We start from the raw sequence: 61785 nt of genomic DNA on the forward strand, positions 1-61785 counted from the left end.
CTTAAAATGCTATTAACACATAAGCCTGTTCGGTTCACACAGGCAATTACATATTACATACACATACATACAGATTTGCACATTGGTTGTTGTATTAGTGTTGTTGCTTTTCATTACGTTACGTTTTATATGAACATTGAATTTCGAGAATTGAATTAACGCTGAACCACCAATACTTAATTATTGAGTTTAATTTAAAAATTATAACAATCAACGTTTGCGAATATATTTTGGTTTCGTATGTGAGAGTGTATGCGTGTGTGTGTGAGAATTCTGGTTTAACGTTACACGTCAGTTTAAAACCAATAAAGATCCTTCGATGACTCCTGTACTTGGGCATCAAGACCTGAAATGAAAATTAAGGTATGTTTATGATTTAGGAAGTCAATTAAAATATACTTATTTATAAATATTGACGTCTTCGATTCACTAAGCCTTAGAAAATAAGTTAGGTTAGGTTCAAGGCGTGATCCCTACAATAGAGATCGCTACCAAAGAGTGATCCAAGTGGAGGTACTTTTTTCAGAACAGAAGCCGCTCGACCTTTCCAAACGACATCGCTACGCTCTATGGGCTCTTTAAAAGTTTCAAGAAGATCCGACGTTTTCGTGCCAAATTTTGTTCAGCGATGAGACCCATTTCTGGCTCAATGGGTATGTAAACAAGTCATATTGCCGAATTGGCAACAAAGAGCGACTTGAAGAGATTCAAGAGCTGTCAATTCATCCAGAAAAACCAACGGTTTGGTTTGGTTTGTGAGCCTGTGGAATCATTGGTCCATATTTCTTCAAATATAATGCCGGTGAGAAGGTAACCGTCAATGGCTACCATGATAACCGACTGTTAGATGTTTGAAGTAGAAGCTCGTGATCTCGACGGCATTTGGTTGCAACAAGACTGCGCCACTTGCCACACTTCGCAGCAATAAACGGATTCATAGAGGGAATACTTCGATGAGCAGATAATTTCACGTTTTGGAACGGTCGATTGGCCGCCAAGATCAAGTGCTGTCACACAGTTAAACTTTTTCCTGTGGGGATATGTAAAGTCCAAAGCCTATGCGGACAATCACGCTTCGATTCAGGCATTGGAGCAAAACGCCTTTGTGAAGTCATAGAAAAGAACTGCTCTATTAAATTTTACAAGTCTACAAAGCGCCTTGAGACCAGTATAAATATTTTCAGGGATTTAAATTCTATTCCCACCAGCTCAGTGGGAATATAGATCACATATCTGAATATGCGGGATTCCGAATGTTTAAGCCTTTATCTCATAAAAGGACCGTCAAGAAAGAATCGTTGAGCTGTTTATACCTCATTTTCTTTCAAACAGCTTCTGCATCCGGTAAGAATTCCAAGCTTACAGCGCGGATGTTGATAGAGCAATGACTTGTTGGTACCTTCACAACTAAGAAGAGGCTTCCTTACTCAGGACAAAGATCGCACTGGACCTCGTGTGCTCAAATATGGGGCAAAATTGTATTTCGACAGCGTCCAATGGCAGCTCAGTGCTGGTCATGTCTCTGCAAGGCCCTGCTATAAGGTAGTAACGGGTGATTTTTTTGAGGTTAGGATTTTCATGCATTAGTATTTGACAGATCACGTGGGATTTCAGACATGGTGTCAAAGAGAAAGATGCTCAGTATGCTTTGACATTTCATCATGAATAGACTTACTAACGAGCAACGCTTGCAAATCATTGAATTTTATTACCAAAATCAGTGTTCGGTTCGAAATGTGTTTCGCGCTTTACGTCCGATTTATGGTCTACATAATCGACCAAGTGAGCAAACAATTAATGCGATTGTGACCAAGTTTCGCACTCAGTTTACTTTATTGGACATTAAACCAACCACACGAATGCGTACAGTGCGTACAGAAGAGAATATTGCGTCTGTTTCTGAGAGTGTGGCTGAAGACCGTGAAATGTCGATTCGTCGCCGTTCGCAGCAATTGGGTTTGTGTTATTCGACCACATGGAAGATTTTACGCAAAGATCTTGGTGTAAAACCGTATAAAATACAGCTCGTGCAAGAACTGAAGCCGAACGATCTGCCACAACGTCGAATTTTCAGTGAATGGGCCCTAGAAAAGTTGGCAGAAAATCCGCTTTTTTATCGACAAATTTTGTTCAGCGATGAGGCTCATTTCTGGTTGAATGGCTACGTAAATAAGCAAAATTGCCGCATTTGGGGTGAAGAGCAACCAGAAGCCGTTCAAGAACTGCCCATGCATCCCGAAAAATGCACTGTTTGGTGTGGTTTGTACGCTGGTGGAATCATTGGACCGTATTTTTTCAAAGATGCTGTTGGACGCAACGTTACGGTGAATGGCGATCGCTATCGTTCGATGCTAACAAACTTTTTGTTGCCAAAAATGGAAGAACTGAACTTGGTTGACATGTGGTTTCAACAAGATGGCGCTACATGCCACACAGCTCGCGATTCTATGGCCATTTTGAGGGAAAACTTCGGACAACAATTCATCTCAAGAAATGGACCCGTAAGTTGGCCACCAAGATCATGCGATTTAACGCCTTTAGACTATTTTTTGTGGGGCTACGTCAAGTCTAAAGTCTACAGAAATAAGCCAGCAACTATTCCAGCTTTGGAAGACAACATTTCCGAAGAAATTCGGGCTATTCCGGCCGAAATGCTCGAAAAAGTTGCCCAAAATTGGACTTTCCGAATGGACCACCTAAGACGCAGCCGCGGTCAACATTTAAATGAAATTATCTTCAAAAAGTAAATGTCATGAACCAATCTAACGTTTCAAATAAAGAACCGATGAGATTTTGCAAATTTTATGCGTTTTTTTTTTAAAAAAAGTTATCAAGCTCTTAAAAAATCACCCTTTATAAGCACGAAGAGAGCAAAGCACCGACACATTCAAATGTTAGCGAGGTTGGAGTGCCTTTTCTTGCCTGCTCATCAATTTTGCAGTTACTTGCGATTTCTCTGTGGTAACCATACTTATCTTAATAAAGGGTGATTTTTTAAGAGCTTGATAACTTTTTTAAAAAAAAAAACGCATAAAATTTGCAAAATCTCATCGGTTCTTTATTTGAAACGTTAGATTGGTTCATGACATTTACTTTTTGAAGATAATTTCATTTAAATGTTGACCGCGGCTGCGTCTTAGGTGGTCCATTCGGAAAGTCCAATTTTGGGCAACTTTTTCGAGCATTTCGGCCGGAATAGCCCGAATTTCTTCGGAAATGTTGTCTTCCAAAGCTGGAATAGTTGCTGGCTTATTTCTGTAGACTTTAGACTTGACGTAGCCCCACAAAAAATAGTCTAAAGGCGTTAAATCGCATGATCTTGGTGGCCAACTTACGGGTCCATTTCTTGAGATGAATTGTTGTCCGAAGTTTTCCCTCAAAATGGCCATAGAATCGCGAGCTGTGTGGCATGTAGCGCCATCTTGTTGAAACCACATGTCAACCAAGTTCAGTTCTTCCATTTTTGGCAACAAAAAGTTTGTTAGCATCGAACGATAGCGATCGCCATTCACCGTAACGTTGCGTCCAACAGCATCTTTGAAAAAATACGGTCCAATGATTCCACCAGCGTACAAACCACACCAAACAGTGCATTTTTCGGGATGCATGGGCAGTTCTTGAACGGCTTCTGGTTGCTCTTCACCCCAAATGCGGCAATTTTGCTTATTTACGTAGCCATTCAACCAGAAATGAGCCTCATCGCTGAACAAAACACGCGCGCGAAACACATTTCGAACCGAACACTGATTTTGGTAATAAAATTCAATGATTTGCAAGCGTTGCTCGTTAGTAAGTCTATTCATGATGAAATGTCAAAGCATACTGAGCATCTTTCTCTTTGACACCATGTCTGAAATCCCACGTGATCTGTCAAATACTAATGCATGAAAATCCTAACCTCAAAAAAATCACCCGTTACAAATTGACTCGATGTCATTGATAACGAGTTTTATTGCAGACGAAGAGCTCGAATTGCCGTGAGAAGCGAGAGTGACCCTTGCGCAGCTTCGTTCTGGATATAGAGAAGGTTAAACTCTTACTTATCCAGACAGACCCGGACATGTCAAATATATGTATATTTCCAGCGTGCAAAGAGTCTCCGCATGACATTAACTACCTCTTTGCATGCCCAGCTCACCCTATACATCTGACTCCCCTTTCCCTATAGTCCGACCCCTTCGAGAAAGCACGTTTCCTGGGCCTTTCGTTGGATGACCTCGACGACATCTGAACCTTACCATCCTAACGGGTACTAGATAAACGTTACAACAACAACAGTTTAGGTGTTCCTTAACCCTTCTTGAATACACGATTAGTGAGCTCGAAGTTAACATTAGGGTAGGGCAATAATATAGTTTATATCTTCTAACTTAATCTATCTCTAGCACCATATTTGTTCGAAGAAACTCGCATATAGGATAAGGATCCTCTTATAAAATATCAACCGTATTTTGACAGACAAAAACCTTTACTCAGGCAAAAAATCGAAAATATAATCGATACCTCAAAATATACGAAATAATTTTGAACAAGTTATCGTTTTTAACTTAACTGGGTTCACACCACACTTTATACATACGAGTAATATATGTATGTATTTACTTATAGGGGTGAAAGCAGCTTGAAATGTGTGGGTGGCAATTCTTTTTAATTTTACGACGGAGACATTCCAGACTGGCGGCCATTTTTATTGTTTTATGGTTTTTGTCCTTTCGACCTCGTATGCGGTGAGCATATGTTATGTATGTACATGACATAGGTACATATGCTCGTGGTATAAAGTAGCATATGTATGTATGTAAATTTGTCAGACTTGGGGACAAGTAACCACCAAAATGTTTTACCAATGTAACCGCATACATATGTATGTACATACCATTACATATACTCGTATGTAATCGTGTGCACAAAAGTGAAGCACAAAGGGACGTACCATGTTTGTAAGTAAACTTTTATGTGTTTACGGTCGAATAAGATACACATATGTAAATTTATGTAATATGTCCGTAGACACATATACTTATGTGCGGTTACACGCACATCCTTTTTTTGAAAGAGAAATTTCAGCGCGCTCAAAAGGGTCCCCTGTGCTGAATTGTGCTTTTCAACAGCTGGGGTTGCCATAGTTACCGTCCTATACATACATATGTAATTGTTCATATATTATATGTCTATAAATACATATATTCCCAGGCATATGAAAGGACACTTTGAGGCTTAAATTGGCTTTCATCTATTCCCACATGCTCGAAAGAAATGAAAGAGTATTGATGTTCATTTCCAAAAATGGACGACCTAAGGTAAAGGTAATCCAAATGTACTTCTGAAAGTGGTTTGCTCATGAACTTATTTAAGCACAAAATATTGTCGCATTTGTCGGTTCATGCCTATCTTCTAACCCTTCTAACACAAATATATATTTTAATACTTTTCTCTTTCCATATTTTAAAACGAATGGCAGAAGGATTTTGATTAAAATCTGATATGATTTTGCTCTGCTAGGAATAACTAAGATTTCTGACTTCTCTTTCTTGTACAATTCTAGACATTGCTCCGACCGGTTCCCGAATGAAGGAATAGAGGCATTTATTCATACAAAAAATTTGATATTAGTTGCCATTTAAAAGGTGCTCTGTATTAAGAATAAGTGCGGTGTTCAATCTTAACATGGTTCAAAAAACATAAAAAGCTACGAAAAAAATTTGGACGAGACCGGGCATATTTTTCCGAGCATGTGTATTTACTACAATACATATGTACATATCAACATTATTTACTTCATGGTGAATATTAAACTTTGTAAAAACCAAATCTATGAAGCTACATACAAATCTGATTACATATGAGTATACATATGTATATCTATGTATTAAGTACGCTTTTTGTGCGTGTCTACTCACCTGCCATTGTGGGGTAACTGGAATAGGCTGCCGCACTTTCGAGCGCATGCGCGGTCTGTTGGTCATGATGCAGTCTGCAATGAGAAAAGTTTCTAACAAATAAATATTTACATTAACATTTCTCGCAAATAACAAGTTATACATAGTATATAAATAAAAACTTGTAAATTTATTATTAATATAATAAATAAAAAGTGCAAGAGAATGTGAGATAACAACATATAACTATAAGTATTAATTAAGGTGTTTCTTTTTGATTTTTTTTTTTAAGAGTCCTGAATTGCAAATGTGCGGAACATATGCTACGGTAATATTTCATAATCTCACACTATTGGGTAGCAAGAAGTCAGACTTCATTCATATTTAAATCTCAGTAAATCCTTATAGGCCGCTTTTGTCTCTACAAAGACAAAAAGTTGTACCGAAGCTATAGTACTCTTCACAAATAAATTTTTCTTCCATATAGGAACTTAAGTTTGATCTAGTTTATATGACAGCAATATCCTATAAATATGCGCTAACAGCGGTTCCGCCATGAGCAGCTTCTTGAAGAAAAAAGAACGTGTGTAAATTTTCGATCGAGATCAATACCTCAAACTATCTTTGTCGCACAGACAGACGGACAAGGCTAAATCAACTCAGCTCGTCACGCGTTCTTCGACGTTTCCTTTGGGGTGTTACAGACTTCGTGGCAAGCTTAATAAACCCAAATCTGTTCTGAGATTAAAACACTTTTCAACTAGCCTAATCTCCAATGTCTTCCAGAGCCATTTCATTTTTTAAATACATTCAATTATTTCCTTCATAAAAATTCTCTTTAATAATGATATATTTTTTAATTTCATTTCATTTAATTAAAAATTTGTTGAGCCCCCCTAAGAACAAACCCACATTCGCATATTTAATAAAAAAAGTATTGAACAAAATTTGTGTACTGCATTTACCTGGTACCGTGGCTATATTGCTGTGGCAGCCGTAGCAGGCTACCGTATTGCGCCATATTGTGGTGGTAGGCATGCGCGTGAGCGGCGTGGGCATGTGCAGCGTGCGCATAGGAGCCGTAATGTGCGGCGGCCGCATGTGGCACCCAGGGATCGGTTGCGTAGCCACCGTCCGATGCGTACAAATCGCCAACCTGAAAAACAGAGAAAAAATAATCAGAAAGTTGCAATATAGATACATACATATTGTATGTTGGCAATCTCTTGGTCGAGTTCTTCTAGAATTTATGGACAATTGCTAACTTGTTGTGATAACTTTATATGCCTAGACATCGCTTGCTTAACAAATTTGTAAATATTCATGCTTCTATCTACGCTTATCATACCTGCGGATGTGCTGGTGCGGGTACGGGATGTACATAATTGCTATTCCAAAACGAAGGTGGGAAGTTTCTTGCTGACATGGGGCTACTCGTTTCTGTAAAGAAAAAAATATGGAACAATTAATTATTTATTTTATTATTGCATCAATATTAAAATATCTAAGGAACATAACTTTGCAGCATTGCATGAAGTCCATAAATAAACCGTGTCTGACTAAAAGTTGATATGATAAACATCCACCATTCCACATCTTAAATTATACTTTTGTTCAATAATAATTATAATTTGCCAATTTGTAGATCTTCAGGTTGGTAATTGCAGATCCTAGACCAAATCGTATAGCTTGATGCAAATAACCATCGGTTACAGTATTGCTGTCTAGAAAATATTCCACATATACATAATTCCGACACCTATTGACTGAAAGATGCACATCTGTCAATTTCTTGAAGACGACCAAGATGTTGATTAAAGATCCAATAAAACTCGGAAAGGATGTTAATACAAAAATAGTTTCACAGTAAAATAAATCCAATATTTTTTCAATAGGTGGGTTTTGTGGTCTCTACCGCTCGTTGTATACTGCGATCAGGTTTGGCTATATGATGTCAGAAATATTGGTTAGTCGAAAAAGTCTTTTCGTATTTTGTCAATAGATGTCTTTGCAGTCGTATATCTCCAGTGCTACCAATCACGTTGTCGTTGAAAAGGTCGATGAAATTATGGAAAAGATTGAGCAGGACCGTTACATCATCAAACGGTTTTGAACCACAAAAACAAGCTCAATGCTTGGGTACCACATGAATTGTCTGTGAAAAATTTAATGGACCGAATTAACATTTGCGATTCTTTGCTGAAACGAAGTGAAATTGAACCATTTCTGAAGCGAATGGTAACAGGAGACGAAAAGTGGATCAAATACGACAATAATGTGGGAAAAAGATCATGGTCCCAGCGTGGTGAAGCTCAACAAATGTTCGCAAGGCCAGGATTGACGTCTCGAAAGGTTATGCTGAGTGTTTGGTGGGATTGGAAAAGTAACATTCACTATGAACTGCTGCAGCCTGGACGAACGATTGATTCTACATTCTTTGTTTCCATCAGGACAATGCTAGACCACACACATCTTCGATGACTCGGCAAAAACTGGGAGATCTTGGCTGAGAAGTTTTTAACTTAAAAATATTTTTTCAAGTTTCATTCCAAGATGTTTGGGATTCAATTTTTATTATTAAAAAAATTAAAATTTTCCAAGAAAAAAAAATTAAATAAAAAATATTTCAAAATTTTAATCTAAAAAATTTTAAACAAAAAAAATTCAAAATCAGAAGAAAGAACTAAACAAATTTAACTCTAAATCTCAACATTTTGGATTAAATTCAGATTGGAATTATACTCGTAATTTTAAAAACAAATTTTTAGTCCAAAAATTTTTAGTCCAAAAATTTTTAGTCCAAAAATTTTGAATTAAAAACTTAGCAACCCTTTTGTTGAATTAAAGCTCTGAGAGGCAAAACCCGGTATTATAACCATTTAGGTTATTATCACAGTAGAGTTATTATTAATGACATAAAAAAATAAATCATAATGTATTTTGTTTTTCTTTTTATCTTCTAAGGTCAGTTGTACAGAATTAAAAAGAAAAATATTTTTAGAAATATTTTGCGACTATAAAATATTTGCTAAATTAATATCATTCACAGGAATGTTAATGTTTAAATCTCAAAAAGATTTTTATAGCTAAGTCTCCCACTCTTGCAAACACTTCTTCACTCAATCTCATTCTTAAAACAAGCACCCTCTTGCTACAGCCACAGCTGCCGCCTCCACTGATTACCGCCAGCAATTGTAAATATTTTGTGGCATTCGTAGTTTCAATTGGTTGGCATTGAGGAATTGAAAGTGAATTTAAATGATGCTTGCGCTAGCCGTCGCTACCGGCTTTCGGTGCAAGCGCTGCCGCAGCGGCCTAACACGGCGTGATGGAGACATCTTGGCGCACGTATGCGGTTGTTGTTTGCCGTTATGGATTCGTGTTCGGTTTGTCTTGTTGTTGCTCCTGTTCATTTTCGTCTTTATTTAACTTTTTTTTTTACTTTCGCGGTGTTTTGGTGCTTTTGGCTTGCATGTGTGTGTATGTGTTTGTGTTTACGCATGCACGTTAACGTGCCTCAATTGTGTTGGTATTAATGGGAATTCCTTAGCGTCATTTCGTATGCGCATCGATGGGCTGACGACAGTCTTCGCAGCTGACTGGCGGGACTGGTTACCAGCAGTTGTCTTCGGCTAACTGGAGCAGACTGGGGCATTGCTGCAAACAAGGAATTGGGTGTGTTTGCCCCCAATGCAACGCGTTGCATGTAAACATCAACCTATGTATGTACGTGTGTATTTATACTGTGTATGTGCTTTGTTGTTGTTGTTGTCTATTTGCGCCTGATTTTGGCTGTGTGCTGGAGCCACTGTGGCACGCGGCATCTGAGCATTTGGCATAAGAGCAGAAGGCGTAATAACACGCGCCGCCGGCGACTGCTACTGGTGTGGCACCGAGCGCTTACGCTCTTGTTGTTGTCACAATTTTGTAACATTCAAGCTGCACAGCGCTCGATACTCGAGGAGTATCAAAACACATGTAGCGCGCACAAAGAGTGCAAACAAATGCGATTCCCGCACTAAATTGAGTTCGGAATGTTGTCAGTCGCTGGTAGAGTCAGACTCATCCGCGTCGCCAACGGCTGCGCCATTGCCATCATAGAGCCATAGCAGCAACAGCAATAACAACAGCAACAACAAGAGCAAAAACAAGAGCAATAACGACAGCAAAAGCTGCAGCCACATTAGCTGCCACAGCTTGTGCAACATCGTCTGCCGCCACTACCAAATCTAACCGCCTATTTATTGGTTAATGCAGTATGATTGTGCAGCACCGCGTTGCGCGCTGAGCGCTGAGCGTGCGACAATACGAAATTCCGGCTGTTGCATTCCATCGCAGCACTCGGCAAGTGTTGAGTAGTGTTTGCTGTTATTCGCTCTATTTTTGGTAGTTAAACTTCACGGGACTTAATAGTGCAAGCGTTTATGCATTTATTATTCCATGTGGTCACGTTCAATGAACACTCTTGCACACACATACACATATATGTATAATCATATAAACAAGCAGGGGCACATACAGAGAGACGTGCCTTTATTTAGCTAAACTATTTCATATTAATGAGTTTAATTTATTGCAGTAATTGGTAAGTGAGTCCTTTTATTTTTATATCCGGCGCACTACTATGGCACTAGGGCATTATAACGCTATACGCATAACTGTTAATGGCAAACGGCTGTTTTAAGTGGGAGAAATCGAGTTTGATATATGTACGAGTATGCTCAATATACACAGTATTAGTAGTGAAATATATACTATATAAAACGCCCAGCCGTATAAAAGTATTTGATAAACAGGTATTCGAGTATATTTGGAACGAGAGTATTCAGTTACAGTTCATATGCCTGGCATTATTATCACTGAACCGATATCGAATTGGAAAAAGTAAAATTTCTCGATATATATGTTGAACTAACCGAAATATGTCGAAATATACATACATATATAGAAGGTGATCCATTTCAAAGCTTGCTACCTTTTAAAGAAAAAAACACAGAAACCTTTAATTTAATGGGAATGTTTTTTATCATTCGAAAGAATATTTATGGCAATTTATTTTTTGAAGATTATCCCTTTCAGATGTTGGCTTCGGCTACGTCTCAGATGGTATCTGCTCACCGAAGTGTTCTTTCAATGAAACCATTGCTGGAAGCGATGTGTCCTTTAATATGACAAGATAGTTGAAACAAATGGCTCCAAGATCACGAGCTTCAATTTCAGGCATCAAAAAATCATGACGCCATAACTGTCACCATTAATGGTTACGTCCTCACCGGCATCATTTTTGAAGAAATATAGACCGATGATTTCATCGTTCCACAAACCACACCAAATTGTTATTGTTTTTTGATAAAATTACAGCTCTTGAAAGTCTTCATGTTTTTTCTCGTCCCAAATGCGACAATTTTGTATGTTTACATACCCACTGAGCCAGAAATGGGCCTCATAGCTGAACAAAATTTGGCTCGAAAAGAAGGAACTTCTTGAACCTTTCCAAGAGTCCATAAAGCAAAACGATGTCGCTTGATAAGGTCGAGCAGTTTCAGTTCTTGCACAAGCTGTATTTGTTCGCTTTCAATTTAAAATCTGGACATAAAATGCGCCAAGCCGTTCCATATGTCAATCCGAGTTGCTGCGAATGGCATCAAATCGACTCTCTCAGCAATAACTGCAATATTTTCTTCATTGCGTGCTGGCCGACGGGTGGCTCTCAAGACAGGTGATGGTTTTGCGAATAGTATGGTCAGTGGGCCGGTTATGTTGACCATAAGTTGAGCGAAGCGCGACGCACAAGTAACGCGTGATCTGTTAAGGAAAGGCTATTGAAAAACGTACCTCTGAATTTTCCACCTAGCAGTACATTTTTTGTGGCAATCAAGGTCTTATATGGAAATCTTTTTTTTTCACAAATTATCTTCACAAAATTGACATAGATGAATGTCCATTAAAATCTTTTACGATTATGACAAGATGAGCCTTGCTGAGAGCAAGTAGTTCCGTGTATCTCCTCTGTTTTGCTTTAAGCCAGAAGTATCTTGCAGTCACACAGGAGCAAGTTGTTGAACAACGCCAGCAAAGCTCATGCGAAGTTCAGAGCTCCGGTAGCACTTATCAAGGGATATATTCCTGCTTAGTAAAAAAATAATTTCATATTTTGCCTCTTCGAATTCTCACTTATCATGGTTAGGTTCTCAAATCAGGCATATTTTCAAAAAAATATATTAAACTTTCCTCTCCTCCTCTCTGATCGCCGTTTTTACATACTCAATATTCTTCCCTGCCACTAAGCTCATATAAATTTCTACTCTTGAATTGTTCTTTCTACTTTTCTACTGTAATTTTTATTAATTAATAAGATCAAGTCTACCGCATTACTAATAGCCGTGTAGTGTCCTTAATGGCAGATCAATTGCTACCTATAAGAGATATGAGGCGGCTACCAAGGCTTGTCGCCAAGCAATTTACTTTCTTTTACTTTCAATTAACGCATTTGCTAGCGTACATATAGATACAAGTATGAGTGTATTTGTACTACAATGGATTAAGATGTCCTGCTGCGCCTACGTGTGTTCGCTGACAGGCCTGTCACGTGCACCGCTGCACACAAAGAACAAACATTTCCCTACTTTTATAAATATGTACATAAAAGTGTATGTGTGTGTGTATATTGGTGCATATTGAGGGGCGTTACATGTTATTTATTGCGAATCTGATAAGTGCGCTTGATGAGTTTATCTCCAAAAGACCACACACACGCACACCAAACCAGAAACGAGTGTAAAGGGCATATAAAGCGGAGATATGTGTGTGTGTGTGTAAATATGTTAACAAGTCGATATGAGCGCATGCATTCCTTGCACACTAGAAGAAAGTAAGCGAGCAGTCCCACTAAGGCATTGGTTGAATGCCTTCGGCTGCACTTCGCGCACCTTTCATTGAAGGTATGCGCGGCCGGCAACCGCAAAAGCGAGCTGGCAAGGACCGTAGAGTGTACGATGATGCGGTTGTTCGACTTTTAGATTTAAAATTGAATAAACGCCAAGAAAAAATAGTCAACGTTGAGGACGGACAAAATCGGTAGCAATAATTAAAAATAGCTTGACATCTGCATGTGATGCGGAGCAACTGTAGAATTGTAATGCAACAAGCAGCAAAAAAGACACATGTGTATGTGTGTATGTGCTTGCACTTGGTGTTAGCGTTGTCAACGGGCTGCGGCGAAATTCGATGAAGAGGCAAACGGTTTTTTTCCGCCGCTGTTGGCACACGTTTTAGCCGTCGCTGCTCGCGCTAGTTATTCTTATTGTTGTACAACTTAGTTTTGTTGTTTGCGTTGCATTGTGGCGCGCACAAAGGAATTTCATCGAATTTTGGTTGGCATCTAATTAAATTGCTTTCGAATCATGAATATGCCATGGCTGAGCGAGTCAGCGAGTCAGCGAGCCAGTGCGTCAGCAACTCAACTTCGTGCCGCTGCACATACACGGCACCTTACTGCATATGTGTGTATGTATGTACATATATGTGTATTAATATATTGAAGTACGGCGCACGCGGATATTTTTGGGAATCACTGCGCGCCGCTTTCGGTTCGATTTAAGCGTTTTATGCGCGCAACTAATGAATTAATGCAGTGCGGCGTTGGCATTGCAGCGGCCGAAAAGGCGAAACAGTTGCGCGACCACCACCCATTGCATGCGCCCGCTGCAACGGTGCATTCCAATGCAAATACCGCACAAAAAAGTATAATGGAAAAATTTCAAAAGCAAAAATTACAAATGACGAGGAGTAAACACTCATACTAACTCAACTCAACTGTTGGTATATGTGGGGCACCCTGTAGTTGAGGAGTAACTGGTTTCAACTAGTGTTTGGCGTGCCTGTGCGCAAATATCAGCTAATTGTCGGGCCTATAGAGGACGAAGTAATTGTTGGTAGGGATCATATCTAAAATATGTGGTATAATATATAAGGCTTAAGCAATTTTTAGAGAAATTTTGAAAAGAAATGGTTTCTATGAGTTTTCTGAACCCACTTTGACTATACGACTGACTACCGAAGAAAAAGTCGAAATCGGTTTTATCGTTTTGTTGTTGTTTCTGTAGCAGCAGAGTTACGTCGAGTATACTGTCCTTAGCCGAATAAAAATACGGATCCGTACCGGTTACGTTGACCCGACTATCCGAGTGGCACATGCCGGCGTCTCTTCGCCCAAAAAAGGGAAGAATGAGCAAATCCAAAGTGAAAACGATGCTCATTGTCTTTTTTGACATCATAGGCATCATCCACCATAAATTTGTTCTTCCTGGACAAGCCGTCAACGCCAAATTTTACTTGAAAGTCCCCAAGAGACTCAAACGATGGGTCAATCGGGTCCGGAAAGACATCGCAGCCGATTGGAAGTTGCACCACGACAAGGCCCCGGCTCACACCGCCTTTCTTGGGAACAGCTACCTAATCAAGGTCGGCATCGCAACGCTTCCGCAGTCGCCTTACACCCGAAAGTTTTTTATGAATTGTAGCGACTGGTTCATTAATTTGTTAAAAATCGAATTTTAGCAGCTCAAAGACGACCAAATTTTTGGCTAAATTTCAAATTCACCACCACCATTTTTTATTTTTTTCGACAGTAGGTAATTGGTCGGACAATATCTTCTCGAGAGAATTTGTTTGGTTAGGTTTGATCCACGGAGAAGGCTCTAATCGCTACGGCAGTTGAGAACTTTTCAACGCCTTTGGAAAACGCGTCTAATGTGGAAAATCAGTGACTTGATTTTAAATATTTTTTAGACCTCTCAAACAACCACCCTGTTAAATTTAATGAACCCAGCAAAAGATATGTATACTTTTCGTATTACCCTCTCGTGCGCGTATCGATTAAATGCGTTTTTAATGATTCTATTTCTTTTAAGGGCATTATTTATAAATACAATTTTAACAGCACAATGCCTTCCTTCCTTTATATCCACGCTTTAACTCCAATGTTAAAGCATCATTTGTATGCATGTATGCGCGTACGTACGGTACATATGTATATTTAAGTATGTATTAATTATATACAAAAAGGCATTTTTTGCAACCAAGGTATGTACATATGTACAGTACTGCCTTCGTACATATGTACATACACACATACCAATAGGTACCTACAAATGCTTGTACTCTTCGGGGAATTCTTGTAAGTGTGCCACATTCCAGTTTGGTGTTGAAGTTCAAATACTTTAAAGAACTGAAATTTTCGAGATTCTTGCAATTACAAAAATACATACATACATATGTATGTCCTGCATTCGATTTTTGGCATAATTAATTACTTTCACTTTAATTATGGTAAGCGTATGCGAGTAAATAAGTGGATAAAGTGGTGGGCGACAAGAGTTGTACACAAAAATATATATAAAAAAAGAAGAAAAAATGAGGAAATATACATGAAGATTGTTGTTATGTTTTTCCATGAAAGGGTAAAATATAAAAATAAAATAAAACTAATAAAATATTATACAATTTTACAATGGCACATATATACTATAAATAAACATTTCGCTTATATAGGTTAGGTTATCTGCTAGGCCTATAAGCCTCGCATTGGCCCGGTTTGGATCCTTTGCGATAACATCAATGGATTTCAGTTTTTAACTTTTTTCCGCTTGACGCGAAATTTAACAGACTCTGCGGCCTCACTGTCGATACTTCCTCCAGTGTATCATGCCGTGGGGACCGCAGATGCTTGCAGCATAGTCTTTCCAATGCAGCATAAGCACACAATATAGTATCTCCTATTGTTTCCCTAGTGACTTGCTCTATACATTTTCTCGATCCTTCAGCCCGATTCTGGGGGGCGTGTGCAACCAGATGGCATTTCGATCATGTTCCTACAGTCTCTTCTGTCGAGAAGAGAATTTTCTGTACTTCCGCTTCTGTCCAGGTAGTCGTATGGACAATGCATGGGTTTTCCAATATTGATCACGTTTTCGGGTGTTAGCTGCACATTATTCTTGGCAATCTCGTCCACTATTTCATTTCCCTCGGTGTCTTTGTGCCCTGGCACGCAGTAGAAGTGAGTTGCTTGCTTCTGGCAACACTTTCCACTGCTGCCTTGCTTCCCAAGACACTTCTGGCCGATATGCGATACGACGTTACTGCCTTGATGTTGGGTGTCTACGTAGATGTTGACGCTGAAAATGTCTGAAGGGGCATTAGAGCCCAGCTCCGCGGCTTTCGCAATAACAAAAACCTAAGCATGAAATATACAGCAGTGGTCCGGCAACTTTAAAGGTTGCCTTATGCCTATCGTTCATTTTCGAGCCAACCATCTTTTTCTATATTTACTGTGAACCTTCTTTCCCAGTTGAAAAGTGGGATCATATAGTCTGTGTTTGTCGAACCGCTATTATCCACCGATCTATGCCCGAAGGCTCTTTTGTAAATTCTCTGGCAGTCAGTAGTCGTCCCGCCGAATTTGTTGTGTAGTTTTCAGCGAAGAGGTCTATAAAGACCTTTCATTTTAAGAATTAAAAAAAAAATTAGGAAATTTAGGGAAGATTTTTCTGTTTAAAATCATCTCAAAAACATAAAAAAAATATATTTTTGTATTTTACGGTTAATAATCTAAGGACTACTCAAAATTCTGATTTTTGAGTTCACAAGATAGTCGTTTATTGTTCCAAAATTTACACTTTAGAATGGTTCAAAACCCACAATGATTATCGAAAATCGTAGTTCTTTGACCATAAATAACAAATTTATATATTTTATATCAATATTTCAACTCGAAGATCTAGATGTTTTACAAAAATTTTCCTAACCGACACCGAAAACAACTTTTCTAGAAAAATGTATTTAAAGTTTACGTTTACAATAAGTTAAAATAGATTTTAAAAAATAATTTATTTTTGAAATATTTTTTGAATCGGAGAATATTCTGAAATACTATATACTTATGCTCATTCGATATAAGGGGAAATACAAATTTTGAATGAGTGAATCGATTATTTGAAATTCACTTTGTCCACTTTAACACTCCAGTGCTCGCGCCCCTTTTTGTGCCGTTAGTAGTCGCGCGTACTACATGTGTAGAACATTTTAGACATAAGGGTTTGAAACGAAATATTTGTAAATAAAAAAATTTGTTTTAATAATAATAAGTAACAGTTTATTATAAAACCAAATCAACCAAAAAATATTCATTTTAAACATATTAGGAACTTAAAATCGGACTTCTTGCGAATAGTTATTCGTAAAACGTAAAAGTATATACACAAGTGGTCTACTATTGTAGTACGCGCGACTACTGGAGTGTTAAATTCACAAGAAAACAACAACAACATTTATCAGTTTAATACTAAATTTTTACTTAAATATTGAACCATTATTTCCACCAAGCGTTAACACTTAAACTTTTTGGAGACATAAAATATTCTCATGTTAACTGCACTTAACAACGCAAGGTCAAAAATATAAAAAAAAAAATTAAATAATTTGTTAGACAACACCTCCCACACTGCAAAATTAATTTCAGTTATTATTTGTGTTAGCAAAACTCATTTGTGTCAAATAAATCAATTGTATTGACACCCTGTGGTGCTGTCAATAACAACCACAAAGCAAAACAACAAATCAAAAATGTTTTCTTCATGCACTGCACTTGAATATTTCTCGCTTTTTTGGTAAAAAACATTTGTGATAATGAGTTCGAACACTCTGATGAACAAGCAAAAAGTATGCAACACAAAAATTGAAGAAGACGCGCAGCGAGACACGTGAAAGTAAGAGTAACTAAATGGCTGAAAAAACGCCAAGGGGTGAAATGAGACGTTGAAAGACAGGAAAAAAGACAAGTCATGTGCTTAAGACAACGCGTTTATCTTCATTAAATGCGGTAATTAATTTCGCGAAATCGAAAAGAACAAGCAGCAAGTGTCTGGCAATGACAGCGAAAGCAGCGTCGGTGCCAGCGGTGCCAGCGGTTGAGCGGTTAAGCGACTGCAACGCCACGCCTTGACTAATTTATGAAGTTATTGTGTGCGACAGAAAGTGTTGTTTTGCCAAAGAATCAAATTAAACAAAAACAAAACAAAGCAGACGTGCAATATTGAGATATCAAACTGAGGCAACAGCAACAATTTAAGCAAAACTCGTGTTAATTTCTTGTACACACTCATTATGACATGGCAGCTTTGTATGTTAATAAGTATGTAAACAAGTGACGAGAGGGGGTGCGCGGGTTGACAAGCGCCAAATACAAGAAAAGTGGAGTTTCTTTAACGTTATAATCACTTTAACACATTTTTGTGTGCGTACACACAGCTCCCATACTACCCGCCCTACAAACTTGGCGGCTAACCGAGGAAGGCGCGTACGTTGTGCCACTGCACTGACAGTTACATGACAGCAGCCGCTTTTTGATCATCACAAACGCCACACACACACACAACCACACAATCACGATGACAATCAGCCGTGGCGCATTATAAAAGGCATCATTAGTCATGTAAATCAAAGTGGCGAAATTGGTGCGAGCCTCGTACTTTCACGAGCGACGAGCGACGCCAAAAAGCGGCAGTTTTCAAGTGCGATTTTCATGGAAAAATTGGCGCAAGAGAAACCACAACCAGCACGCAATCACACACATCCATATATTGTATATATGTACTTCATGCAACACGATTTCTTTGGAAAATGTGCAGTTGCAAGTATTTCTCGCTTCAGTATCGCCAACACCATCTTCAAACAACACTGCCAAATATGCATATGCCTGCAGTATGCATGTATGTGCTTATATGTACATATGTATGTGTATGTGTGCCGTCACATTTCCATGCACAAATATGCATCGTTGCAGAAATATGTGTTTAATTGCTTGGCATTCGACTATTTTATTGACTCACCTTTGCTGTCTTTGTTGTTGAAGTTGAGCGCCCGCGAGAAGTGCTCATCCACCACGCTGGCCGTGTCGCCGGAATAGTTTGTGAATACGACGCAGGTGGCTGATAAGTATTGTGCTCTGCCCTGTCCATTGACATTCGATGTGTCCAACGGCAGGGGCAGCTCCTTGGCCTGAGCTCCATGCAAGTTGTGACGAGGTGAGTCGGGACTCGATGAGCAGGAGGACTCGTTGTGATGCGAACCTACCAGACGTGCTGTGAAGATAAGAAAATTATGCTTAGAAAATTGTGTAAAAAATGCAGTATATTAAGAAAAATTCATATCAAAAATGCAATGGAAATTATTAGACTAATAACGGGGTTTTCAATAAGAGAGCTATAAAACAAAAACAGTTTGGAATATCAATGAGATTCTTCAGTTCTGTGAAAGTATATTCGATGCCTTATTGTATGGAACTCGATATCTTTTGCATGGCCAACACGGGCACGCATGCAGAAGTCCAGACGCTGAACGTAATTTTCGACGGCCGATACTGCTGTATTTTTGCCGTCGATATTCGTACGAAGTTCATCAATCGTCGCTGGCTTGTTGGCATACTGTTGGAATCACATATTGTCCAAGTCCATATCATCCAATTCGGGCCAAAAATATTCTGTTGTCATTGAGCAGTAGCGATTCCCATTCACAGTAAAGCGGCCCACTCACGACAAATTTGTTTGACAAATCTGTTTGAAGACGGTTGAGCACTCACGACAAACCGATTTGACAAACTTTATTTCCATTGTGTGCTTCGCGGAGTTAACATGTCTGATTATAACGCGGATGATGTAATTGCGCTACTAGTAATACACCAGTGCATGAAGCGAAAAAAGCCAAATGCAAAAAAAAAAAAATAATGAAGAAAGAATGGATGAAAGAGTGGTTATGTGAGAGATATAACCACTCACATGTAAAACTATTAAATTCAATGGAGCTGAATTTTTCCACGACTTATCTTTTTGGCATTTATTCTTATAATTTTCACTTTTGTATTGCCATAAGGCCGGTTCATTTTTAAGTAATTCAATAAACTCTTCCAAAAAATGTTTGCTCACGCTTGCCATTTTTTTATCCGCTGATGTTTACTCTGCAAAAATTTCAAGCAACTGACCAAATGTTTGCAAACCACGCCACTCACGACAAACGAATCCACAAATCGGTTGTTAGTTTTTGAAATTTGTCGCAAACCTTCAATCCGTTTGACAACATGCCCACTCACGACAAAAACCACCTCAAACTCAAACAGATTTGTCAAACAAATTTGTCGTGAGTGGGCCGCTTAAGGAAGGAAGGAAGGAAGAAGTACGGCCCAATGACGATGGCGCCCAATAAACCGCACCAAATATACGGGATGCAATAGTGATGTACGTGTGGATTGCTGCCAGACGAATAACTCATCTTTTGTTTATTGAAGAAGCCACTCAGCGGATGATTTTCAAGTTGTTGCTCAGCCCAATTCACGAATATACGACGATTATGGTGGTCAAGCGGCTTTAGTTCTTGCTTGACGTTCGTTCTTGTAAGGATGTAGGCCAAGATCTTTTCGCAAAATTCGCCACCACAACGTCACAGATGTGCCCAACGCTTGGGAACGAGGTGTGAGAGACTAATTTGGGCCTTCCTCAATTGATGCGCCAGCGGCAGCAATATTCTCGACACGACTCAAAGTTGAGGCCACTTACTCCGAATTTCGGTAGTAAATTTTATAATTTCGACTCGTTGTTGGATCGTATATCTTTCCATAATGAAATTCAAACCTTACTGAGGAAAAATGTCAAAAGATCGGGGAAAAATATGGCATCGCTGTTTGTCCCTTTCGATCTACTTTTGTAGCGTCCCTATTGAAAACCCCGTTAATGATTTCAGTTTTAAAGTCACTCTGATTTGGTTCACTGATGAGTTGAAGAATGTTAAGGAATCGAAAAGTAACACTATCTTATTAACTTATTGGGAATAGGGATGAGAAAGTCTCGCACTTGTGGCGCGTGCTGATAAATGAAAAGCCCTAAGCGCATCTTAAAAAACTTCGAACGACTCTTGAAATTTAGTGGAAATCTTTTTCGTATATATGCACATATGTATGTACATATCGCCACCTAAATTGCAATAACGTAACCTCAATCTTTCTAAGTTTACAAGCGAAGCAAAACGATATAATAAGCAACCGTTTAAAATTGAAACAAAATTTTAGTTTTGGTTATAAACTTTTTATATATTGGTTATCATACACTCATAGATAATTTATGTTTTGGTTATAAAATGGTTATATATTGGTTATCATACATTTATATTGACATAAAATTTGAGTTTTGATTAAAAACATGGTTATACATATATTGGTTATTTAACTGACAGAGATTTTTGGTTTTCTTTTGATGATACGATGTTTCGCATTTTAGGCGACGATATGCTCCTTTAACTGCCGTAGACCAATAAAGAAGAACTTTTAACAAGTTTGAGCATTATGAAAACAGATTTTGGCTGTGAGATTGGGATTAATTTTTGGCAAAGCGTTAGACATAGATCTTTTCCTCCTTAGTTATATCGCATGGGATTTACCGCTCCAATCGAAATAAAATAATATAAATGATTTTACAGCCACACTTTATGTACATCAATTATGATGAGCTTAATATATGAATAAATTTATTTCATGAATATTCCCCGGAGTCTCATAAGATCCAGTTTATGCGCAACATAACCTAATTAATCTATTTAAACATAAAAAATCACAAGACTTTTTGTTGTCACAAACAAGTTTATTGTTGATTACACACAACAACTTAGTTGACTAAAAAGTTGATACAACCAACATATACAGATATACCAACCATATATAGATATGTACATACATACATATGTATGTACTTGTATATGTGCCATCGTAAAAGTCGATAATTAACGAAAGAGACCAAAAAATCGCGGAAGACACACATTTCGCTTGTCATTTAAAGCATAACCACATAAAATACATAAATCAGTGCAGCTAGTTGATTAAACACCTCCGACTTAGTAAAGTCAAATAAGCTTTTGACAGTTTGAATTCGCCAACAAATTTAGTAATAAACATTTCATTTGTTTAATTTTTGAAATATTTCTGAACACTTCCTTACAACACGATTGAGCGATGAGATGGGCAATCAAATGTATGTATGTACTTATGTATGGTATGTATGTAGGCAGTAAACAAAACGAAATTAATGGAAACGAGAGTTAATGACATTGAAAAATCTGAAAAATTTTTGCAAATTAATTAGCAGCGGCAACGCGTTTGTCACTAAGGCGCGCGCGCATTCAACCGCAAAAGCTTACGCACATACATATACATATGTAACGGGTGATTTTTTTGAGGTTAGGATTTTCATGCATTAGTATTTGACAGATCACGTGGGATTTCAGACATGGTGTCAAAGAGAAAGATGCTCAGTATGCTTTGACATTTCATCATGAATAGACTTACTAACGAGCAACGCTTGCAAATCATTGAATTTTATTACCAAAATCAGTGTTCGGTTCGAAATGTGTTTCGCGCGCGTGTTTTGTTCAGCGATGAGGCTCATTTCTGGTTGAATGGCTACGTAAATAAGCAAAATTGCCGCATTTGGGGTGAAGAGCAACCAGAAGCCGTTCAAGAACTGCCCATGCATCCCGAAAAATGCACTGTTTGGTGTGGTTTGTACGCTGGTGGAATCATTGGACCGTATTTTTTCAAAGATGCTGTTGGACGCAACGTTACGGTGAATGGCGATCGCTATCGTTCGATGCTAACAAACTTTTTGTTGCCAAAAATGGAAGAACTGAACTTGGTTGACATGTGGTTTCAACAAGATGGCGCTACATGCCACACAGCTCGCGATTCTATGGCCATTTTGAGGGAAAACTTCGGACAACAATTCATCTCAAGAAATGGACCCGTAAGTTGGCCACCAAGATCATGCGATTTAACGCCTTTAGACTATTTTTTGTGGGGCTACGTCAAGTCTAAAGTCTACAGAAATAAGCCAGCAACTATTCCAGCTTTGGAAGACAACATTTCCGAAGAAATTCGGGCTATTCCGACCGAAATGCTCGAAAAAGTTGCCCAAAATTGGACTTTCCGAATGGACCACCTAAGACGCAGCCGCGGTCAACATTTAAATGAAATTATCTTCAAAAAGTAAATGTCATGAACCAATCTAACGTTTCAAATAAAGAACCGATGAGATTTTGCAAATTTTATGCGTTTTTTTTTTTAAAAAAGTTATCAAGCTCTTAAAAAATCACCCTATATATAACTACATAACAATATATATTTATATATAGACGAATGTAGATGTGCGCAAATATATAGATATGTATGTATGTGGAGTAAATAAGTATATTAAAAATTCGTCTGTGGAATGTGAAAAATTCAGATGGACTTGACTTGACTTAAGACGAAAGGAGAAGTACGAATAAGTCGCGCGCGCTGAAAACGCTCGCCTAAGCGACGCAACGCGACGCGACGCGACGCACCAAAGAGTACGCAACCGCATTCCGATCAAGGCGCAATGCGGCTACTGGAATTCACTGCCAACACCTGCCCGCCAACTACACATATTTCAGCGGATTTTTGTTTGAGTCAGAGCGTGTACATATCTATATATATGTTCGTGTGTGTATAAGTTAGCTTGATCGCTTTCAAACAAAAAATGGTGAATATTCGCGGCGACTTGTAAAAATATTTGTAGAATTCGCCAGCAATGATTAGATGTCGCATAAATTTTGCGCTCATAAAAATTCTTTGGCGAATGCCGATGTGAAATTTAAATATTTTTCAATGTCGTGCAGCGATCTGCAAACGCACATACACATACATATGAACATTATTTATGGCATTCAAGTTTGGCATACATAGTTTATTAAACGGTTCACACTTACCTTCGGCATCACTTCGTGGCACCCCCAGATCCTCTTCTTTGGTATGCGCTCTGCTGTGCTGTATCGCGCTGTTGACCGCTACGCTGCCGCCGCCGCCCAGCACTACTCCACCAGCGCCACCGATCACAGAGCCGCCGATGCCCGCACTAACTCCAGCACTTCCAACATTACCGCCGCCACCGCCTCCGCTGCCGGGCACACCACTGCCGCTGCTACCGCCCAGTGGCAGACTCGTCGTTGCGCTCAAGCTCGCCGACTGATTGGCGGTTTGCGCTGCTACGGCGACGACTGCGGCGGCGGTATTGTGTGCGGCCGCTACTGCTGCAGCGGCGGCATTCGCACTCACCGCCGGCGGTAGTATGGGACTGCAGGGTGAGTGTGAGCTACCAGAGGCGCTGGATGAGGCCAATTGCACGCCAGACGACGAGTACAGATCCTGATTGAACTGTGCCGGAGCATTGACGGTAAAGAAGAAAATTAAATTTTAGTTAATTTTATAAAAAGTGTTGTAAATAACAATAATTGATAAGATTATCTAACTATAAACAACTTTATGTATGTAAATTGTATTTCAGTTAAATGTGTAGTTCCGCTTTTATAATTTGAAGCACAAACAGGAGAGCTTATACAATTGAACCCATCTCTAACAGCGCTTTGGCTTTTTTTCAAGTTTTATTGTCAGTTAATTTGCACAGCAAATTTCAACTTAATGTCTTTGGACTTAATTAAAACTATATTTTCATTGGTCAGATTTGTAGCCCATATCCACCAGGTAGGCCAAGTAATTCATTGATTGCTGTATAATTAAAAACATCTATTTTTGTACAACATAAGTATTTTAATTTTTTTCCGAACATTTATATTTTTTTATTTTTTAGTATCTCAATTGAAGCAATATTTTAAATTAACGATATTCATATAAACTTGCGTTATTGCCTTCATTCAGGTTATGAATGCTTCTATGATCAAATGATGGCTTTGAAGGCTGTTGAGTTAGCCATAAATGTAATTTGTGAATATTCAAGAAGCATAATAAGCCCAAAATGTCGTTAAAAATTCTCAATTACGAACGGTTATAAAAAATTGCTATTTGTAACACAGAATTTATTAATAATTCTTATTCTTAGAAAGCGTTGCCAGAATCTAGATTTTAAAGGCGGAAAACATTATATTTTAAAAAGCTTTAAGAGCTTAAAGCAAAACTATCGTAGCAGATTAGAAATTAAGATACATTTCTCTTGTAACACTTTCAAAAACTATATGCAAAAACTATACTTCTTAAAATAACCCAATTTTTTAAAATATTAGGTACAAAATGGTTAGTTTATTATTTAGTAGTCTATCTAAGCTATTAATAATGAAAGTGAATCATTAAAAAAAAATTGAAGATATTTATGTACATACATATATAATATTAACCCTACCAACAATGTGTAATCTCTGTATTAATAGCTAAACGATTCTGATTCACATAAGTTCTATTTTTAATTTTCTCCGAAATACGCAAATTTTATTTATATATACACGAGATTGTATTTTTTTAACTATTAATTTTTTTCAGTCCCGTTACCAAATTTCCTTGGAAATACCCTAATTAAAATTCCCTGGAAATTTTAGCCCTTAATATTAACATTAAGAACTGGACCAAGGCCTGGAAAAAATTTCCATAGAAAATACACTACAATCGTTGAGTTTTATCTTTAAATTCCTACAGATCAGAGGTGTTTTATGGTATCGCTTTGACTTTAGACGCATATTTCTCAGAATTGTTCGCTCTACAAAAGTGCCAAGTGCAACAAAGTCGTAACTCACACCGGCGAGGTAGTACGGGGCCATTTTTCCAAGAATTTCGCCTTTTTTGTATATATCTCGTAAATGACGGGACAAATTTGTAGGAAATTTTATTTGCTATAAAAGAGATCCGAGGTCAAAATCGATATCATACAACGACCCTAAAAAAGGTCTACACTGGCTCAGGCCCTCTCCGTTAAAGAAACGTAAAAGAATTCTCGCTAGAAATTATTTTTCATAAAATGACTTTTGGTAAAAGAAAACATTTATAAAAAACCGGAGTTCAAAAAAATTTTACCCAAGATTTAGATTTTTATCAGACCAGAGAACTATACACGAAATATGTACACATTTCAAAACCAGATCATTTGTCCCCGAGTAACCAAATCAGCAAATTCGAAAAATGCTGTTTCGAGTAAATTACGTTTAAGGGATTACATGGGTTTACGCGTTTAGCTCTAGACTATTCTGCTAAATTTTCAAGTTGATTCAAGTACAGCGTTGAGATCCTGTAAGGAGTTATACTGCCAACGCGGGAGCAATTTTTTTCCGAGGGATCACCGGAACGGAAAAATTTCAGATTTTCTTTGTAAATAGTGTATGTTTGTAACAATAAAAAATTCGAATAAAATATTTAATATTTTAAACTTAGACTGTCTTTTGTCTGAGGAACTCATGTAAAGCTTTAAGGTGTGTCACTTTCAAACATTTTTTTTTTGTTTTTTCGATACCTTATATTTTCAAAAACATCGTGTGAAATCGGCAAGGTCGTATCTTGAATAGTTTTTGATGGCAGCGTTCTAAACAGCGACCTCTTGCAGATATAAATCGGATAGTTGAAACTTTAAATGCGTTTTTCTCAGAACGACATTTTTCAAAAATACTGACATCATAACCGATGAACTGATCAACTATCGAATCGATCGAATTAAAACTGATTATTGTTGAATACATTTACTATACAATGACCTATGATATTTTTGATTGGTCGAAAATTGTCAATTTGGCAATAAAAAAACGGATATTTTTTACTAAAAAACTAAATTTTCTTTCAAAATTACGGCATTTTGTTAAGTTTTGATATTTTTTATAAATTGTAGGTCATTACTTAGGAAATATCTCGAAGTTTAATAAACTTTTCAGCTACTCAGCAGTTGGGGCACTTTTTTTGGCACGATATGAAGTAAACTTCCACCCTTAAATTTGTGTACAATGTCAGTATTGCCGCAACCACTCTGCGATGAACATCAAGTTACGGAGGAATGTAATTCATTTTTTTCGCAATTTTTCTCAACTTGTTATGCCCTTCTCTCCGTAAACTGATATTCCCCTCATCTAGCCCCCGTGCGCACTTTGCTAACTTTGCGGGCTAAAAATGTGCCCATCCCTGCCTTAAAGTATCAAATTGGTTGCAAGTAATATTAATGGCCTAGGAAAACATTGCAAGAATGGGTATAATATAGGTTCTAAACCAATATCGTATCCCGAAGCAGTTAAGAGCAAATAATAAAAAAAAAATAACCTATATTTATAATTATGAATATTTAATATAACCACTTGACAAATAGTCACACAACCAGTAGCGGATGCCCCCAAAATCGGAGAATGATAGCTGGGTAATAAAAGGTTGACGAAAAATTTATATCAAGGGAAGTATCAGTAAAAAATTACAAAAATTAGAAGGATATCTGAGTTTAGTTTACGGATACTTCGTACAAGAAAATGATAGGAAAAGTTGCAAGAGCGAATATCGGGATATTTTACAAATAACAAGCATTTACATATGAGGAATTGAAGTTTAACAAATATTTTTTTTTTTTTTGTAAATTTGATAAACACTCTTGCAAAAGCACATTTACTAATTGACGCTATTTCTAATAAAAAAAATCATGTTGTTTCAAAAAATTTGCTTTTAATAAAGACATATATACATACATACATACATTCGTACTCCACATGCAACGTTACTTTGGGGCATGATACAATGCAGAAAAGCTCGCTGCCACGCAACATTTCAACCAAATTCGAACTGACACAATGCCTAATTTATGATTATGGAAGCGAAGCAGTAGCGGCCGAGCGGTAGCAATGGCATAACAATATCGACAATAACAACAACGCGTAAAGCGGGTGTTGAGAATTTATGAGTGCGCAGCATATGACAAACGGCTGTGGCGCATTATTTTGTGTGTTTATCAAAAGAGGTGACATTATTGCTATTTATTAGCTCCACAGCCATGCACAGAGGGCATAGCAGGGTCGCGCCAAAGGCTAAGCGATAACTCGCAGCAACAGCAATAACACGAACACCCACATGCGATTACGACACTCCTTCATGTGTATGTGTGTGTGTATGTGAGAGCGCCTACAGCTAACCCCAATCACAGCGAGTTGTGCATCACGGCCACTAATGAAATGGATATTGGTGTCGTTAGGGAATTGGCGCCGCAGCAACGTGCACATACTCACACAAGCATATACAGATAAATATGTGTATATGCATGTGTAATGCGTCTGTGTCATTGTTGGTATGTGCGCTTGTTGTTGCGGCTCATTTAGTTTAATTTCATTCGGTTTAGTTTTACTGACACTTAAAAGTATAAAATCCAATGCTGAACTCACGCATCATGCCGCCGCCTTAAGTGCCCCATAATGGGTTAACCAACACGTCTCATTTGCGCTTATGTGCATAAAAATAAAGGCCATCGTCAGCGCTTGCAATGGGCCGCGGCTGCTTTGATTTACGACGCGCTCATTGATAGGGTTCACGGCAGCACGTGGAAATATGCAATTTCGGTTTTGTACAAATGTAAAGAACCCCATTAACATATGGCGACATATATCTATAATACCTAAATATGCACACGTGTGTTCTAAGTTTATCTGCTTATTGACAGCATTGAACTTTAAATGATTACAGTAATTAAAAGTCACCCCAAAGGGAAAACGCGAAGAGCACGATTTTACATCTAGTGGTTCCAAGGAATTTAATTTTTACTTAAATAGCTTTGTTTTCAATAGGGATTATTGTAGTTATTTAATGGTAATGATTTTCAAAGTGAGTTTATTTATAATTAATTTATATTTATGTATTCCCTGGGCGCTTATAAATCTGCTTGAGCAATTATATTTTTATTAGTCATTCATGAATGTAAAAAAAAAAAAATAGGATATGTGTCTACTTATAGATTCATCGTTAGATATCAGAGCTAACTCTTTTGGAATTTCTCAACAAATTCGCACAGATACTGGCGGAATTTATTCAGTGGAATCATTATCTGAGAACTGTTTACGGGCTTTAAAAAGGAATCCTACTAAAGTATTTTCAAAAAGATTTACATAATGTATGTATATAAGCATATAAATGTATATAAGTGTAGTATATAAATACATACATATATTATGTAAAGCCCTTGTTATTTTGGTGACATCTGCTTCATTGTTATTTATGTATTATAGTAATCTGTAGAAATTATTTAATATTTTTGGATGATTTTGAAGTTCCTAACTTCTTTAAAGAAAAAAACGCAGAAACTTCAAATGTAATGGGGAATATTTGTTATCATTCGAAAGAACCTCCTTTGACATTTATTTTTTGAAAATTATCTCTTTCAAATGTTGGCCGCGGCTACGTTTCAGATGGTCCATCCGTTGAGTCCAATTTTCGATGACTCGTTCGTGCATTTCGATTGGTAACTCGCGAATGATACGCGTGATGTTTTGTTCCGAGGCCCGAATCGAAGCTGAATTGTCCGCATAGACTTTAGACTTTACATAGCCCCACAGGCAAGGGTATAACGGTGTGATATCACATGATCGTTGTGGCCAATCGATACTGAACAAAAATTACATGACAACTTGAAACGATTCACGCGTGATCCATCAAAAAAGGCTATTGAAAAAAGTACCTCTTCTTGGATCACTCGTTACAATAGTGTCATGATGTCATTTGAGCGTTGTAGCCTTTTTTCAAAGCGAAATTTTCTCAGTAAAAAGTGGAATTAAAGAATAATCGTTTATATTTGTTTGCGTATTTCGCTAAGCTTCGGCTTTTTCGACTTTTTCGATTTTTTTTTTTTACTTTCGATAGGTTTCGACCGACAATATCTTCTAGTGTGAATTTTTTTAGGCTAGATCCACTGAGTAGGCCGGAACCACTGCAGCTGTGGAAGATCTCTATTTTAACGCCGTGAGAAATTTTCAAAAATCGCCTGTGTTTAGACTCTCATACAGAGTGTGTCCTTTAAAATTGGAACACATTGATCCCAGTCACTGTGTGATGTTATCGTAGTTTGTTCTATGTACATCATTTAAAATTCCACTTTTCTTTAAAAACTCTTTTATTTCCCGGTATTATTTATGTTTAAAATAGAGGATATTACAAGGGACTAAAGCTAAGTTTAAAAAGAAAATATTATTGCTCTAACATCTATATAAAGTTAATATCCTAACGAACAAAAAATGCATACATCAAGTTAATGTCATTATAATTTATAATAACAGCGAACGAAAATCCTTCCCCTTCGCTCCTCTTCCTTCTCCACCACTGCTTTGCTGAAAATCTTTGCGCGGAATGCACATGAAAAGCGACAAATAATTACATGAGCGAGTTAAGTAAATAGGCACAGGCACTATACGCCACACATACACACACAAACTAGTGCTGGTATGAGTGTGTTCAATGTCTGATTGTCGCAAGTGTCTGTCAGTTGTTTTAAGCACATAATCAATGTTGTGCGCTTATCGACGGACACGATCGCCAATCGAACCGGCATTCAGGCAGTCAGCCAGCAATCGATGCACACGCCGAGTGGCAAACAACCGAATTGCGCAAAAGCGAAAAGTGCACAGTAGCAGTAGTCGATGCTGCCACCATCGCACCCCGTCCGTCATCCTCCCCCCAACAGCACAAAGACAATAGGCGATCGCAATGGCAAAAGCGCATGCTATTCAGCCAGCCGCCCATCGCATAGCGACGCGTATACGCTAGACTGTCGGCTTTGTTGTTGCCAGCCGCATGTTGGCTGCTTATCTGTGCATCGATGTGTACCGTTGCTCCAACGATCTACCGACGCTGATCGTACGATCGACCGGCGAAATTTATAAAAATCGAAAACCGGACCCGAAGGAATGTGTGCATCGCTGCTAGCCAGTCACATGTTGTTGTTGGCAGACGCAGCGCACTTAAGCGCATTGTTGTAGGGAAGATTGAGTCAGAAGTAGTAGTTGCAATGTGCGTAGCTGCGTAGTATTTGTCAAGACACGCCGATTCCCATTAGTCGTATGAAAATTTCGATTTGGTTTGCCGCGAAGGCGAATTTGTTGGCGAAAAATGGCTCACACGGCATAAATCACCGTAATATGGGTGCGAGATATGTCTGTCCGTATCTGTATGTGTATGTATTATATGTGGCATCGGTGATGCCCGATATCGATGATACTAACGAGAAAGAACAGAAGGCGGTGTCTACCAGCGAACAGCGAGTACAATGTGGTGAAAAGGTAGCAACTCCACCAAATTAGCGACCGGGGAGGCAGAAACTGTGCCGCTGACACGGCCTATTGTTTGTTCGAGCTACGCAGATAACCTCACTGATGGGAACGACGATTGCATATCGTTTGCCTGTACATTTCACGCGCTTCCCACCACAATCTACCGTGTTTGCTCGCCAGCTTTATTGCGCTCTTCGCTTGTGACACTTTTCAAATGAACTTAACACATTTTGAATGCAGACAACAACAACTTAACCGCAACAACAACTCGTTGGCGACAAAATGCTGTGATCATTGTCGATCAGCAAAACAAATCATTAAACGAATTTGGTGTTTCAACGAAAAAAACAAACCGCCCGCTTGACACACACTTCACACTCTGGCTCTCAGCGTGTTGCGTAAATGAGCGCAAGCACGAAAATCGATTGTGTGAGTAGTAATCAGTTGTGGCCTGCCGCGTTCACCGCGAATAAATTAAAAACAAAGGGCAAACATGTTGCTGGTGACATTTTGTACGTACGCCCGTTGGAACAATGTCCGTCCGCCGTCAGACCAAATGCGTGTACAACTTTTTTTTCGATTGGGGGTGCCCGCAACAACAAAGGCCGACGCAGTCGTAGTCAGAGTTGGTCCGTTTGTCCACAGCAAAGTAGTTCAAGCGTCTGTCCATATTTCTCCAAGCGATCCGTTTCAAAAAAAAAAAAGTGCGCATGCAAAGCTTGGAATCGCGTCCAATTCACATATGTGTACATATGTATGTATGTAGCTTCTGAAGTGCTTTTGCGGCTTCAACTCTTTTGTTTTGTTTTTGTTATATTTGTTTCGTTTTCCTTTGGTTAGTTTGTTGCACGGTTTTGCTACATAAAAGGGCAATTTCGTTTTAGTGCCGCGGCCTTGTATAATTGGACCCGAAGACAGCGGAATGCCTTTGAGTAAAAGCGACTTGAGCCGCCTTGCCGGGTTTCTTTTAATTTTGCGCATTTTTATTTTATTTTTTTATTTGTTTTTGTTTAATAAAATTTGTTGCTGCTCACTGTGTCGCACTTTGTCTTTGTTTTAGTTTGTTGTCATTTCATTTATTTATATTTTTTTTTTGCGTGAATAAGTTTTTGCTGCGAAGTTTGTGTGTGAGTAAGGTTTAGAACAAGAGGATAAGAACTTATTTTTATATATTTTGTGTATACAGAGTGCATTATGGTATAATCTTCGACCGAATATTCGATTTCGATTGCGAATTGAGACCTCAAGGCATTATTGAGACCTCAAGGCATTATAACTTCAAGTTGGAAAATTGGCGAGTTAAAGATTCAAAATCGCTTTCAATTTTGGGTTCCAATAAAGACCTGGACAAAAAAGGCAAAAAAAAATGTTTAGCTATCGTGGAAAGTAACGAATCAAACAAACAACTAGTATTAATGGTGGATCCAGAATTTCTTGCTGGTTCTACAGAAAGAAATTCCTTTCATCATATTTTTAATATTGAAGTTTCCTCGTATTTTCCTCTAAATTAATTTTCCGCGCTTAGATTTAGTAGTGGACTTAATGACTTAAAATCTCCAATTGGTGTCAAACAGCGAAAAGGAGAACTCGGTTATAATCGTGTAACCAGTGTCAACGTCAAAAAAGAAGAAGAAGAAGTGTTCTCAATATTTCGTCAATATTTTTATTGTTATCAGAAGTACAATTTTCGATAAGAGACTAAAGAAATGAGGAAATTCTAGTAAACTTAGTAGTTTCCATAAACAGTAACTTCAGATACCTAACTCTGAGTCTAAGATTTTACATGTCATTCGAAAGAAAAAAATCATTTGATTAAAGATTGGAGATTTTTTCTTCGAAAACCCATATTTTACTACATTGTTGGTGGCTTTGTCACTATCTCACGTTTTTTTTTCTCCCAAATAGAAAAAAATCTATTTAATTTAAGATTCGACATTTTTTCTTCGAAAAACCATATTAATGTCTTTCTCACGATCCAACGTTTATTTCTATCATTTTCAAAGTATTTTTTATGAAATAAAATTCCTTTGAACTTTTTAAATTTATTTTGTTTTGTTTTTTTGTTTAAAATATAATTTTTATGAAAAATTTTTTTTTTTGTAATTTCCAAATTCGTGCTGAGTTTCGGTTTCGCTCACAACACTAAACCCTCAAATTCGTCACTAAAAATTTATATAACTCCTGTATTGTTCTCCCTTTATTGTCTCAGATGCCTTGCAGCAGCGTGAGAACTTTAGGATTTTATAAGAAATGTCAATTTTGCAGTGGCAGATTGCATACCTTTGCCTACAAACATACAAACATGTGCAAATTGGTCAGTCTGGCCGTGAAATGCGCCTTTTTGTATTCTACATGTATGTATATATATACGTAAATAAAAAAATATATGTATGTATGTATCTATATAGGTGCGTAGTTTAATGCGTCGAAAAGTGATGAGATGATTGGACAACCAATTTCATGAATCATGACTCACTTTCAATCATTTAAGCAGTATGGGTGTGTAGTAAACACAATATATTGTGTGTGTGTATATAAATAAAATGTTCTTATTATATGCAGTTTATTAATTACTATTATTATTAAGACGATTCAAACTCACGATTGCTTTTTATGAATAGGAAAAATATGTGAGACGGCGTTTGTATAATTTTTGTATAAAAACACTATTCTAAGAGCATATTTTCGTTATTTGTCCTAAAGAGTTTTATTTTGTAATTTTTTTAAATTAATATTTTTGGCACAAAGTTTGATTTTGAGTTTTGATTTTTGGCACGTTATATTCTCTATTTTTGAACGATTTTGAGTAATTTGAATTTGGTGTAAAATGTGCTTAGAGTGAGGATTTTACGTTCACATAGTGGTGATAGGCCATCCGAGTGAAAAACATGTTCTAGTGTTTTATATAGTGGAGCTCTCGGAGGTCAGTTTTAGTAATAGAAAGTTTTGAAATACAGATAAAAGAGACCATAATATGTTAACGAATTTTTAGATCAATTATACCGGACCTCAGATTGTCCGTAAATTGATTTATTTCAGTTTAAATTTTTTATTTTTCGTTTCCAATGTGTTGCAAGCTGCTATGAATTTCTTTCATTTTTTTACCTTTTTCAAAGACTTTTGCACTGGTCTATAAAGGAATAGTCGAATTGAGGATACCAGGAAATAGATGATATTTGAATATATTCTTCTTTGTCTTCCAAAAAAATGACGGATGTTTTAAATAAATCTTCTTGAAAAGCTCAGTAAATATAGATTACAAATGTCAATTATATTTTTCTATTATAACTAATGTTTTGCTTTGCTTGTGCGAATTATTATTAGTTGAGATATATGTATAGTGGTTACTCATACGCCGCACAGCACATATATTTTAAGTATTTTATACTAACACACAATATTGCTCAAAAACTGTTTTAATAATTATAATAATAATTTCAATTTCATTATTTAGTGACATTGTGATATTAAAATTCTCATTAATCTAATCAACAATGTATTCTAAAACAATTAAATTTCTATATTTTAGAAGAGAAAAAATTGCATATCTCACCCTTTCATATTGATAAAATGAACGACTTGGTCCGGCACGGCCATACAAATATGGATAATAAGCACCGTACATTACTTCGGGGCAGGACACTGCCATCGTCCAAGTGATCCAAGGACTGAAATTTTTTGTAAAATCACAGTTGCTGAAGGTCTGCTACTTTGGATTTGGCTTGTGGTTGGATACCTAACGTAGTTCCTGTTGTATTTTAATCTGGCAAATTGCACAATTATTTCTTTTTATTGTTAAACTAGCTGCCAAGTAACTGAATTATTATTATTATTTTTTCAATTTCTTATGCGCATGTGATGAATAACGGTTTCTTGAAGCACACGAAGCACAACACTTTTTCACACACAGCATGCGAATGCTCTTCAATTTAACTTCAATTAAGTATGCAATGGCAATAACAAAAAAAGAAAACACAACAATGCTTGAATTTATATTTTTCACTAATATGAATTACAGCTTAACGCTTGTTGTTGTTGTGTGCAACGCCTTAAACGTGCGTGTGGTATTATTAATATCGCTTCTTGTTGTTGTTTTTTGCTTTCTTGTTATTGTTGTTTTTATTAGTGACACTACACGTTTTTGTTGCAGCTGTTGTTGTTGTTGTTATGACTGTGTCGGTGTGTGATGGTGATGGTGTTCACTTGTTTGGTTCCGCTGCAATGCCGTATTCCAGGAATGAAATCTTCGTGCCAATAGTTTTATTGCATTTTACATACCGCGTTTGAAAATAACAAAAACAACGGCAAAAACGAGTTACACAAACATCAACACGTCCACACTATTCGCGCACACAATGGCAAAAGCACAGGTGTTGTGTATTTGTTTTTGTACTTGTATTTGGTAGGCAATGTTACACGCACAACCGATTGAACGCGAACAAACGGGCCGAGCACACGATTTTCTATTATTTATTCCTCTTTGTTTACAATATATTTTTTACTCGTTTTTTTTTTTGTTAGTGCTTTTTAAGTAACAACAATTTAGTTGTTGCACTTTATCATAGCGGCTGGCTGGCACAGTTGAGGGAGCGGAACGGCGGTTGCGAATAATGTTTTAATTGCTCACCTCATGCACGTTTCACTCGCTGGTATTTCTCTCTCATCGCGCGCACTGCTACTCCACGGCACACACACACATACACAAACACGCACACAAATAATCGTGCGACTCCTATTCAGCCAAGAATAGTCAGTTATGTACGTTTCACCTCTCCCCAGCATACATTCGCTACCGTGGGCCGGTCAGCATTCACCACTGCAGCAAAGCTTCCCCTCAACAGCACTTGCTAAGCCGTTGTGCTGGTCTCGTCATCACGATCGCGTTCCACGTCATCATCGTCAACAGCATCGACGAAAAATCGGCCTGGCCACCATCAATTGCACTGCAATTAAGAAGAAGAAGAGGAGTCATTATCAGAAAAGTAGTGCTATGAATATTAAAAATGGTGGAAATACTCGTTTCGTGCGCAACTCAATGGGGTGCAGTGTTCGCAAAAAAACTATAATTAGAAATGAAATAAGGTTATGTGGCGGCAAAAACAACTGACGAGAAAGGCTAGTTTAAAGCCATCATAATTACGTGCGGATTAACATATCTGCATAGGCTAAGAGTGATTATATACCACAGACCCGCAAAGAGACTAAATGTGGTAAGAAGCCAAGCTCATCTGGAAACTGTTTTTTGCAGAGAGATAATTAAAAGAATTGAGGACATGCGAATACAAATGAGAATGAGCGCAAAGTAACGAATGGAAGCTTGTTGGTCATAAATGTATTACATTACTGTTATAAGGTATGAGTATTTTATATATCGATGGTTCAAAAGAGCAAACTATGTATTTAAAAAATAAAAATAATATCCACTTGGAAGCTACACAAAAAATGCGTGTTTTTATGAATTGTTTTTTGGCATTTGATTTAACAAAATAATAAACATATATTAACAGAATTTAATATATGTATTTAAATACACGGTGATTCATCTTGAAAATTTTTTGACTACTTTTAGCCCGAAGCCGTCCTAAGAAAATGTCTGACGGTAAACAAGTTTTTTTTTGCTTAAATCTAAAGTCGATCAATTCAGCCGTTACGGAGAAAAATTTTCGGGCCGATTCTGGAAACATTGTTTCGAGGAAAGCCAGTTTAAAGTTTGGAGAGCCGGTTACACTAAGTTAAAAAATTCTTACAAGGTCGCTTTTACCTTCGAAACTATTTGTCGGATCAACCTGGAAATTTTGGATTATATTTTGAAATACATACATATACATATATTATGTACATTCATTAAATATGGACATCAAAAAATCGATTTTTTGACATTACTAAATGAATGTAACCTTTAAAACTTCTTAAGTTTCCGCGGTTTCTTAATGTTTCTTAATGGTTGCTTACAACTATTTTGTATAACTAGTAGTAAAGGAAAGAGAGCCAATGCAAATCGAGTGATTGCGTGGTGATTGATTGAGGAGTTTGGAGCTCCCTTAAGAAACTATTTCACCAGAAAAAATTCTTACAAAAAGTAACGAAGCTTAGATTTTCAGCTGTCAAATAATTGTTGAATGTCGATATATGAATAGAATGACGCAACTTTTATTAACCACTAAAAATAGTTTTGCCTATAGAATAAATATATATCGTCGACATATATTTGATTCCAAACCCTACACATTCAAAAGCTAAGTTCAATAAATTTGTAAGTATTTGGGATTCCATTATAACAAAAATTTAGATAAGATTTCTCTCAGAATGGAATGAGAACTCACAGATTGCTGAGAATTTTTATCCAAAATAATTAAAATTTTATCCAAAACAATTAAAATCTTACAAGTCTTCATTTTTGAACTTTAGATTTTCTTAGGACATGTACATAAATCTCTGAACCACTGAATTGGCCCCGACGGCCAATGAATACAAGAAGGAAGTTTTGAAAATGTCTTTAGAAATGTCGTAATTTTATAACAATCGTGAACGAAATAATTTTGAAACCAAGAATAAATAAAGAATATGAATCTTTTGCATAAATGATGCCGAGCAGAAGTCGTTAAAAAGACATGGATTTGTGGATATGACGTCGAAACTGTCCAATAACCTATAAAATTGCTTTCCAATGACGAGGCCAAACAAAAAAAATTGGAGAAGACTCTTGACTTGTTCTAGTCAGGAAAATAGGATTAAACGTTGGTATCAATGCTTATATTGACACAGGAGTATATTTTGAATGCGGTACTAAAGATTTATATTAAAATATGTGAAAATGTAGTTTTTTGTCAGTCAGTGCGTATCAAATTTGATCAGCTGGTAAATTGATCAGTTATAGTTAGTATGTTTTTGTGCAATATAACTGAGTCGGCTAATCATAGCCGCTCAAGGCGACTTGATAAAGAAATACGATTTTTCTATCGATTTGGCTTTTTAATTCGATTAAGAGAAGTAAAGAACCTATAAATGGTTAATTCAATAACCTGAAAATAATGTATGGAATAAGGACAACTGCAAATACAAATTGGCATCATATTAGCGCTCGAAGTCTAGTTAATTTTGAAACCATTGAAGTTCTACTAAAAGAACGAAATAACATAAATGCCGTGGTGCGAAATTTAACGTAGACCGTTCATGTCACTTAAGTTCCTTAAGTTCAGCCATTCTAAAGCAACTTATATAAAGCCAATAAGAAACATGCATTAACATATAAAAAGGAAGTTATCTCTCAAAAGCCGACGTATTTTAATATATATCTATATGTATGTCTGATCGCGCGAAATTTTTAAACTAAAAAAGAAGGATTTAAAACATTTCAAGAGATTTTGTGTCTTCATTTTATAGAATTTTTGTTAGACAACTCAAAATATGGTCAGTCGTAAGAGAAACTTTTTCAAACTTTTTTTTCGGCTTATACCGAAAGAAAATTCAAATTTGCCGGCATGAAGGGATAAACTTTACAAAAAATATCTGCCTTGGAATAAGCACTCAAACTAGCGACAGTGAAAATGTTATATAGCTACTACGGGAAAGCTTTAGTTACAGTTATAAGAGAGTAGGAATATAGGTCACCGAGCTGTCCCCAAATAGACTTGTTTTTCTAACATTTTATATTATTATTAAACCCTAAATAATCGATTTAACATTTTATATCATTCATAGAAAGACCTCGAATACATTTGCAAATTGCATGAACATACAGACATATGTACATAGGTACTTGAGAATTCATATATCTGCGTATAATTTATAATCATCGAAAAATTCGAAATTGACTTTTTTATTGCTTACGATTCACTACATTACATATCTATGTATGTATATGTAAGTATGCATCACAAACTTTTAATCTTCCGCTGTCTAATATATCGAAAATATAACCATTTTATGACCAAAGCAGAAAAGTAGTGGTACATTATTTTTCATTTTAGGTGGTAATATATGTATATATTATTAAATATATAAAGCATATAACGCCTCTTGAAGCTTAATACCTGCTGTCTATTTGTGTTGTTTTGTGTAGATAATCCGCCTTGAGAGTGAATGAATTTCAAAAATATATTAGCTTTCTAAATCACTTTGTTTATTTGTAGTTTACTTTTGTTGTTATTTTCAATATCGCAGCGCATGAATTTTCAGTAAAATATTTTGCGCTCAACAAATTTCACAAACACACTAACACTTTGCAATATTTTTCTATACAAATATGCAGCAGCAATTTTTACACGGTTGAAAGAGTCGTCAAATATTCACGTGAATTCTCGAAAAACATATTTCAGATACTTTTTGCAAACACACAAACAACATTAATTTCAAAAGCGACAAGAATTTATTTTTTATTGAGTCTTCACTAACAAAAAACATTCAAGAATTCGCCTAATGTCAAATTCCAAAATACTTTGAATATTTCGATCGCAACACACATGAAGACCGATTAGGACACCGACAAACGCGCGCGTGCTAGAAATATGCGAAGAAGCTCGTTACTTAGCAGATAGATAGATTTGTTCGTAGCGTAGACACTTTCGCTTTCCGGCGTGCAATGGAAGGTATTCGATCGCGCACTCGCTGCTGCACATAAATCGAGTAACGCTTGGAATTCACAAAAATTCAGCTAATTGTCGCGCTTCACATTTAATTGCGCAACGTTGTCGCTATTGACGATTGAATTGCAGCTGCAACGAATTTGAATGACAACGCGGATGCGACACTGGGCCGCGGTTAAATGACGACTCGCCAACTAACGTCAATGGGGGAACACACACGTTTCCCTTGCCCTCTACTCAGATGCTGCTGCTGTCACCGTTTTCAACGCGCACAACGTTTTCAGATTTCGAATCAGCGCGAGCTACGCATTCAACATGCGCTGAGATACAAACAACACTGCCAGCGCCCAGCTGTTGACATTACCGCTAGACGCAGTGCGCGGACAGCGTAATGCCAAGTTGTGGCGGCGGTGCAGTGGTAGGAAAGAGCTAACTGTACGATTTGAGAAAGTACGCGATTTGTGCGCGCTGATTGGTAGAAAACTCGTTTTCGCTTACGACATATGTGAATGTTTGGCTGTGTTTGTGTAGAATAAGCCACGCCTGGCACTCTGCTAATTCTTATTAATTGTGTAATATGGTGTAGGAATGCAGTTCTGGCGTTCATTTTGACTAAAGTTTGCTGCCGCATACGCTGCAGGAGTGTGTGAGATAGCGAGAGTATGCCGTGTGGGTGCCCGACAAGGAAACAGAGTGTAATGTGTTGTTTGTTCGAATTGGAAGTGTGTTGAGAGGGTAGTTTGATTTTTGTTTTTTTTTATTGTTGTGTGCTGAAGAAAATGGCGTCGCTCAAATGCAAGTATATACAAAGCATGGGAAAGCACTGATGTATGTTTATTGTTTGTGTACGCTGCCGCTGTTGTTGTTGTTCGTTGGCAACATAATGCATCAGCAGAAAGTCTTGTAAAGGTCACGAAGCTCAGGTGAACTGATGAGTATTTCGATTTGTTGCTGAAAAAGAGGAGGTACATTGATACGTGTGGCTTTTGAAATAACTTATATAAATCAAAAGGGCATTTTTTTAATGAAGAACAGCAATTTTCAAACTAAAATATTTTGTTGGACTAGATTAGGTACATAAAAGCAGAAATAGAAAATTCTGAACACAGAGAATTTGTGGATTACAAGATTAACTTCTGTACTGCTATATGAAAAAAAGCTTTCATCAAGCGAAAAATTTGTAAAAAAAAACATTATGTTTGGCGCGAGGGAATGTTCTACGGTTCACAACTTTGTCTAAGGGACCAGAAGTCTAAACCGATTTCGAACCACTGATTTTTAAGGAGAAGTTTTTTTTAAGGATTACAAAAATTTGTTCGTGCGTTCTTGAGAGAGCAGATGCGGAAATGTTCTACGGATCATTCTAAAAGGCTTTGCGTCTAAAACCAGTTTCAAACACCGATTTTTAAGTCGAAGTGTGGAATTCAAAAAATCTCAGTTCTTGAGATATCCGAAGGAAATTTAATATGTGGGTCGTTTCGGGTCGGAACCGGTTTCAGGACCATATTCCTTTAGCCAAAGTGGTTCAGAATGACCCATAAAACATTTCCCGCATACGTGATTTTATACAAAAGAACAAGAGTCTCATTTCTGCAAAATGTGGCCCTCTGATCCATCAATTGTTCAAGAAAAAATCTGCGAAAAAAAGACCCTACGAGGAATGCGCCCGGTCGCTCACGGTCACTGGATATAATGTCTACAGTGTGGAAAACGTATGTACAGAAAAAGTATAGTTTAGTAGTTTTTATTGTATCCTTATAGAAGGTTTGACATACGAGATTGGAAATCGAGATGAAAAAGTACTTGGGTTGGATTGGGCCATTGATGAGCTGCTAATAAGCATCCAGCCAATGGAAGAGCATTCACCTAAGCGGTATGCCAGAGATAACCAACCTCCTGATTTCTGAAATCGAAATAATATACCTCTTCTTCTGAGGACAAACTGGCAGCGGTAGATGGCCAACTTGGAGAAGTAAGATGACATAAAGTGTTTTGGGGTGGCTCTACGGAATTTTCGGTCAATTAAAATATCACTAAACCAAATATAGTAGAGATCATCGTTAAAATCAATCTAGGTATCACATTAATATGGAAATATCGAGTTAAAGTTGGAACTTTCTTGATTAGTTGTTGTTGTTGTAGCGCCACAAAAGAGCCCCAAAATAATTTCGAGGCATGGTGCCGAGTTGACAGTCCTTGGTCGGATAAGAATCGGGGTCCGTTCTAGTTACTTAGACCGGACTGCCGTGGGAATCACAGCCATATGCTATTGGGGTCCGAACTCAACAATTTTTTTGAAGATTTTCTTAGACCATACCTAATTCCGTGAAGATATCTCGACAGATTAAAAAGTTTTCCTTACAGAGACTATATTTTGATCATTTGGTTTGTAGCTATTGGAGGATGGAGTCATGAAGTTCACGTAAGTGAGGAAAATTCTCTGATTGCGATTCACTTGGGAGTGGTCAGAAACGATTCTTTTCGACCAAGTATCCTCTGGGTAGCCAAAGAATATCCGTTTGAAGGCGAAGGGATCCACAGGGTTGTGCTGGGTTTGGGACCCGCCACGTAAAAAAACGCTCTCAATGAAAAACCCTCGGCTAAAATCGCGTAAGCGGTGTCTACGCCAGTAAAGAAGATTGTAGCTTTGTGCTGTAGTGGTCCGATATCGGCGGTTCCGACAAAGCTTCTTGGGAAGAATAGGACATGTTTCGAAATCCATAAAAATTATTTTAATTTAATTTAGTTATAACCTTTGCTTTAAGAAAACAACCCCGATTTGTTTTTTGTTTGTGAAGATGTCGTCTTTATTTCAGTCTTAACACCTGTATTAATTGAAATGTGGACAACTTTTACACTAAAGCAGTTGTTGGACAACTGTTGGAATAACTACATAATTAAGTAAATAGTTGGATTAAAAAAAAAATAAAAAATGAACAACCTTTAAAAAGACCAAACAGAAAATCTCGTTTCAAATGATCAAGCATAACATTGGGATGTCACTAAGGAAACTGAGCAAACATAAAATTTATTTGAAACCCATTAGCAAAGTCCACGCTGATCATTTTCCCATTTAACTTTTTTGTGCATAAACATTTTAAGGCGTTAATCGTTTGGGATCACGTGGGAACATCGACGTTTTACGAATATTATCAAGTCCCAGATAGAGCATGACCACACGCTCCATGCCTATACCACCACCAGCATGCGGTGGGCAACCGAAACGGAACGATTCAATATATGCCGCAATCTTCGAAGTATCTATAATGGAAATAACGACAAAAAAAAAACAATTAGTAAATGAAATAGAGTGCGCCTCGCAAAAAAGTACTCACCGATCGCATGATGTTTTGCACGTTCGAGAAGAAAATCGGGATCGTGTATACGCTGCGCACCAGAAAGTATTTCCTCGCCACGCATGAACATATCATACGAGTTGGAATACATTGGGTTATTGGGATCGGGCATCGTATAGAAGGGGCGAATAGCCAGTGGAAATTTGTCCAATACATAAAAATCGGTGTCATACTTTGCCTTAACCAGACGGCCCAACAGCTTTTCGTTTGGTGTAGAGAGATCTTCCTCATCACCGGTTTCAACGCCAGCTTCACGCAACATTTGTACACCTTCAGCGAATTCCAATATCAATGGCGGCTCCAAGAACTTGAATGGCTCCACTTTAAATTGCTGATTTACCGCAGCAATTTCCGTGCTGTAAGTGTCACGTAAACCCTTAAAAATTCCGGTGAACGTATCGGCAATGGTGTGCAAGACCTCGTGGTAGTGATATTTGAATGCCATCTCCAAATCGAGACCCACGAATTCCGTCAAGTGACGGTGAGTGTTGGAGTCTTCCGCACGAAAAACAGCGCCGACAGTGTAAACTTTATCGAAATCAGCAGCAATAGCCATTTGCTTATACAATTGCGGAGATTGAGCCAAATAAGCGGAGTCTAGAATTGAAAAAATAACGTGTTAACTATCCAAAATAAAACGCAGTTAACGGTTGTTTACCTTTGAAGTAGCTGACAGTAAATACGTTTGCGCCACCTTCACTTGCGGCGGATATAATTTTAGGTGTGTGTATCTCTGTAAAACCTTTTGCAGTTAGTATGTCACGGAAGAGACGACAAACCCCAGCTTCCAAACGGAAAATAGCTTGATTGGCCGGTGTACGCAAATCCAACACACGGTTGTCCAGACGTGTATCCTGGTTTACGCGTATATTCAAACTGTCGGCATCCTATAAGATTGTATATTAGTGCCCGCATATAAAGTCGAAATTTTATTTACACTTACATCGGGGTTTTCGGCACGGGATGCATCTTCGATTTGCAGTGGCAATTGCGGTTTGGCTTGTGACACCACGAATAGTTGTTCAATACACAACTCAATAGTTTGTTCAGTACAAGACTCGATCTTGTTTGGTACTGAAACAACTTTAGCTTGTACATCGATAATACTTTCTCTGCTTACGCTATAGGGAATATTGAAAGAGTTATAACATTTATTATTTCTAAATGTTTAGAGAAGCATTAACTTACTTGCCGCTAAACTTCACCATTTGTTTGGAAATACGGTCTCCAACAGCCAAAATACATTGCACGGTGCTGCTCTGCTGACGCAACACTAAGAAACATTGCTTGCCCTTCGAACGGGATGTATGAACGCGTCCGCGCACCCACACCAATTGGTCCCGATAAGCTGGCTGGCTCAATTCGCTCACTGACACGAATTTACGATCTTCAAACTTTTCCTTCGATTGAATAAGACCAGCAGAACCATAACGACCTGCTGATACGTCTACGCTATCACCACCTTCTTCAGCATTGTTCGCCGAATTGGCCGCTTTAATTTCAGCTTTCTACAAAAAAAAAAAAACAAAATTAAGTGGGATTTATACAATAAGTTTTAATCTACTTATTATAAATAATACCTTAGCAGCTTTCAATGCCTCCTTCGCTTGCTTCTTTGCTGCCTTCTTTGAAGTCGTCTCACCTTCAACCGCACCAGTCGCTACGTTTTCCTTATCAGCTACCATACTGTTTGCTTTCTTTCGTCTAAAAATTGATAAGCACAAAAATGACCACAAGCTCATTAAAAATGTTCATGCAAAACAAAAAAGCAACAAGTCAAATTACAGCTAAACTATATTTCATCTCATTCGTCATCGCTACTGCACGTAAGCATCAAAATACCACACAGTAATAAGTTTTTTGGGGGGCGATGAGGAGTGAGCGGCTACATTTCGTATGCGGTTTCGCTATTGCGTCATGTTTGCCAATTTAGTTTTTTGCAAATAAAAGTATTTCCCATTTACACACAAATATTTGGCCTTAGCACGTTTTCAACACATTGCACTCAGAGCTTTCGTTTGCTTTCTTTTCGTTTTTCTTTTTATGATTTTTGATTCACAGCTGCAGCACCGGTGCAAATGTCTGCTCCCCTTTCCCTTCCACATAATATAAATCACATGGTACTTTGCGTCATTAGTTTTGTAAAACTATTACGTTGTATATATTACACGAGTCGTAGTATGTGAATTGGAAAGCTTATGTTTTATTCACTGCTCACCTTTTCGATAAGAATTTATCTCGATTTCGTTCGAAATTTGTGCTCAAAAACACACAAAATGCAACACCACACGCGTTTCACGTCCACCGCATTCCACAAAAGATGAAATTCAATTGTCATTGCGGTGACAGCTGTGAATTGCGGACGTGTCACCACAGGGTTGCAAGAAAGTGAGCAATAGAAAATTGATGTTATTATTAGAGATTGTGCATAAGTTACAACTCTTTTTTTTATAATAATGATAAACATTTAAAAAGCAGTATATCAAATTATTTGGAACTCATAGACAATTTTTAAATACTACTTCATGCACTTTTCATAATTATTTTAAATACCGTATTGGTATCACCCTGTTTCCGAACATGACTTCCACGTCTTGCCATATCTTACCTTTTAAAATCCCCATATAATGTACGGTATATTGATCTCTTCTATGTATATATGGTCTATATACTCTCATATATTACTTAATTTATAATACACGCATATGTATGTACATATGTATACATTTTCTTTGCATTCGTGAATAAACTAAAATGTTTTTATTTGCTTACTTACCACACTTATTCAAATAAATTTACGTACAATGTTTTTATTTCGAACATATTTTTATTATAAAGAGAGAAAGAGAGACTTATACTTATATATAGCTGATAAACTTAGCAAAATATTTTAAGCCTTAAGTATTTTATTTAAGAAAACTTTGGTCTTCTCGAAAGACTTATGTTTATGTCAATAAATTTCTTGTTTTTTCGTGCTATTATAATGGTTTTTTACTTTAAAATATTAATTAACAGTGAACAAGTTTGAAATTCGTGAACATGCATATATACAAAAATAGCTTACAATGAAATTGTACATACAATTATTAAATATTTAAACAATAGTGACTTTTTTTGGTTTTGATTGCTCATTTCAATATGTAAGTTTCTGTTTACATATACTTTTATATTCGTTTATATGTAAAAATTGCTTATAATTTCTTTTATAATTATAAAATATAATTATATTTATTTTTTACAATATTAGTCATTTAGGAACTGCAAATTCTTTTAGTAAAAAACGTATTACTTTCATATAGTTCTGACTAATTAACATTTCTACTCAACGATGACTATTTCAGATGCCTCAGCACCAATCTTATATTGGTTGTAACATCATTTGATTTCAAAAGTTAATTTTGCATTATTTGTCATCTTTAGTAATGGCTTTCACAAGACAATGTTCAACCATGGAGCACATTAGCGAGTATTTTAAGGTACACTGATGATCGGTGGGCACTATTTTGGTATATACATTGACGCATATATGTATATTGAACAAAATTGGTTGGTTAAAGCAATTATCTGCCCATTATTGTAGGCTCATCTGCCATTGCTACTTCATCGTTAGGTGCCTTCGCACCCTTCTTCTTGCCCGAATACCACATAAATAGGAGACCACACACTAAATTCACTATAAAAGTAAACCACGCTAAGTAGACGCCATAACCATAACTGGAAATAATAAATGTAAGGGTTTTATTATATTAAATTACATATAAAAAATATTAATAATTAAAACATATGTATATGAGTGAAAATATTATTATAGCACTAATATTTAAAAGTGGCAATACTAAGCGTTTAACTCGGGAACGGTATGAAATTGAAACTAGTAAGTAGTTTTGTTGCTGCAACCGGAAAACGAACTATTACCGTTACTCGTGCGCTTGCAAAAACAAATGTCCAAATTTTGTGCAACTCATTGTGGCAAATATAAATCATAGTTATTTTTCATACAAAATTCGAATACTTACGTAAGTTCAGCACCTTCGGGATAAGCGTAGAATAAGTGCTTCTTTGTGTAATCAACGGATGAAAAGAGCACCTGTAGAACAACCACGGCAGTAGAGGCGGAAACCAGGTGAATACCACCAGCTAAACGCTTAAACATATAGCGCGGATTCTTGAAAGTGTAAAAAGAGAAAACCGAACCCAGACTCATAACGAACACGGTGATACAGGCAAACGAAGCCTGTGTGCGTATATAATCTGCCGAAAGAAAAACAAAAGTGTAAAATATTGTTGTGAAATAGACTGTTGTGAAAAAGACATAACTGGGCGTCTACTTACCCATCAGCTCCACGTCGATGCCGGGATCTTTGTTCAACGACTTGGGGTTGGTGAACATGTCAATGTACTTGCAACGCTCTGGAAAAATGTGTAGGTAATTTTGATAAAATGATTTTAGTACATTATTCATACGACTCGAGCTTACCATTCGGTTGATAGACATAACCGTTCGCTTCGCGACCACTGCTTGGTGGTAGTGGTGGCACCAGTTGCAATATCACCTGATGATCATCCAGTACAAATGCGGGCACGCCCAAATCACGCACATATGGCCAGAAAAGCTTTGGCACAAAGGGTTTCTCATTCCAACCCACAAATATGGCCAATTGCGCCGCTTCTGGTATAACAAAATAATATGATGTTGCATTGACTCTGACTTTTTGAAGTGCTGTTCCGAAGATTTTTCGTGATTCTATTTCGCGTACATTTAGCGGATCGATTGCGATCGGCTTGGCATTTATGGGTATGGTTTCGGCTTGTGTGGCTGTTGTGTTCAATACAAGATCTTCAAAGATTTTTTTGAATGCCTTAAACTCTTCCTCGTCATTACGTACCCAATGCGCAAACATGCGTCGCCTAGCGGACTCCGTAAAATTTTTCATCGGTATCTCTACAATTTCCTCGCTAAATTCGCGCACAAACTCTAGCGCTGATGCATTCAATTTGGCATCCAATAACGTTGTAGGGTTCACATAAGCTATGGACGTGAAGTTGCGCACCACATTGGCGGTGGGCAATGCGTTAGGTGTTTTAGTGTGCCGACAATGCACCCACAAACCGGAGTGTGAGTCCATAAAAAATCGACGTGTCTCCGGTATGAAAATGCCTGTTGAAAAAGAAAATTTAAGTATATTATAAAAATTAATCTAGAGTATGCCTTAACTTATATACACAAACTTGAGTGATATTGTAACAAATATTGAAATTGTTGTAAAGTAGTGAAAATTTCAAGTCGTAATGCAATTTTTTAGCGCTTCACTGAATTTTAAGGCTTTAACCCTTTAATTCTACGCTAGAACTAATCGGCTAATTTATAAATATTTATGCGGGTTATAAGCGGGGTTACCAATCTTAAAAAAAATTTTGGATTTATAATTCGATTTTGATTTTTAATTCCAATTTAGGGAAGTGTAAGTTTGACTGCTCCAGTGTATACAATATGATAACTATGTGTGATAACTATACCGAGATAGATTACGGGTTATATAAATATAAATAATCAGGTTGACGAGATTTTTAATGCAAATTATCGGGCTTACAAAATAAAAATAATTTAATTGAAATGATAATTCAATTATTTGTTCTGGTTTAATTAAAAAAAAACATGAAAAAATCAATTATGGAATAGGTAAAAATTAAATTAAAAATTAAAAAACTATTAAAATTCTATCTTTTTCTTCTCAGCTTTTCGCTATTTATGCGAAAATAAATGAAATTAAACTGCTTCCTGTTAATTTTTTCCAAATGCTTTAAATTATCGCGCCGTAAAAACAATTTAGTGAGCTTAAAACGATTAAATATACGCGCCATTCGTAAATCAAAATAAATTAAATAATTAGAAGAATCATTCTTAGGCAAAGCATAGCGGATATATAATTACAAAGAAGCTAAGGCGTCTATGTAATGTCTAATAGGTAGTACAAGAGCCGAACAAAAAGACTCGTGCTAAAGGCGGAACGATAATACTTTCTGGCAAATATGTAATAGTGGTCATAAAACGTTGTTGTTGTATGTAAGCATTCATTCAAAAATGAAAAAAAGCTATAAAAGTTTTGTAGTGCGAATAACTAGCTCATAAAATTGTGAATATTGCGTTGTATAGTTTGCTTCTGATCATTGACGGCATAGTGCTTCCTACTTTTGAAGAAAATAACAACAACAAACAAATTTACAATTCAAAAGTATTCGATATAAAGGCAATAACATTGTCACTCAAAAGATTTTCGAATTCGTTAACGCCTAAGCTTGTATTGCGTATGTGTTCGGGTGTGCATACGAGTATTTCGTTTGTTATTAAAATGTCCAAATGTCATATGTTTTCTTTGGCGAAGTAAAATTCAAATGTTAAAATATTTAACTATTAACTGTTCGCTGACATTGGTTTTACCTTTTCCACCGGTTATTATCACCCAGTGGTCCGTTGAAATGGCTACAATCCACATGATGAGCGAGAGCACCATCAACACGCTGCAACCGAACAGCACACGACGTTGGAACATGTACGCAGCCATAAGCGGCTTGCGTTCCTCCTCGCGTCCGAGTGTTGAGCTGGAGACATCCCGTATCATTTTGCTGGGTTTTGTCCTTACTGTTGTGATAGTGTTATTTGCAACAGCGTTGCTTTTGTCGCTCTAAAAGCGTTTCAGCGCTTTGTATTGTCTTTATCTGCTTTATTGTTAATGCTTCGGTTTTAGCTTCTAACTCACCGGGCGTATAAGCAACTTCGTGCCCCAGCGGCCGTATTTATACGAAGCGCAGGCGCCAGTTTTGATTACTGTAAAATGAGTGAATTTTTTATTTTAATATATGGTATAATAGTAACAAACAATATACTGTAACAAATAAATATTTTATTTAAACACATATATTCGAGCGTTTATATGTATGTATTAGTCAAAGATAATTGTATAGCTCGCCTGATAACTATAGGATCAAATAATATTTTTGTTATTTAACTTTTATAAAATTATCAAACTTAAAATGTATAATTTCAAATTCGTCTTAGCATATTTTATACTCTGCAGTCAAGTTTTTTGTAATAATTCCAATTTATATTGGCTTTGTGTTATTAATTATCATCCTAAATGTATGCTACATTTTATAAACTCACACTCCTTGTTATGCACTAAAATTTTGCAGATGTTCATATTGTTCACAGCGAGCTACTCATTCATCGCCTGTCTTACATTCGCCAACCGTTGGAGAGTAGTGAATCGAACAAAGCATCCCTTATAGTGCAAAGGCGTTTCAGATTGCTTGAAAGTACAAGGCCAAACTTTAAACGCGTTTTCAAAGTCCAACCTTACTCGAAAACGTTTAAACCGATTAGTCTCAAATTTAAACACGAGCTTCTTAAATAAATTTTTTTAGTAATTAATATAAACAAAATTTTAATCAATAAATGTTTTTTCCTATTCCTCCAATCAATTACTAGATTTAACATTACAAACTTTAACGAAATCGGTTTGTTTTTTTTTAGTTTCAGAGGACTCAGTTCAGAGATATAGTGTTCACCACAAAATGTCTGTTTTGAGAGGAGCTCCCGGAGATCAGCCTTTCCAAATAAATATTTTTACTAATATTAAGCATTAAAATACAGTTAAAAGATTATATACAAAATACAAAAAATTTCAAAATTTTTCTCAGAAAAAAAAATTCTGGAAATTCGCTTTTTTCGGCCTTCTAATTATATATAGTATAACCGTATAACCCCTTAAGAGGTATCCGCATATTTTTTTGTACGAACTCGATCCTGTCGCTTCTATATGTAATTTTTTTGACAGAGAGTAGTACGATTTTTTTGAATCGAAGACAGCTAAGGTGAAAATTAGGAGTTTTTATGAAAATATTTGAGATTTTTTAGCAAAAATTGTCCATTTCCTCTATTGCACGTATGAAGTTCTACATATTTGCTATCAGGAAGAATAAAAACCATACTAATTAGCGAATTCCATTAGCTATCTCCGAAACAAATTGTTGGCCAAAGCGGTTTTTTTTTAACAAATTTTATGTATTTTAAAGTATTTTTTTTCAAAATTTAAATCTAAATTTTTAATTTCAATAATATTTTTAATAATTTCACTGTTCGTCAAACACGAGCACTGGCACGGCTGTCACCCGTGGCATATTGACGTTGAGTTATGTGCACGCATCATTGCCAAGTATGTGTGCGTAGGCGTGCCAAGGTGTGCGTGCAGACGCGGAGAATTTAACAACTGTTTGGATTAAGATGCGCAAGTGGTTGTCTATTTAGCTCAAATTGTGCCGTTTAAATTCGCGCAAAGATTTGCTTGTCTGTGTGTATGTATGGCTGTTTGTGGAAGTACACACTTAGCGCTGCCAAAATAGTTGACTGCCAAAATGTCAAAATTGCGTGCGACTTAATATTTTACTAATTTATAAGAATGCTTGTTGGTTTTGTTGTTAGGTTGGCGTCAACGTTTCGGTTTTCATTTTTCATTTTCGATTTTCAATTTTATTTTTACTTTCTTGCGGCCTACTTTTTGTTGTTACTACGTATATTTACTAAATAAACAACAAATAATTGTTGTTGTTGTTATTGTTGCGCATGTGTGCTTAGGTTTTTTATGTGAATATATGCACGTCGTTAAATCGGATTTAAATAAACAAAATTTTCACTGCCAGAAGACGAAGCAAAAAGTGCCAAATGTGATTTTCCCGTATGAAATGTGTGATAGGTGGTTGTATATATGTACATATGTATGTATGTATGTATGTATGTAGGACCGCGTGTGGTATACCACCTTGAAATTGAAGCTGGAATGAAAAATCCTACAAATAGATCACTGATCTGAGCCAACTATAGCTACTTTTGAGTAGTCCAGTGGGAAGCTTATATTATATATGTATGTAACGGGTGATTTTTTTGAGGTTAGGATTTTCATGCATTAGTATTTGACAGATCACGTGGGATTTCAGACATGGTGTCAAAGAGAAAGATGCTCAGTATGCTTTGACATTTCATCATGAATAGACTTACTAACGAGCTACGCTTGCAAATCATTGAATTTTATTACCAAAATCAGTGTTCGGTTCGAAATGTGTTTCGCGCGCGTGTTTTGTTCAGCGATGAGGCTCATTTCTGGTTGAATGGCTACGTAAATAAGCAAAATTGCCGCATTTGGGGTGAAGAGCAACCAGAAGCCGTTCAAGAACTGCCCATGCATCCCGAAAAATGCACTGTTTGGTGTGGTTTGTACGCTGGTGGAATCATTGGACCGTATTTTTTCAAAGATGCTGTTGGACGCAACGTTACGGTGAATGGCGATCGCTATCGTTCGATGCTAACAAACTTTTTGTTGCCAAAAATGGAAGAACTGAACTTGGTTGACATGTGGTTTCAACAAGATGGCGCTGCATGCCACACAGCTCGCGATTCTATGGCCATTTTGAGGGAAAACTTCGGACAACAATTCATCTCAAGAAATGGACCCGTAAGTTGGCCACCAAGATCATGCGATTTAACGCCTTTAGACTATTTTTTGTGGGGCTACGTCAAGTCTAAAGTCTACAGAAATAAGCCAGCAACTATTCCAGCTTTGGAAGACAACATTTCCGAAGAAATTCGGGCTATTCCGGCCGAAATGCTCGAAAAAGTTGCCCAAAATTGGACTTTCCGAATGGACCACCTAAGACGCAGCCGCGGTCAACATTTAAATGAAATTATCTTCAAAAAGTAAATGTCATGAACCAATCTAACGTTTCAAATAAAGAACCGATGAGATTTTGCAAATTTTATGCGTTTTTTTTTTTTAAAAAAGTTATCAAGCTCTTAAAAAATCACCCTTTATATACATACATATACATATATTGGATGTATTACGACTACTTTGAAGTTGGTATGACCCACAAGTCCGATTAGTCAACCTACTGTTTTTTCCTTACAAGAAAGTGTCAATTGCCAAATTTTGGTAAGAAATATGTAATTCTCACAATAGTTGAAAGCTGTTGCTAACTGCTTTGTATAACTTATTATTCCACATAAAATTTGTATTCCAAATTTGTTCAATTAATTCAGGTGCTTTGTTTTTAAATGCAAAATGGTCGAGGTAAATATGTTTTTTCTAGAAAATTTGCCTAAATTTGAGCCTATTCTCAAATGTGGTTGTCACATGACTTCGGTGAGGCATTCTTTAAGCCAATAAATTTAGATTAGATTTTTTTCTAGGCCTTCCAACTTGAAAAAGTTTAAAGGTTATTATAGTACTTATGTATTTAAATATATAAATAAATTACACTGAGATTTTTTATTGCTTATTTGCTGATAAATTTTAATTTATTTCGTTTTCAGATTTTTTGTAAATATTTTTTATTACTGTTCAAGGATCTGTTACAGAAGTGAAAGCAAATTATTTAACCGAAATCGTTTAATTTAATTTGCCGTTATACGCCGATAATTTTTTCACCGAAGTGAGTAAGAAACAGAAGTGCAGAGGTGAGTAAGTAAGTTAGTTTTTAGTATAATTGTTTTTTTAAGTATTTGCTTTACGCTATTCCTGAAAACCTACCCCAAGGTTTCTTTTAATTAAATATACCTCTGATTCACCATTGGGGTAACTTGCACACATCTGCGTGGATAAGTATTTCTAAAAAAAATTATATTTATATATGTATGTATATGCAGAAGTTTGCGTATATACATACTTACATTTATATAAAAATTATATAGCGATATAGCACGCACAGTATTTAGTTAGACAAACAAGTTCATCACGAATATCCCAAAAAAAGCTCTAAAAAATATTTATTTTTGAAAGCTGAAGGAATATTTTTTCATATTATTTAAGGATGAGCACGTGTAAAAGTGAACATACAAGCTAAATTCCCATGTTACCATTACCGCTATTCATGTCTGCATTTGCATACTCGCCGCTCTCAACTCGCTCTGAGTGTCGTACTTCGCCTTCATAAAGTGCTTGCAATACTCCTGTTGCATTTAACGCGAATTTCGGATGTTTGCAAATATTTATGTACGTGTGTGTATGTACATATGTGAATAAGTTGTTGCCCTTTTCTTGTTTTTGCCTCTATGCAAAATTTTTATTGTTTTGGACACGCATATGCAAACATGCGTGAATAAACATTACTAACATATAATGCATATAATACGTTTAGATATCTGTACGCATATATATAGGTAAGTGCATATACATACAAGTACATATGTACATATATGTCGCCATGTATTATATATTGCTGAGTTTTGTTTGGTTTAATTTGTCTGGCACTTGGCATTTTACTACTTGACTCAAAAAGTTTCTTTTTTGCCACTTGCGGTGTGCTTCTTGGCTGTTGCTAATGTTTTCTCACTAAGTGTTGTTGTTGTTTGTGTCTTTGTTGTATTAGTACATTTCGCTGTGCTGTATTTCAAGTAATTTTTAGCATTATATATGTATATATAATATGTGTGCCATATATTATATTATTTATTGGTGGGTGTGTGGCTGTGTGTTTTTGTGCTCTTGTCTTTAGTGGGATTTTCCCATTTGTTTTAAGTGATTTTTTTTTGAATTTGAAGAGCTGCTGATAATTTTATTTCTGTGCAAATCAAAAGTTCTGTTGTTCAATGAAAAAAAAATGCACGTATTGTATATATTTGTAAATACATATGTATGTATGTACTTATGTACATATATGAGTTGTTTAGGAAAAAAGTAAATCTAATGGGAGAAGCTAAATGCGGCAAATAAGTACAATAAATGAAACTAAATTAGGTGTGACTTGCTCGTAACATAACAAAATATCTTTGAATTATGTGAAAAAATAAAATTTTAAAATTTATACATTCTATTGTTGTTGCATGATTATTTTATAGAGTTTATTGCGTATTTTATTATTTGTTGCTTTAATTTTAGTTCACTTGAAATTTTGGGGAAAAGCACACTTTGACTTATAAAGGTGGCTACAGACTGAAACCCGTTAAAGATGTGCGGGTAAACTGAAAGGATAGATACATATGTATGTATGTATAAGGGACTTTATTTGAACTTATTGATATTGGAAAGTGGAATAGAACTCAAATTGAACATAATATTTTAAGACACCCTGTAATAATTTTTCCCCAGAAAAACCTTAAACATTTTTTTCCACAATAAATCTCTTGTTTTTTTAGGAATCAGCTCGTGCGACTGACGAACGTCAAGCAGAAAAAACAACCAAAAAAACATTTTTCGAGTTCTTGAGTTAAAAACTTTTCAAATAAACTCAACAAGAAAATCTTTTAACACAGATATGTAACAACATATGCCAAATCTCAGAATATATTGGGTAGTCGAAAAAGTATTTTCGTATTTTGCCTTTAATTAATAGATGTCGTTGTAGTCGTATAAATATAAAAAAATTAGTTGAAGTTTGATTAGAAATACGAAAATAGTTTTTCGACTACCATAATATCTAAAATAATATTTCTTAAAGCAGGGATATTAAGTTGAGTTTGGTCTTCATCGCACTATCTAAAATGATTTTATTTCTCTTTAATTTCACTACGATTGAACAAAAAACTTTATTAGTTATTTCGAATCGTTTTAAGGCGAGACGCACTATTTTGTAACTTCAAGCATGGCCTTTCATATAAATGTCATAAGTTATTTTTACTTACATCAATATGTGATGAAACACAAATTTGAAGGCAACATTTTTCTTAATTAACAACAACATTAGGCAAAAAAGTATTTTCTAAACATTCCATTTCACACATTTGTGGGCGAGTTCGGTGCGTCGTCGACATCATTTAACGAAGACCGATTGACATATTTTGACATACACATGGACGAACATCTATATGTACTATATGTTGATGTGTTTGTAGGCATATACATACATATGTACATAGGCAAAATATACTTTTTCTAAAACATACTTATTGACGATAATTTATTATTGTCAGTAATAATTTTTCAGTTGAGATTTGTCGTGGATATACATACATACATACATAAGGACGAGCCAAGCCAAAATTTAACCTACATACATATACACGAAAAAAAAATTTGTTTGTGTAGTTGGATTTTTTGCTTAATTTTAAAAGTTGTCGGTGACCTCTGAAACATAACATAACATGTAAAAATATTTTTTTTACTAAAATTTCTATAACTTTTGAAACTCTTAGGATAATATTTTTACATCAGGAAATCCTGTAGAGCAAAAAAATTTTTTTGCAAATTAAATTTTTTTTTTTAATAAAAATTTTTTATATATTTTTTCTTAGAATAATTTTTTACATGACGAACTCTTGTAAAGCAAAAAAAAAAACTCAAATTATTGTTTTTTAATAAAAAATTTGTGCATTTAAAAAATTTTTAACATTGAAAAAATCGAAAATTAATTTTATATTTATCATACAACATTTATCGTGATTTTCATTTATTAATATTTAGCAGCGTATTCTAAGGGTTAAGATGCCAACGCTCTCTGTCACTTTGTAGAACATCTTTTTGTTTAACAGGATTTTCGTTTTCGAAATTTATGCATATTTTTCGAAATATTTTGTATAATTTTTTTATGTAAAAATAAATAACAATAAATTTAATAAAGAAAATAATAAATTAGCAGGCTTTCGCAAGCGTTCACATACACAGCCCATCTTTGTGGCGTAGCGGCGCACACATACACATGCACACAATGCAATTGACAGCGCTAATGGGCTGTAGAAATGTTTTCAAATGCGTTACACAAATAGACGCTTTTCTCATAGATATTGTCATATAATACACACATATACCGTTACACACCTACATGCATATGCCATTATGCTTGTGTATTGGGGTTTATTGTCATTTTGGAATTCTTGACATTTTTCGCGACCAATACTGGCACAGCTTCGTGTACGTCGCAGAAGATATTTTGCTTTGGCATTTTTATTGTTGTTTAAAATATTAAGTATTTGAAAATATTTTGAAACTTGAGTGAAAGATATCACAGGAACAACAATGACATTGGCAAAAATATAAATTTGAAAAGTGTAACAGGGAGCTGGCAAAGTGACTATAGGGTTTTAACACATTTTTAAGCACTGCAAACTGTGCTGTTATTTATATATCTAATTAAAAATAGTATAATACATAAGGTCTAATATGTATTCGGGCCATGGTTGGACTTCAAAGACTTTTTGAAAACGAACCTGTGTGAGACCCTTCGTTTGTGGCATGTCGTTTTGAAATCTTGCACACGTTCTTTTCTCCCTAAAAATCTGCTTATTTATCAAAACCGTCGATATCGGACCACTGTAGCATATAGCTGTCATACAAACTGAATAGTCAAAATCAGGTTCTTGTATTGAAAACTTCTTCATTTGAATAAATATCTTTACGAAAATTGGTGTGAAGTATTATTCAAGTCGGTGCTATAATCTCCGAATAAATTTTTCAGATCGAACCACTATAGCATATAGCTGCCTTAGAAACTGAATGCTTAAAATCAGGTGCTTATATGGAAAACTTTTTTATTTGACAAGATGTATTCATGAAATCTGGCATAGAATATTATTCAAGGCAACGTTAAAACTTTCTAAATCTTTTTTTATAGATCCGAGCACTTTACTCATATATGTCATATACATACATATGTATGTATTAGGCAACATGGCACCCCTTGAAAAGTTTACAGTATTGTTATTGTTAAAAATTGTATATATGTACTAACTTAATAACAGTATTTGTGAAATCTAAAACCCCAACTTAACACCTAAATAGCAGTTAATTAAAATAATATGTGCATCAAAGCACAACTTAAAATCACAACTCAAGCGTCAAGCTCAAATGGTCACTCATACGCCCCGTGCAACACTCATACGACATGTAGCACCCATATTAAAAGCATAGTAGTTGTTTATTTTGAGTTTTGTCGTTTTGTAGGCATTTTCATTGTGTCAATTTCATTTATTTGTGTTTATTTGATTGTTAGTAATGTTTTTGGGTTTTTGGCTTTACTTTTGTTTCGCCTTATTCCCCATATCGCCTGCTGTCTTTAGCTGGCTGTGCTTTCGGTTTCACATATGCATTGTCAAACTGATCGCGCAAGTCTTAGCAACTAACACAGTCAGAGCAAGTAGGCAGCTTACAGCTCAAATGAATTATGCAACTGCGCTGTCAGCAGGGTAATATAATAACACAAATCGAGCACATTATAAATAATTAAACGTTGTATATCTTTTTTTAGTAGCTGACAGCTAAATATTACCTGCTGTGTTGTACATAAAATGCGACGTTCACAATTCAGCAACTAGCAGTAGGCTCGTAGGAGAAGCAAATTTATTTAGAAATTATTTTTGTAGGAAATTTTAAAATTTTTAGAATTTTTTTTTGAAATATTTTTTTTTTTTTATTTTTGTAATTATTTTATGTTTTATTTAGAAATATTTTTTAAATTTTTTAAAATTATTTCTAATTTTTTATATACATATTTTTCTTATTTATTATTACATTTTTATTTATTTGCAAAAAAATGGCACAAATATTTATTTTTCATGTTTTCATGTTTTTATTTTTTTATTTAATGTGTTTGGCATAAAATTTTCTGTATTTTTTTTTTTTTTAATTTTAATGCACTCTTAATTATTTCCACTTTCCCAATTAAATATTTTTCAAAAAACCACTTGCAGCTTTATATATCGATAAGTAGATTTTTCAATATAATTACACATCACGCACTTTCACACAATAAAATCACTAATTCATCAAAATTTTCGCCACTGTTTACTTTATTAGCACTTGAATTAGCTGAAAGTGTTTGGGTATCGCACTTTCCGGATACGAGGGGGCACCGCAAGCAACCCGCTCGCTTCTAACAACGACGACAAGAGTTCGTCCGATCGGTCAATCAGTCATTCGCACACTGATGCGACCGTTTTCCTGGTGACTGGCGAGTGCTCATATAGCTGCCTGGCTGCCTGGTTGCCTTTTTCGCCTACTTGCTGTGTTAGCAGCTCACTTCCACTTGCTCGATACACGCTCGTGTGTGTGTGTGTGTGTGTGCTGGCTGCCTGGCTGCGAGCTGATCTGAGTAGGCGACAAGTAATCATTCTTCATTATATTTCTGTTGTGCTAGTCTGTGCCGTCGCGGCACATTGTTTAGCTGTTGCTTCTTTGTTTGAGTGCGTACCACAAGCACTGAGCGAGTGTGGCCCAGGAGCGCCAGTGAAAAACATTGCATGCTCCCTTTTTGCACATCAGCAATGTAAATGAGTTGAGCGTACTTCGAAAAAAGTTGTTGAAGTGGCAGTGGTCGCTGAAGAAAGTAGCCAGGCTGAGCGCCGCGAGCTGCTGAACAATCAAATCCAACAAGTTTCTCTCAAATTTGCCATTGTATTTATGTTTTTCAGACACATATTATGCATATTTATGTATTATACACTATTCAAATATCAAGAGCAAGCCAGCAAGGCAACAAGGCAACTCATCTCGCACGCCTGCTCTACGAGCGTGCCAACAAACAACTAACCACGGACCGCAGTCAACGGGCGAACAAACAGTCAACAGTCAGGCAAATATGTTGCCGTTATTCATATGTTTTGCTTGCTCCACTCATGTGAGTGTTTCATTTCGGCGCTCTTTGTCATGTATAGCTTTTATAAACACATGCTTTACATAGAGTTTCTTTGGCAACTTCAGCGCCTGTTGATTTTTTACCAACCAACCACCCCGTAAATGCGCCCAGCCGCTCTACATGCTATTCTCATTACAACTGTAGACGAGCAACACCAACACACACATAAATAACAACAGCTTCCTTCCGTCATTGAGTGCCTGTATAAATGGCTCCGTTTGCTTTCGACGTCATCAATGAACGTACCCTCTTGTAGCCTCATCGAACATGTCAGTGGCCCGAACGCGCTGCTCACTTTCATGTAGAATTTGTACCCACAACGCCGCCGCTCTCACTTATACCAACACCGCCATTAAACATTTAAGCACTCAAGCAGTAACAACAGCGTGGCACGCATGCAACGTTATTCCGCTAAAAAATAAATATGAAAAGGAAGCATTAAGCTTCCAAACGCTGAAGTATCACAGCGTGTAGCAGTCAATGTACAGCAAATAAGTTTTTCCTTGTGCATTTGGCAATAATGTAAACAGCTCACGTTTTCCCCCAACGCGGCAATCAGCGAAAACGACGCAGTCATGGTCTGGCCCCTCGTTTTGCGCCTCGTATTGCCTGCGTGCTGGCAATCCACTTTTAGATGCTGTTAAATGAAATTGAAATTTCTATAAAAATATCATACGCAACAGGCGGATAAACAAATGCACATACATTTTGCTCACATACATCACTTCTATATACATGGTATGTATTCATTTAGCCTTTCTTGGTGCTCTTCATTGAGTACAAATTTTTTGAAATTTTTATACCTTGCAGAAAAAATTTCCATTCATGGGAATCCTATCCAATAATATATAGATCTTCGTCATAGAAAAGCACAGGACATGAGGTCCCGGTAAAGAAACCTCATCACAACCACAAGAGCAATACAATTTAAAAATCTCCTCGCGTAATGATTTCTCTTACTTTCGGCTCGTTATATAACCCAGGCTAGCTGCTATGGGCACATGGGTATATTCGATATCCATAGTTCTAGCGGTCTTCTGTGCTCTATTCAAAGTTTTCAGATTCAAAGTGCAGCTCGATAATCCCGTTTAAGAACACACCAAGTTTGAAGTTTTTAGCTTTAAGAATAACATAGAAATTTATTAAAAATGACATACTACAATTTGAAATCGATTTTTGAAATATTTTTTGTGTTATACATTAGCGCATTTTTCGAATTTGCTGAAGTAATTACTCGGAGGAAATGATCCGATCACTATCAATTTCTTCATATTCTGTATATATAAGTAAGTCGAAAAAGTCTTTTCGTATTTCTAATCAAACTTCAACTCATTTTTTTTTTTGTATTTATAATGAACTTTAATCAACCAAATATGTACCTCAGCCCTTCCTGTTGATCAGTTTTGGCCACCTTTTTTTCGATTGCTTGCTTCAATATCATCAGTTGTTGACAGTAAAATGTATAATCAATCGTTCGACAATGCTGGATCAGCTCATAGTATTTCTTTCCAATCCCACCAAACACTTGGCATAACCTTTCGAGACATTATTTCAGGTTTTGCGACCATTTGTTGAGCTTCAACAAAGAATCGCAGATGTTAATTTGTTCCATTAAATTTTTCACAGACAATTCATGTGGCACCCAAACATCGAGCTTCTTTTTGTAGCCAGTTTTTTTTATACCATCATATCCGTAAACTTCACAAATTTCCTTGGTGGTTGGTGGTTGCATGCCATTCTTCCCGTTTTTATACAAAAATTTCAAAATAAAGCGAATTTCTTCATTATTTTCACTCATTTTTGAACAGCTGTAACTTTTTTCAACTTCCCGAATTAAATTTGTTTGGTTATTATATATTTGGTTATATATAAGCTTAAAATTTCACCTTTCCAACACTATCTGATATGACACAATGTGATAGGTAAGAGATATACGACTGTAACGACATCTATTGACAAAATACGAAAGGACTTTTTCGACTACCAATATATCTCCTAGTAGTCCGAGACGCAGCCTGGCGTGTTCCTGATCTACTACCTGGGCTATAATAATGACATATGTATGTAAATACCGGCAAACTAACAACAAAATGTGCACTGAGCAGAATATGTCCAAAACAACAGGTTTCACAAACACATTCTGTTTAATAAATTGTTTGTTGTTGTAACACATTGTGGCATGACAAGCCGACAGTTCTGCTAATTTTATTAAATGACCTACAAATCTGGTGCAGCATAAATAAA

At 36.5% G+C, this 61785-nt stretch overlaps 3 protein-coding genes across 4 annotated transcripts; all 3 read right to left on the minus strand.

Annotated features, from left to right (window-relative positions):
* Nucleotides 1-201: 201 nt before the first annotated feature.
* LOC105229692 (protein vestigial) lies at nucleotides 202-39907 on the minus strand. 2 transcript variants are annotated; one of them, XM_011210121.4, is made up of 8 exons: nucleotides 39020-39907; nucleotides 34540-35929; nucleotides 23703-24147; nucleotides 18767-19018; nucleotides 7228-7319; nucleotides 6845-7035; nucleotides 5901-5974; nucleotides 202-346 (listed from the first exon to the last, which is right to left on the minus strand). In XM_011210121.4, exons 2-8 carry the CDS (start codon nucleotides 34633-34635, stop codon nucleotides 297-299), a joined length of 1200 nt encoding a protein of 399 aa, XP_011208423.2. In that variant the 5' UTR covers nucleotides 34636-35929; nucleotides 39020-39907; the 3' UTR covers nucleotides 202-296. The 2 variants fall into 2 exon arrangements, with proteins under 2 accessions (XP_011208423.2, XP_019847147.2); XM_019991588.3 differs by having other exon boundaries at nucleotides 5901-5992.
* Nucleotides 39908-42349: 2442 nt separating this feature from the next.
* Nucleotides 42350-45305, minus strand: LOC105229693 (aspartate--tRNA ligase, cytoplasmic). Its single transcript, XM_011210122.4, has 7 exons — nucleotides 45146-45305; nucleotides 44508-44631; nucleotides 44116-44435; nucleotides 43871-44048; nucleotides 43586-43814; nucleotides 42907-43524; nucleotides 42350-42832 (listed from the first exon to the last, which is right to left on the minus strand). The coding sequence occupies exons 2-7, from the start codon at nucleotides 44610-44612 to the stop codon at nucleotides 42669-42671; spliced, it is 1614 nt and encodes a 537-aa protein (XP_011208424.2). The 5' UTR covers nucleotides 44613-44631; nucleotides 45146-45305; the 3' UTR covers nucleotides 42350-42668.
* A 384-nt stretch (nucleotides 45306-45689) lies between these two features.
* LOC105229694 (uncharacterized) lies at nucleotides 45690-58337 on the minus strand. The gene is made up of 6 exons (XM_011210123.4): nucleotides 58177-58337; nucleotides 49367-49753; nucleotides 47405-48085; nucleotides 47260-47337; nucleotides 46944-47178; nucleotides 45690-46641 (listed from the first exon to the last, which is right to left on the minus strand). The coding sequence occupies exons 2-6, from the start codon at nucleotides 49545-49547 to the stop codon at nucleotides 46488-46490; spliced, it is 1329 nt and encodes a 442-aa protein (XP_011208425.2). The 5' UTR covers nucleotides 49548-49753; nucleotides 58177-58337; the 3' UTR covers nucleotides 45690-46487.
* Between the last annotated feature and the right edge of the window lie 3448 nt (nucleotides 58338-61785).

The sequence above is a fragment of the Bactrocera dorsalis genome, chromosome 3, assembly GCF_023373825.1.
Source record: "Bactrocera dorsalis isolate Fly_Bdor chromosome 3, ASM2337382v1, whole genome shotgun sequence".
NCBI lineage: Eukaryota > Metazoa > Arthropoda > Insecta > Diptera > Tephritidae > Bactrocera > Bactrocera dorsalis.

Bases quoted from the DNA above. Each gene is read 5' to 3' on its own strand.
- LOC105229692 (XM_019991588.3), bottom strand. From the start codon at position 34,635: ATGGCAGTGTCCTGCCCCGAAGTAATGTACGGTGCTTATTATCCATAT. The intron at 19,019-23,702 runs GTAAGTGTGAAC...TTATCTTCACAG, and splicing joins GCCACGAAGTGATGCCGAAG to CACGTCTGGTAGGTTCGCAT. The intron at 7,036-7,227 runs GTATGATAAGCG...TCTGTTTTTCAG, and splicing joins CCGCACCAGCACATCCGCAG to GTTGGCGATTTGTACGCATC.
- LOC105229693 (XM_011210122.4), bottom strand. From the start codon at position 44,612: ATGGTAGCTGATAAGGAAAACGTAGCGACTGGTGCGGTTGAAGGTGAG. The intron at 44,049-44,115 runs GTAAGTTAATGC...TATTCCCTATAG, and splicing joins ATGGTGAAGTTTAGCGGCAA to CGTAAGCAGAGAAAGTATTA. The intron at 43,815-43,870 runs GTAAGTGTAAAT...ACAATCTTATAG, and splicing joins CCCGTGCCGAAAACCCCGAT to GATGCCGACAGTTTGAATAT.
- LOC105229694 (XM_011210123.4), bottom strand. From the start codon at position 49,547: ATGATACGGGATGTCTCCAGCTCAACACTCGGACGCGAGGAGGAACGC. The intron at 47,338-47,404 runs GTAAGCTCGAGT...ACATTTTTCCAG, and splicing joins TTATGTCTATCAACCGAATG to AGCGTTGCAAGTACATTGAC. The intron at 46,642-46,943 runs GTAAGTATTCGA...TATTATTTCCAG, and splicing joins CCCGAAGGTGCTGAACTTAC to TTATGGTTATGGCGTCTACT.